Source organism: Sebastes fasciatus, chromosome 17 (assembly GCF_043250625.1).
Source record: "Sebastes fasciatus isolate fSebFas1 chromosome 17, fSebFas1.pri, whole genome shotgun sequence".
Classification (NCBI taxonomy): domain Eukaryota; kingdom Metazoa; phylum Chordata; class Actinopteri; order Perciformes; family Sebastidae; genus Sebastes; species Sebastes fasciatus.
Window position 1 is genome coordinate 6,980,496 of NC_133811.1, and position 60,948 is coordinate 7,041,443.

General features: G+C 39.9%; 2 protein-coding genes across 3 annotated transcripts; one reads left to right on the top strand and one right to left on the bottom strand.

The window, feature by feature from the left end:
* Positions 1-12,745: 12,745 nt before the first annotated feature.
* On the bottom strand, positions 12,746-15,845 carry hsbp1l1 (heat shock factor binding protein 1 like 1). Its single transcript, XM_074613853.1, has 3 exons — positions 15,634-15,845; positions 15,474-15,540; positions 12,746-14,447 (listed from the first exon to the last, which is right to left on the bottom strand). The coding sequence occupies exons 1-3, from the start codon at positions 15,676-15,678 to the stop codon at positions 14,353-14,355; spliced, it is 207 nt and encodes a 68-aa protein (XP_074469954.1). The 5' UTR covers positions 15,679-15,845; the 3' UTR covers positions 12,746-14,352.
* Positions 15,846-20,555: 4,710 nt separating this feature from the next.
* Positions 20,556-58,007, top strand: slc66a2 (solute carrier family 66 member 2). 2 transcript variants are annotated; one of them, XM_074612596.1, is made up of 6 exons: positions 20,556-20,690; positions 21,151-21,416; positions 22,778-22,911; positions 26,735-26,785; positions 37,442-37,658; positions 53,969-58,007. In XM_074612596.1, the coding sequence occupies exons 2-6, from the start codon at positions 21,214-21,216 to the stop codon at positions 54,177-54,179; spliced, it is 816 nt and encodes a 271-aa protein (XP_074468697.1). In that variant the 5' UTR covers positions 20,556-20,690; positions 21,151-21,213; the 3' UTR covers positions 54,180-58,007. The 2 variants fall into 2 exon arrangements, with proteins under 2 accessions (XP_074468697.1, XP_074468698.1); XM_074612597.1 differs by lacking the exon at positions 26,735-26,785 and having other exon boundaries at positions 20,565-21,416.
* The last annotated feature ends 2,941 nt before the right edge of the window (positions 58,008-60,948 follow it).

Genomic DNA, 60,948 nt, shown 5'->3' on the forward strand with positions numbered 1-60,948 from the left:
GATTACACTTAATTATGCCCTATAACACCAATTTGGAGTGTGTGACTATTTCAGTCTTCTTTCAGCTGCTTCCCCGTCTCCGGCGGTGTGAAACGAGGTAAAGAGCAAGTAAAAAAATATAAATATAAAAACAGAATTCAAAGCGGTAAATATCCACAACATAAATCCAGCCGTCCTTCCTGCATTTGTCAGTTTAGACTGTGTCGTTTTCAGCCTGCATTATGACTGTAACTTCTTTGTATGTGTGTAATATTATCATAAAATCCCCGCACTGAGCTCTGATTGGTCAGTAGGAGGTGCTTTCATTCGAGTTGATCTCTTATCTGGAACATAACCTGCTCCGGAGCAGGTTAGCTGTTCAGCATAAGTTACCATGGCGATCTACTCCGGTAAGATTCACCTGTTGCTGATGCTCAGGGGAGGAGTTTAGAGAAGCGGAGGTTATATAAGCGATGTGCTCTGTTCAGATCCTTTTGTCTGAGACCATGCAGCCACAATTTGCTTGTAATGACTGTTTTATCTCTTTGCCTGATTTAGATTTGTTTGGTCTGCAGCTTTTTATACTTCCATCTTGGGCATAAAGAGCAAAAGAGGGATATCAAAGAGACTTACCTGGTCAAAAAGTCCCAAGGCTTGGTCAGTCTGCTTTACATAACCCTGTGGTGTTCTACAACTTTTAGTGTCACGTTTGCAGGTTTCAAACCTGCTGCTGTGTCTCAAACAAGAGTCCAGTGACCTTTCAGAGAAGACATTCCTCTCATCCCTCCTCTTAATGACCCTCCTTTTCTTTCCTTTGTCCCTTCTCTCCTCTCTCCTGTCTGTGGTAATGTAATGAGATTAGGGAAAATGTCTCGTGATGACCTCTCCATCACAGGTCAACATCTGCCATTTTGTTTGATGGTGTAGATAGAAACTGGGAGTCAGGCTGCCTAAGGGCAATACGAGTAGCCTAGTACTGTAACATCGGACCAGAAGAAGAGCTGTTGTGCATCATGTGTTTACTCAGGATCCTGTTATTATTCTGATTGAGTTCAGCCTCCTCCTTCTAGATAGGCAGGAGAAGCGGAAGAGTCATTTTAAATGAGCTGAAATATCAAATCTGCTGATGAGAGAACTCATTCCAGTGTGGAGGGGTTTTTCCAAGTCTGGCTTGAAACCTTCAACCATTGAAACCCTGCTCTTCAGTCTGGTGTTAACTTACTATTTAGCACATTTCACTGAAGACCTTTAAGCAGCCAGTATATTCTCCCTCAGAACTGCTTGTCTAATGGTAAAATAGCTTCGGAAACCCATCCTCCCCCCCCCCCCCATACACATTTCCGATGTCAGATCAGGGCGGGGGCTGTGTCCGACCATTTCTGTAACTTTCCAAAATCAACAATTCGACATTCACACGCCCACTTCACATCGTGATTGGTCAGCTTTACGGAGGTGAAAAAAAGGAACCTGGGTCTGCGGTCGAATTGTCAAAATGATTACATCCCAATTCCTTTTCCTATACACAAAACGTCATGAGGTGAGATATGAAAGGAAGCATTGAAGCACCTTTCCTTAGTGTTTAGAGAATTCGAAACAGCTCTTATCATGGCTGCCAGTCAGATACTTCTGGGTCATTTCACTCCATTAGGAACCTTCCTAAGCAAAATAGCCTATTCAACCGCAGCCTAAGTTTGAACTTCTCTTTCTATCTCTGTTTTTCATTTTATTTATGACACTTTTCATGTGTGCAACTGAGTGCAACACTATGAATATCTTCAAGGAGAGACTGTCTAAAAGCCTGCGCTGTTATCACCATAATTAAACAATATCGCACCTCCATCCTACTGGCGCCACATTTGTTTATCTGCACGTTTTTGTGCATCATTAAAAACTGTTACTGTTGGACATTCACTCATTGCATTCGTTCATCTTTGCAATTCCTCTGTCCCAGTTGAATACACGTGTTTCATGTTTGTTGTGAAAAACCTCCACCGCGCTGCCACTACAACACCTCCTTTAATTATCCCATAAAGGTGTCATATAAAACTGGAATAGCTGCTGTATAATCTGATGTTTTAAAGCAAACATCAGTTTATTTATAACCTTTGTTTTAGGTGGGTTTTTGTGTGTAACAGGAAAGTTATCTCCTAGATGATTTAAATATACAAAATGCTGGCTAGAAGCACCTTCAGTCCAAAAACCTGACATCACCGCTGGCCTTAAAAATCCATTATTACCTCAGGCTCTCTACATTGTTCATGTTACAGTATGAAATTTGTCTCCAGAGAGCTAACGACTCTCACCTCTCTGTAGATGGAGTTCGCTGGTGTTAATGACCCTGTCTTTAAGCAGACCAATGGATGTACCACCTTGGGCACTGAAGCGCTTAATCATGAGGGGGACAGAGAAAGGGAGCAGACAGGGATGATGAAGTGAGGGGAAAGTGGGGGTGGTGGTGGTGGAGGGGGTGGGGGGGGGTTAGGCAACCATGACGATCACCTCGAATCGGACAATGATTCCACTCCAGCGACTTCACATGGAAAGAGAAGGAGAGGAAGGAGGGTGATAAGAAAAAAGGGGGGGGAGGAGAAAGAAGTAGTCTGACAGATCCATAATTAGCTGCTAATGAGTAGAGGAGACAAAAGCAGCTCCTCATTTCTTCATAATCGGTTTTGTGGACTGAAATGACACCTGTCATCGCTGATGTTTCCAGCTAACTTGTTTTATAACAAGATTCCTGTAAAAGCGTCTTAAATATGCACATGACGGCTGCATACATGATAAAGTGTTCAAATTCTGAGGCTAAAGCTGCATGTCCCAGCAAAAAAAGTCAGCATCCCTCACCATAGAGTGTATAAATAAAGATGGACGACATGGCAGCTCTCCAAAAGTGAAGCCAAAACATCTTGATTGCCCCCTGGTGGCTGGCTGCAGTATAGGTCATAAAGCCCGCCCCCTCCATGTTAGCGGAAGTCAAAGTACATCAAATTACATGTTTCCCAAAGTTGGTTTCTATCATTTTAGGTAGTTCTTATCACGCTGATGTATGATCAAGTGTTAGTTTTTCTGATGTTTGGTTTAGATTAGATATTTGATGCCATAAAAATGTTGTGAGACGTTATGATTGACAGCTGTGAGTCTCTCTCGCTGACAAGCTGTTGTCGTGCTCGACTCGCGATTGGTTTGTGCAGGTGGGTAGACAGAACCTCGATACTGCAGCTCCACCGCCCGATCACTACTACACCGACTCTGGCTCCAAATTATGTAAAAATCTCAAGATGACAGCTCCCGTATCCAGGATATTTTGGCTTCACTTCTGTACAGTGGGAGGAAGTGGAGATGCGTCGTCCATCTATATATATATACAGTCTATGGTCCTCACCAATTGATGATTCATTAAGAACACATGGAAAAAAGAAACAGTATTAATTATACTTATACAGTATTTCAATAGTACTTCTATTGCAGTGTACAGCTGGTTAGGACGAGTAGGATGAAGCAAAATGTAAGATCAGAATGGCTGATTAGCTTGTGTGTATTTTCAAGCTTTTCACTTTTAAAGTTACAAAAGAAAAGGCTTTTAGGATGAGAAAAACAAACCAATACCTTTGGTGAACATAACGTTCTCTCGGGTAACATTGGCTGGGGTTGCTACATTGTAAAGTTCTACAAATACAAAAAAAGAGCAGGACAGAGATGCTAACGTTAGCCATGAAGCTCAAACAGTGTGGGTGCTAGTCGTCGGAGCTCGGGGCTAGTCGTGCACGTAACCTGCAGTCCTACAAACTAATAGTTACTAGAACTTAATAGTCTATAGAACTTAGAAGTTACACACGCTCCTGTCTAGCTGGTTAGGCTACCCTAGATTTGCGAAAACATGCGAAAACTCTCGCGAGACTCGCTACAAAGTCAATACCTAACCTCAACCCTCTCATGAAAGTTTCGAAAATCGAGTGTTACCATCTTAAAGACGACCAAGTTACTCTCAGTTATGATTGTAGGTAGTAAGCTAAGCAGCCACCATGCTCATGATTGCAGCTCACTATTGAGCAGATAAACTCAGCGTTCAATCCATTCCTTACACTTTTGCTTTTGTGGTTTTGGTTTTGGAAAGGCTGAAATAGAAAAACTATGCATGTGGTAAAAAAATCCAAATCTTGCATAGCTACAGTTGCTAAGCTTTAATTGGGCACTCTAATGGAATATTATCATGATATCAATATTTTCAATACAATGAAGGATTAAAGCGGTGTCTATAGTATGCAAGATGTTTTCAATGTTTTTTATGGTGCAATATCACTCTGATGTCAATATTATTGTAAGCCATTGCTAATATAATGTCAACATTATAGTTATAGAATAATGTGATTGCCATGCAATGTCAATATACTCAGAAATTACTACATTATAAGGCAATATGTCTTATTTACACATGAACACAATACGTATACGCACACACACACCTGTTCACACACTCGCTTTTCATCTCTCGAATGCCCCCCCCCACACACACACACACCACCCCCCCACAACCTGCACACGCATGTCACACACAAACACACACCTATCTAAGCTGACCCAGTTTCCATGGAGACAGAGACATGGTCGGTTGCTGGCTGCCGATCCCCAGGACACACCCTTATTTCACTAATACAGAGAGAGAGAGAGAGAGAGAGAGAGAGAGAGAGAGAGGGATGGAGAGATGGGGAGTGAGACAGAAAGATGCAGACAGAGGAATAAAGTGATGGAAGAGTTGGAGAGGGGCACATGGAGAGAAGATGAGGGTTAAAGAGAGGAGAGAGATGGAGGGATGAGAGGGGAGTGGGGGAGCAGTTCAAATAGAAGGAGAGACATTTAAAATAAAAGTATAAGCAGGTAAAAAGATAAAATATGTCAGAAAATTGGATTAAAATATGATAGAGTAAAACTGTAGAGGGATGTATTTGTCAAGTTTATGTAACAAAAAGTAGTTAGGCCAAGGAAAAATACTCAAATCTCTCACTAAAGTAAAAGTAAAATCATGTAATAATACTCCACTAGAAATACCTCCTGACATTTCAATATAATTGCATGCAAACTCCACGTCTCTATGGAGTATTTATCTAAATGTATGGTCAAGTGGTCATGATAATATTTGCTATTTCCCCATATATTTGCATTAACATCTATATAGTCCAACATATTTGCCTCTGATCCTTCTATATATGCTTATGCATGGATGCATTTGGAGTGGAAGTATTTGTGGAATCTGGAGTTTTGAAGCTTTTTAGTTATTCAGGTTTTCATGCAAGTGTTGGTGATCTACAGCAGTGAGTTCCAGCCTTTTTACCTTATGACCCCATTATGTCATAAGTTACACATGTCAATGATTTCTTCTAGTTCCACTAAAGAGTGAATAAGAAATAAGAAACAAGTAAAGATAAGAGAAAAGTGCGAAAAATGATATAGTGTTGTGTAGCAGAAGTATGTTTGTCTTCTTTCCTGTCCTGTAAATCGTCTTGCGACCCCTCAGGTTTATCTTTGGAGGGGTCTTGACCCCCCAGGTGTCAGTGTTTTTATGCAAATGTGTGGCGGCATTAAGTTTTTACTGCTGATATTATGGATATGATCTGAGGTCCTATAGAAATTACTGGTAACATAGGGAGATGTTAGGCAGTTGTAATATTAGATATATATTTATCCCAAAATATGATTATATTGGGAGATTTAATTCAAATTGTGGTGACAAATTCATTATGTCAGACATGGACAGTATGCAAATTATTATTACATGGATACATTTCTACTTCTGTGCAAGTTTAAGTGATGTAAGCAATGAGGGTTGTTAACATTTTGAGCAATTAAGAAACAAATATATCAAGATCATGCAATAGTTGGTTGATGAATGGTCCTTATTTATCAAACCAGCTTACAGTACGTGGAAGAAATGTCTGAAAACCAGCTTAACAAAACACAGTTAGTGTGTTCACATCAGCTTATATGTATGTGTGTTTGCTTAGTCAGCATTAACTAAAAAGCATCCATCCAGCTAAACTGGATTGTGTTCACCTGATTATATGGCTAACCTGTCAGTTTTGCTAGTTAGTTGTTTAGGAAGAGGTGTGCTCTATAACTGAATAAAGGAGGAATGCCTTTTTATTTCCTTTTTTCTAAAGTTTTGCTCAAAGAAAAACCTTGACATTTTGGCTTATTCTTCTCGTCGAATTCAGCAAAGAAAGCAAATAAGCGTATTTCCCAAAATGTAAAACTTTTCATATAGGATTCTTTTGTGACAAATTACTTCCAATAAATAATATTTCCATCCTGTATGTAACTTATGAGAGGAACTAAGGGTTAAAAAAGTATTCTAAAATGCATCGTCATTTCTCCTCTGCAGACCTCTTCCCTACTGCTCTCCACCCAAACCTCAGTCTGCTCCTTCCTCCTGCCCTGAAAATACTTCTGTGGCAGGACAAAGCTGGAAATCACTTTCTATTCTTATAGATATAAATGTATTACAGCAGACAGACGGTGATGTATGTTACAAAGGCCCTAAAATAACTGCGGGGGTAAATTTAGGCACAGCTCGCCTCCGGCACAGTAGAATAGAATAGAATATACAGTATGAATGAGAGCCAGGGCTGTTGGATGAGCGTTGAATCTGCGTTTACTATGACAAAGATAGCAGGTGGTTGTCGTCTGTGGTTTGTTTGTGTGTGTGTGTGGAGAAAGAGTGAATGAGAGAGAGAGAGCGAGAGAGGCGAAGGTGACAGGGATTTTCACTTCAAAGGCAGGCAGTAGCACAGCGCAGATTAAAGCCCACCAGGAATCAAAGAGCCTCAGGTGGTAGGCAACACACAGGTGTCCCCCCTATGTGTGTGTGCATGTTTGTGTGTTGCAGAAGAGGGAGAGAGACCATCTATTTTTACCTCTTATCTCTCCCAACACCCCTCTTGGTTCTTGCTCTCTCTGGTTTGTCTGAGAGATTCAGGACTGTCAACATGGAGGAGTTGTTGTCAGAGATGAAGGAAGTCTCCCACAGACAAGAGCTGCTTGTAGAAGGCCACAGAAGATGCAACGTTTTAGGAACCTTTTATAGTGTGCAGCATGTACAAGCACCACTGCTGCTATTGGTGGTACTAGTGCAACTACTGCTGCTGCTGCTACCGCTGCTGCTGCTGCTGCTGCAGACCTTTACTGAAGTAAAAGAACCAACATCATTATAAAAATACAAGTACAAAATAAGAAAAAATACAAATTATAAGTCCTGCATTCAAAATTGTACATAAGAAGTAGGCTATTATCAGCAAAGGTTTTAAAAGTAGAAGTACTCATTATGCAGATTGGCTTCTTTCAGAGTGTTATATTAGTTATAGACCTATGCAGTCTTGGGCCAAAAATGTATTTGATTTTGTATGTTTCCCATGAATCTGTACACAGAATAAGGGTTATTTGATTATTATGAAACATCTGATGTGAAGTATGTGTGTGAGTAACCATCATCAAATATGGGTTTACAACAGCATCATAAATAACATGTGCAACAACAAACCCTCACTCAGAGTAACGTTAACTCAAGTCAAACCATGTCACCAACCAACCTATGTGACTGTATAGGGGTCATGGTCACCTATGAATGGGAAATACAGTATATACAAGTTAGAGCCAAGCATTATACAGTAGTTAATTTAGCACATAGGGAACAGGACCACTGGGGACCACCATCAACAGAAACAATAATAGAGGTACTAATATGAAAGCAGCATTTTAATGTTGTAACTGGCTGAAGTCGAGTCCCCCCCAAGTAGCCAAAAACAATGTGTTAATTCTGCTTTACTTTAAATTGAGTAAATTAACTTTTTTACTGGTTATGTTCACTGTACAAAAAAGTGTCAAGATACCACATGTCTGCATGAATCATTGGTAGATGATTAGGTGCAAAATCTGTAAACTGTTTGCAGCAGTCCAGCAAATTTATCCATTTTCTGGGCATTTTATTTATTTTTTTGTTATTTGTTTGTGACACTTAGCAACCACTTGAAGTTCAAAGCTTTGAAAATTGATCTTCTCACGTTGTCTTTATATAAAGTGTTGAAATATGTTGTACTTGCAACACAGAGAAAATGATGAAGTCCATAAATTACAATATTTTTTTAAAAGTCTTTTTCAAAAACTATAAAACCAAATGATAATTTCACCTGTTTTGGACAGATTTGACCACATTTCTAGACAGCATATGTTTCTGTATCGTATTAAAGCTTCTAACATTTCTTTAATGTCTAAGGTAAGATGATGTGGTAAATTCATTCCGTTTTTAATGTTGTAATGACTTTAGATTTCTTTATGCTCTTCAGTTAATTTCCTTTGACAAACATATGTCTTTGAATTAATAAAAATGCTTCAAACTTTGCAGAACGGGTTAGTCTCATCCAAAATGATCCAAAACAACAGTAATAGTTTTCAATATGCCCTCCTCCCTGCTCATGCACATAGAAGTCTCCTCTATGCAGAGCACTTCTCCCCATCAGACCTGCAGGTCAGACAACAAAATGTCCAGAAGATGATTTAATTCCAAGAGGAAAATGGAGGCAAAAAGGGTGTGAATACTGGTTTGAAAAGAGAGTGGAGAGAAAGAGAGAGAGAGAGAGAGTGAAAATATGACAGCTGAGAGGAGGATAAATACAGGAAGGAAAAGTGAGAACTGTGTCCTTAAACAGCCCACATTTCAAGTCTATGTTCTCCTGGCCTGACAGAGCTGATGCATCTCCTGCTCTGACATGAGCATGTGTGTTTTCACACCAAGGAAGGGAAACCTCTGACAGCCAATCAGACACACATAGATAGATAGATAGATAGATAGATAGATAAATAGATAGATAGATAGATAGATAGATAAATACATAGATAGATAGATCCATAGATCCATAGATGGATGGATGGATGGTGTGAGGATCCGTGGATAATGAGAGAAAAGAGGAAGCCACTTTAGACTATTGACATTTAGGCTTTGCGTCTCACCTCGTAAGTGTGCAAAAGTAGCATTAGGGAGAAATAGGACAGACAAGTGGACATGCAATCACACACTCACACACACACTCTCTCTCTGAAGTGCTTCCCTGTATCAGTGCAGAGTGCTAACCATGCAGACAGCCATTAGAGCTCGTCCCTCCCAGCGGAGCGAGCGCCCGGCGTGGGCCACAGGGCCGAACCTCTCAGCCTGCCCTCGCAGCCGGCCACGGCTCTCCACACACCCACTCAGCACTCCACCGCGGGGAGAAGAGTGTGTGAACCGCCCCAACTGCTGAAGTAGTATTGTGCTAATACTAAAAGTGTCTCCTGTCTCTCCCACTGTGAGAGGAGCTGGATACATCAGCTTAACACACTTTTTTCACTCTCTTCCTCTCTCCCCTTGTCTTGGCAGTCTTCCAAGTACACATATTGACACACACACGGATAAACACACATACACAAATACACTCACACAAGCTGACACGTGTCTGCTTCGGCACAGGTTGCTATGGCAACACGGTCAGCAGCGTTCTTGCTCTTTGGCTTCGCCGAGCATGACAGCGAAGCTAGTCGGTATTTGAAGTACACTCACACATGCACACATGTAGCCACATCTTTGTACACACACACGCACACACACACATGCACATGCATTCACAGTCACACAGCATGCATGTTCACTTCACACAGATCCATGCACGTATATGAGCTGTATTCTCTTGCACATAAAACGATGTTAGTTTGATTTTATTTGTTTTATCTCTGGTGGTCTGAGAGGTGATTTGGCTGTGAATTAGTCTTAACAAAAGAGCAGCAGAGCCAGGATTAATAAATACTGCCATCTACAGCACACACACTGCAAATGTATCAACAACCATATAATATTAGAGTGTCACTTTCTGTCACTTTGATGTGCAGCTATAACAGCCTCCACTCTTCTGGTTTCAGGCTTTCCACAATAATTTTTGCTCCTGGTTGCAGAGATTTGCTCCAATGAGGGTTACAAACTATCAGTTTGTGTCTTAAAGGACCAGTGTGCAACATTTATGGGGGGCTTTATTGGCAGAAATAGAATATCATATTAGTAAGTATGTTTTCTTTAGTGTATAATCACCTGAAAATAAGAATTGTTTTCGTTACCTTAGAATGAACTGTTTATATCTACATGGGGAGCAGGTTCTCATCACGGAGCCGGTGTTATGTTGAAGTCTGTTCCCCGTCAAATAGTGTTTCCCTCCTGTTCAAATTATAGCGGTTCCCTCGGTAGTTAGGGTTAGGGATAAGGGTTGGTTCAGGTTTAGCTAGGGGGAAACACATATCAGCAGGAAACAGTATGCAACACAACACCGGACACCATGTTTCTACAGTAGCCCAGAGCGGACAAAACACTGTGTTAACTTTTCCTGCTTGGGCCGGAGTCGATAACGTTACTCGCTCCGGAGTTAACCCCCGCCGTCACTCCACTCAGCCGCTGGGAAAGAAGACACGGGAAACCTCTGTTGGTCTTGAGGAGCTGCAGCATTTATTTCTGCACAAACTGCAACTTCCACTGAACATTCAACTGATATTCTCAGAGCTAAACTAACTCTGTCTTCTGCTCCGCTGCACACATTTGCACCCGCTCTCTCTCTCTTGCTTCACCACTCACTTCCCACATACTCCAAATAAACTTACACTACTCTTACAACAACTGGCTCTAGGGCAATTTGCGTTTTCACATCGGCACACGGGAGAGGTTTCAGTCTGCAACCTCACCGCTAGATGTTGCTAAATGCTGCACACTGCTCCTTTAAAGGTCCCATTTCGTGCTAATTTTCAGGTTCATACTTGTATTTTGTGTTTCTACTAGAACATGTTTACATGCTGCAATGATCAAAAAACGATTTATTTTCCTCATACTGTCTGCCTGAATATACCTGTATTTACCCTCTGTCTGAAACACTCCGTTTTAGTGCATTTCAACGGAATTGAAATGGAATTGTGTTGCTAGGCAACAGCTTGGGTCTATGTTTACTTCCTGTCAGCTGATGTTATTTACATACACTGCAACAGGAATAAACTGGGACACATTTAGAATGTTTATGTTTAAAACCATGTGATGATCTATATATTGTATATTTGTGACATCACAAATGGACAGAAATCCTAATGGCTTGTTTCAAACGCACAATTTTTGAATATGGGCTGTGTGTATTTCTCCGTACATTGAGCGTTTTGATAGTTTAACAGTATTTATAAAGCACTTAAACCTGCTTTATAATATAAAAGACATGGAAATCTCACTTTTTACAATATGGGACCTTTAAGGGAGGGTAATTGGTTCCCAGATGCCCCCCCCCACCCACTTCCTGGTTGGCTTCTGAAGGAGCCTGATTGGAGCAGGAGCCGGTCCAGTCGTCCAATCTAGGAGAAGCAATCATGCAGAGTTGATGATAAATAGTTGGCAAGATTGTCAGTCGTGGTGGCAGCTGTGATTTATGTGGCTGATTGCACACTGAGTATTTTCCTGTTGAGAAACACTAGGAGCCGGGATGCTGTTTCACTGTTCATGGTTTTCACCCAGTTGGCACAATTAGGGAGGTTTTAGTTGAACAGTATTTTGGTGTACTTTAGATGAATTATTTATAGCTCTTATTCTAAAGAGTCCTCTTTTAGTTGTATTGTTTATTGATTTGAACAGCATCCACCTGCCCTTTCTTTTCCTTCACAGTTTGCCTCCTTGTTTGTGTTTTGTGAAGCTTCCAAGTTCCTTGTCAATAAAAAAACTTTATTTTACCAATTCCAACTGGTTTTACATTACTTCCCCTTCCCCTGGCGAGCTGGGTCATAACACAGGTCAGTCAAATGGATCTGGCTTTGTGCACAGGGCAATCCGCATACTTTTTTGGCCATATACTATTTTTTGTTTATTGTGTTATGGATAATACATTCAACTGAATGAAACTTCTGTTTAATGAACAACCTTATTCACAAATATACAAGTTTGGTACAAGTAGAAGTTGAGCAAAGAGGATTCAGGACCACGGTCAGCGACACATAGACTCAGTGTAATGAGCAGATCTGACCACTAGAGGGAGACATATCAGCAGCTACAGGATCACTACGAGGTCATCAGTAAATGTGTCTTCTGTGCATTTTCTTGTATTGGCGCCAGAATTTCCATCCTGCTGAAGTTTCCTTGAGCAAGACACTGAACCGTATTTATGTTTTTTAACAGAAATGTCTAAATTTTTCTATTTTTATGTTAAGTTATCTTTACTTCTCTGTATATACTGCATGTATCTTTAAGAGCAAAATCACAATTTTTTTGTTGGTATTTTAAAGTTAAACTTCACTTATTTGTATTTATATATGTTACTACAATGTTGCAATGTCACACAGTTCTGTTCACACATTTCTGTATTCTAGTAGCTCTTTACTTATTGTACGTACACTTTTTGTTTTTATTTCGCACTTGCTTTGGCAATGTAAACGTATGTTTCCCATGACCTTTGACCTTTTGGAGAAGTGGAGTAAGAGAAAAGCAGTGGTGGAAGAAGTACTCAGATCTCTATATCTCTAAGTAGACAGTATAGTAGTAGATATACTAAGTATATCTCTTTATGGTAGGCAGACATTGTAAATGAGGCCAATGTAATGTGATCAACTGATTCCTGACTTTTTAGTGAAAGATTTTTTTTAATGTAAACATCAAAAACATTGTTCATAATGCACCAGTAAAGAAAAGTGGCAAAACTGATATTGTGGGAAACAAAGAAACAAATAACAACAATAAAGACCTGAACGAGAGAAATTAACTTTTTTTTAATTTTTTTTTATTTCAAGAGATAAATACAGAAAGTGTTTTATGAAAAAAAAAACTGTATTTGGCTGTTGCATGTTAACTTTGGTGCACAGTAATTATCAGTCACAGAACTACAGTATCTACTGACCATTAAGTTTATCCTATGGCTGATCTGAGTGCAACACCATGTGCATTAAACTGGTGGTGGTCAGACAGGTATAGCAACATGATATGGCAAACAGTTGTACTTCACATGCTCAGAAATGATTTGCATAGATGTGATAAAAAAAAGTATATTCTCCCAGAAATCAAGATGTTATAAAGTCATCAATAACAAATATTATCCTTCAGTTTGCAAATCCTGTTGTCTCTATTAGCAGCCTACTGTATGGGTGATAGTACACCGTTTTAATGCCACTGGATAGCTCAATTTACACTGCAGATTAAACTGTTTCATGGCGACATTATAAAGAAGAACACTACCATTTAGATTAGTCCAAATGATACAAAAGCTGTATTTCTATGAGCAAACTACATTTAGTCAGCAGTTTAAACCATTCAAATGGCTTTTGTCACAAGTTGCTACATTTTGCAAAACTACATTTTCTTCCAATAATGTCATGGCTAATGTTAGATGCCACTGTGTGCATTTTAAGTGACATATTCAGGATATAGACAACCTACACAAGTTGATCTGAGCAATTGGAGGATTGGATACAGTGCACACAAAGCTTATGTGCTGTGTATACAAGGAACTATAAATTCATGCCACACACACAGATTTTGATCAAAAAAATGAGAAGATGCCCTTGTTAAACTGATATGGTTAAATGTGTGTTTTGGCTTCAGAGTGCAGCCGAAGAGCAGTTCAAGTACGAGCTTAACTGTCTTCTTAGCTTTGCTCACGTGACACGCCTTACGTTTTCTTTGGTGGTAAGATGTTGATATGTCCTTCCTCCGTGTTTACTGGCAGATACACCGCTACAGGCACTGCAGAGCAACACTTTTCTGACAAGCAGATCCCTGCATTGTTTGCGCAAGGACATATATCTATCTATGCACACACATATCTACAGCTGGCGGCTGCAAAAGGTGTCGATGTGAAGACCAAAACGTACACATAGAATGCAGGTTTCAAGACATTGGAAAAGGCTTTGAAAATATTGCAAGAGGTAGTGAATGTGTTTGGTGTGTTTGTTACGCCTTGAGGGTACAAATACGATTTTGGGGGGATTAGAAAACATTGTTTGTTTACAATAAATCTCTACAGGGTAACGTTAAGCCCCTTGGTCAGCTGTAATCTGATTGGAAATGCTATGAAGACATTTTTTTCCCCAGGCTCCTTAACCTGTGATTAGTGTTAGTACTGAGTGATACACTCAGGTTTGTTAGCAGCACGGTAGCACCTCGGAAAAAACATGCACAATTGGCTAAACTTGAAAGTGATCAACTTAGGAGGTAAACTGTGGTCGACTCAGAAGTCAAAGTGTTTGATGAACTTTGTAGGCACCACTAAAGTGACATCACTGTTGGCAAGGCAACAGGAACCCCTCAGTTTTTTGGCAGTCACATGATGCAACAGATGAAAAGCAGGCCGGCTGTCACTTGGAGCTGGCCTGCTCCTCCATCCCAGCCTGTGTCATCAGCTCAGACACGTTCTTCTCAAGGTCATCGATGCGGGTTCCCATCTCGTCTAGTGAGAAAGTGAAGGAGGAAATCTGATAGGAGCTGTTTAGACAGTAACAAAACAAAACAGCAACTAATTCTGATTTACATTATATTAACGATTTACAGCAATGTCCAAAAATGTCATCCCTGATAATAGATAAGGAAATGTGCCTCTTAAACCTTTTTCTTTTTTTTGTGTCCCATTAGCAACTGTATTGTTAACAACATAATTTTCCTTTTTCACATAATATATTTTAACTAGGGCTGCAACTAATCTGTCGATTATTTTCTCGATTAATCGATTAGTTGTTTGGTCTATAAAATGTCAGAAAATGGTGAAAAATATCGATCAGTGTTTCCCAAAAGCCCAAGACGACGTCCCCAAATGTCTAGTTTTGTCCACAACTCAAAGACATTCAGTTTACTGTCATAGAGGAGTAAAGAAACCAGAAAATATTCACATTTAAGAAGCTGGAATCAGAGAATTTTTACCTTTTTTTCTTTCTTAATTACTAAAACCGATTAATCGCTTATCAAAATAGTTGGCGATTAATCTGCAAAAGCACAGGTGCATATCATAAAATTAATGACAATTACTGGCAATTGTTAACATAATTAGTAACACCTGTGCCTTTTCTTATTATGACAAGTTAAAATGTGGAAAAAGCCTATGTTACACAATTTATGCTGTCTCATCCTTCTGATCTTTACATGTTTTTTTCCAGATTATTTTCATAGAAGTTGCATATGACACATTTATATCTAATATACAATATACACTATGAAGATTTCCTATTGATACTAGGTTGAAGTTTTGTGGAGTATTTGCCTGTCAACTCCAGTTAAAATGAGTTTGAGCGCCCCCCAGTGTTCATGCATGTTACCACAGGTGAGTGTTTGACCACTACTAGAGCTCTCAGGTGGGTTTCTAGCTCAAATAACGTCATGCTGCGTCATTTCTGAGGTAAACCGGAAACACCACTAACTGAAGCATGCAGTGAAGTTAGTAGTAAGTAGTTAGAGTAGGAAACAGGTTACAACAATAAAAGGATATTTTTGGTCTCCAGCTGCTCTGACATCGTCTGGAATCGTCCCTGAAGTCGCTGCATCGTTTCCTCCATCTAAAGGCAAAGAAAAGCATCTGAAATAAGTTATTTATGAAACATGTTTGCTTTTTCCCAGTTGTGTTTTAACACCACACAGCTCAAACTTACCGCCCCGGTCATGTCTTTAGCTGCCTTGCAGTCTGTTTTTGACATCGTTTCTTCAACAACACACTACTCTGTGGATGTAATGTGAATCTGTTTGTTTGGTTCAACTGAGCTGTGACAACGACGGCTGTATAATCCCCTCTCAGTCAGTTGTTTCCCCTCTATCGTTAGCAGTGACTCCCTGAATAACTTTGCGGTAAATTGAGTCGACAGAGTGAAAAATATGCGACTTCCGCTTGTAGTGTTCATCATTTCAAAATAAAGGTGATTTCTCCGTGTGTAGTAAAGCCTCCCTCAGAGAATAAATCAATCAATCAAAAAAAATATATGTTTAAGAGTATTATATGCTGAAGTAATTAGCAGCTGTGACCCCCCTCTCCTCCTCTTAAAAAAATAAAAATTAATAAAAGTTTAATTAATTTATGGATATGAGGATAGAAAACGTTCATACATGCATTCATATATACTGTCTGTCCATCATAGACAAAAGTCTAAATTGTGTCACCGCATAACATCACAGTTATGCTGATAAGTGTCAGTCAAGGAGGATATGAGTTGTATATCTAGTTTTTTACATTAAATATGCCATATTGTCTCGGGCTTCAAAAACAAACAGAGATAAAATTACCATTACTAAACATGCCAGACAACTTAAAGGTCCCATATTATAAAAAAGGGAGATTTTCATTTTCGTTTTTTTATTATAAAGCAGGCTTAAGTCCTATATAAATACTTTGAATCCACAGGGAAATACACACAGCCCGTATTCAGAAACTCTGCATTTGAAACAAGCTGTCAGGATGTTTGTCCATTTGTGATGTCACAAATATAAAATATTTAAACCCTTTACACAGATTTAAACATAAACATTCTAAATGTGTCCCAGTTTATTCCTGGTTGCAGTGTATGTGAATGTCATCAGCTGACAGGAAGTACACATGGACCCAAGCTGTTGCCTAGCAACGCAATTCTGTTGCAATTTCATCCCAATTCCATGGAAATGCGCTAAAACAGAGCGTTTCAGACAGAGGGTGAATACAGGTATATTCAGGCCGACAGTATGAGGAAAATAACTGAACATTACAGCATGTAAACATGTTCTAGTAGAACACAAAATACAAGTATGATCCTGAAAATGAGCATAATATAGGACCTTTAAGAGCAGGTCATTGCCTATACTATAACAATTTCCAAAGGAAAATGAATGGGATCTCGATCCATAAAATGCAGTTTTGGTGGTAAGATTTAACATTTCAGTCTGTATCTGTGGTTGGTTACTTACTTAGGCCAGTGGTTCCCAAACCTTTTATCGTCAGGAACCAACTAAACTGACACAAATTAGACCATGGACCCCCATTTGATAAGATTTTGTCTCAGGGTCCCCCCACCCCCCCCCCCCCCTCTGACAGGATTTTTGCTTTTAGAATTTTAATTACAGCAAGTGTATGAAACCCATGACCAAATTAGGCATACATCCTGTCATTGTGTTACTTATGGACGGAATTATAGTGAAAATAAATTATTCTCCTTTTTGCTGGGGACCCCCTGGAACCTCCTCAAGACCCCAGACCCCATATTGAAAACCACTGACTTATAGGCTACTATGGTACGTTTTGATGATATTTTAATCTCATTTTAAATCAGGTAAACTAGTCTACAATACAACATATGAAGTTACTTTCAACAAAACATGGCACTAGTAACAGTAGCCTATATCAAATTGTTTGTGCCTATTTGATTCTTCCTCTGCGATACACTTTTATTGTGAAGGTACATTTTACTGAGCTTCCGGTCCCATGCTGACTTACTTTGACCAGCTTGACTTTGACATCCGTTCTGGTATGTATGCATGCTTGCATATGGGCAGAGCATGTTTTTATTAACTCTTTGTAAACTAGTTGATCCTGTCAGGCAGGTCACTGTGTGTTCTGGAGCAACAACACTTCCCTCTCCCCTCACTGAGATCTGCTTTTTATATAAGAGATTATCCTGGATCATAGTGACAGATGAGAGAGGAGTCCTCCTGCCACAAGGATTACATAACTTTCATTAAACCTTTATAAAGCTGCTTAATCTGGATTTTGTGTCACTCCTGCTGAATATGTTAAATTTGAACTGTGTGTAACTGGTGTGATGTGCTCAGCAACAAGACAACTAAAATAAACCCGGTTTCATGAAATATTCAAGACACTGACAGGGTAAAAACAGTCAGAGTGAGATTCCTCACTTTCTATTAGGCCCTTCTGCAATGGATGTTTCTCTTCAATGCAATATGTATTACCTGCAGCAGGGCCGCAGTATGGGTGCCTTCAGGGATTTTGGGCCCCTTGAAAAGCTACCACCGCAGACCACGTCTCCAACCTTGCACAACTGCTGTAACTACACCTCCAGAACCCAATTCAAAGTTTTAAATATGTCTACTTTTGCAGGCTTTCAATCTCTTGTTGTCCAATACTATACTTCACAATATTTACTGACAGTGAGCTGTGAAAATATAACACTGTGCAGACATTAATGCAACATTCTGCACACAGTGGAATATACTGTAGAGGCTCTCTGGATGTTTACTTTTTGCCAAAAACAAGAAACCAGTAGTTGTGTTAGTACATTGTAAATAAAATATTCTATTAATAATGGTAGGTTAATAATTTTCTATTGAAAAAAACAAACCCTGAATGTTCTAATTAGGGCTGTCAAAGTTAACGCGATAATAACTCGTTAACGCAAATTTGTTTTAACGCATCTAATGTACCAACCACGCCATACTAGCTTGTTGCGAAGGAGGTTAAGTAACACTCCAAACTAAATGTTGGTGAGGAAAAACTGGCATGGCCATTTTCAAAGGGGTCCCTTGACCTCTGACCTCAAGATATGTGAATGAAAATGGGTTCTAGGGGTACCCACGAGTCTCCCCTTTACAGACATGCCCACTTTATGATAATGTAAGACAGGCTTCTCGTTGCCTTAACTTTAAACTTACTTGTTACTGAATTAAACTACTGTAGGGCTGTGGGTAAAGCAAGAGGACGGGGAGAGCTTCATCTGTGCAACAGGATCCACTTTAATGTCTCAACTCCAGCGGAGGACAACCGAACACCGATAACCAAAAGGTGGCACATCACTTTTTACTTCATATCACCCCGCCAATCTTAATCATCCCTAACCTTACAAGCAAGTAAGATGCGCCATATTATATAGTTCCAGATCTAAATTAAGGAGCAGAATACAATAATATATCTAAATATATATATATATATATATATTTATATATATATATATATTATGTATACAATGTGTGATTGCCATTAATTCACTTACACAACTTCTAAATAATAAATCTGAGAAAAATAAGGTAATCTACAAAATAAATAAATCTTTACTAAAATAAATCTAATCTTACAATAATCACATGCAGTTTGGAGTAGGTCATAGTCAAGTCAGCACACACTGACAGCTGTTGTTGCCTGTTGGGCTGCAGTTTACCATGTTATGATTTGAGCATATTTTTTATGCTAAATGCAGTACTTTCTGGACAATATTTGTCGTTGTTTTGTGCTGTTAATTAATGTTCCAATAATAAATATATACATACATTTGCATAAAGCAGCATATTTGTCCACCCCCATGTTGATAACAGTATTAAATACTTGACAAATCTCCCTTTAAGGTACATTTTTAACAGATAAAAAAATGTGTGATTAATCGTATCGTGATTAATCATGGACAATCATGCGATTAATCGCGATTAAATATTTTAATTAATTAACAGCCCTAGTTCTAATATTTTTTAGGGCTCCTGTCAGCCACAGGCCCTTAGCATTGTCCTTACTAATAATGTATTCAATAATGTGTATCGCCGGTGATATCATTATTTTTCAAAGCCAAAGCTTAATAATAAATAGCCGTGTATATCTATACTGTTCCAAACTGCTGACACAGTCAAGCTGCACGTTTAGAAATCTTTGTCTAGAGCTGTTGACCACTAACTCGATAGTATTAGGTAGTGTGTGTGAACTATCTTCAATGAGTCGAACATCTTTGTCGTAACTAGTGATGGGAATTCTGGCTTTTTTTAGTGAGCCAGATCATTTGGCTCAGCTCACCAAGAAGAGCCGGCTCTTTCGGCTCTCAAACGGCTCTTCGTTTTACCTCTTCTGCCTTTTATAATTCAGCCAAATTTAGCGCTGCTTTGACCTATGATTAGTATGTGTGCTCATATATCACTTAAATTATTCAATATAATTATACTAATCCTTATAATTTCCAGAATACCATAATTTTACATGCTGCTTCGTTTCCGACTATCTCTCATCTTGTCTGCTATTGGCGCACCGCACTCCTCTCTCTCTTTCTCTCCTCCTCTTCCTCCTGCTCTGTACCTGTAGACCGCCAGCGCGCCAGCGTGCCCCGCACCCCCGCTCCTCCCTGCTTGTCTGTCATCACCTGATTGGTCCCACGGACGTCAATAACACAACATTCAGTCACAGTCAGTGCATGGAGTGCCTGTGGCGCGGAGAAGATCATACTATCATTCTGCCTTGAATTAGGTCGGCTGTTGCTCAGAGGGTAGAGCAGGTCGTCCACCAATCGGTAGGTCAATGGTTCGACCCCCGGCTGCTTGAGCAAGACATTTAACCCCGAATTGCTCCCGAAGGCATAGCCATCGGTGTATGAATGAGTATTTAGATTAAATCCTGATGGGCAAAGTTGGCACCTTAGCAGCCTCTGCCATTAGTGTATGACTGGGTGAATGCTGACATGTAGTGTTCCGACCGCTTTGAGTGGTCGGAAGACTAGAACTGCTATATAAAATGCAAGTCCATTTACCATTTGAATTAATAAAAATAAATAAAAAAACGGCTCTCGGACGGGAGCTGGCTCCGATCGTTCACTTACAAGAGCCGGCTCTTTGAGCTGGCTCGTTCGCGACCGACACATCACTAGTAGAGACACGTCACGGGTTACGTTTCAGGAAGTGTGGGCTCGACCACAGAATAGAAACCGTTTCTGATAGAAACACAGTGAATATCGGCCTTTCAGTGAGGAAACAAGTGTCATACGTACGTTTTGTTTCAAGTGTCCTGCAAATTTCAAGGGCTTTTTTATACATTTCCAGGAAGCTTGTGGGAGTTTCCTCGTCTGAGTTTGCTGCAGCATCAAACAACGCCAGCTAGCTTCAACTAGAAGTGTTGACTTTCTTTTAGACTAGTGGGACTCATTGAGCAGATTAACAGCTGTTTCCTCCTCTGCAAACACTACAGCTGCCTTCAGTGAGCGTTGATCTCTCTGTACAGTAGCTAACAGATTGATGTTCACACAGTTTGGACTATTGTTATATCTCTGTAACGGTGTCTGATCCACTGCTCGGCTTGTGATGGCGTGGCAGTAGCTGCTGCCTCTTTGTCTGTGTGATCCGTGTTTAGAGGACGATGCATGGATAACACGGATGTTACTCTTCTTATAAAGTCACTACAAGGAACCAGAGGAGGATCAACACCTTATAGTAGTCTCCACTGACAGCAGTGACAGCCAGCTGACACAGCTTCTCGCCCAGGTGTTGGACTGACTGGTGATCAGCTGATCATGGAGGATGAGATGTTTGACCAGATCGTGTTCGTGTTTCACACCCTGGTGTCGTGGATCGCTGCTGGTGCCATGGTGTTTGGTGGGCTGGTCCCTTACATCCCCCAGTACAGAGACATCCGCAGGACCCAGAATGCAGAGGGCTTCTCCACATATGTGTGCCTGGTCCTCCTGGTGGCTAACATCCTGAGGATACTCTTCAGGTAAACAGATCATTCACTGTCTGTTGTGTGGTGACAAACCTCCATTCAAAAATCTACAGATTTAACACTTTTTTCCTTATAAGCCAAACTATATACCTTATGGAACAAGAGTTAGGATGCTTAAAGAAGCAATGGGGTATTCTCTTAAATTCGGCTTAGAGTAAATCGTTTTAGGAGCTTGCATTGCATTGCTGACACCTACTGAAGTGGTGGATACACACAACAGATGAACCACTCACACATGTTACCCCTTACACCAAGTTAACTGAGTAACAGCTGCAAGTGGATTGGATGCACGCTGAATTATGGTTTCTAATTACTCATAAAGGTCTTACATTGATAGTTGCATTTTTATTTAATAAGTTAAACTGGTAAGCAAAAGCACACAGGTCCTTAACTAACAGGTAAACAGATCATTCACTGTCTGGTGTGTGGTGACAAAACTCCATTCAAAAATCTACAGATTTAACACTTTTTTCCTTATAAGCCAAACTATATACCTTATGGAACAAGAGTTAGGATGCTTAAAGAAGCAATGGGGTATTCTCTTAAATTCGGCTTAGAGTAAATCGTTTTAGGAGCTTGCATTGCATTGCTGACACCTACTGAAGTGGTGGATACACACAACAGATGAACCACTCACACATGTTACCCCTTACACCAAGTTAACTGAATAACAGCTGCAAGTGGATTGGATGCACGCTGAATTATGGTTTCTAATTACTCATAAAGGTCTTACATTGATAGTTGCATTTTTATTTAATAAGTTAAACTGGTAGGCAAAAGCACACAGGTCTCTAACTAACAAGGCCTCTGAAAAACCAAAACACCAAAGAAAAAGTACAGTGGGACCCTTCTGGGATAATTTTTGCAGGGGTAAACTAATTGCTTTCTTCTTATGATATATTCCTGGAGGTTAAAACACATTTCACAAGCTGTTGCAGCAGCTAAGTACCATAATTTTATTGAGGCTGCCTTTACCGCAGCATAGATTCTCTAAGAGAGATAGAGCTGCAAAGATTAAAAAAATTCTCTGATTCCAGCTTCTTAAATGTGAATATTTTCTGGTTTCTTTACTCCTCTATGACAGTAAACTGAATATCTTTGAGTTGTGGACAAAACTAGACATTTGAGGATGTCGTCTTGGGCTTTTAGGAAGCACTGATCGACATATTTCACCATTTTCTGACATTTTATAGACCAAACAACTAAGAAAATAATCATCGACAATGAAAATTATCGTTAGTTGCAGCCATAAAGAGAGCTATAAAATCAAGAATGTGTAGTATTCCTGGTGGCAAAGCCTCATGCCTGTTACGTTGCATAGTAACTTCACACATTCTTCTGTTTCTCTCCATCAGATTTGGCCGCTACTTCGAGACACTGCTGCTGTGGCAGAGCATCATCATGATCGCCACCATGCTCATCATGCTGAACCTGTGCACCAACGTCCGCATGGCCACTGAACTCAACACCAAGAGACGCGCCTTCATAGGTCAGTTACCCTCTGCAGGGCCTCTTCACAGTGCAGATAAAGCTCTGGTTATCTCAGGCTACTGTGTGAGGAAGTGTGTGTGTGTGTGTGTGTGTGTGTGTGTGCGTGTGTGTGTGTGCTTTTAAATGCCGCTTCCAATGTTATGTGTATGAAAGAGCCAGTGTGTGTGTGTGTGGGAGTGTATGTGAGCGAGGGTGAGAGAACGTGTGATAGAGATGTGATTGTGTGTGAGAGTATAAAAATATCCGAGAGCAAGTGAGAGTGAATGTGTGTAGGCAGGTGCATGTGTGAGAAATGTGAGAAATGTGAGAATGTGTGAATGATTGTGCATGAGAATGTGTGAGCATGTTGTTAACAGGTCTCCTTACCTCCCAGTGTGAGAGACCACTTGGCCACTCCTTAAAGTGTTTGAATAACAATCCAGTTAAACCAGCTCCAACACATGTTGCAAACTACAAGTGGACTTTGCCCCTTAACTATACAGGATGTGTTTGTTAAAAGATGATTCAAAACTAATTGTCAAAAATCAGCCCTCTAAATGAAAAACACTGGCTTCATACTGCACCTACTTGTAAATGAACTGGTATTTATAGCTGTTTTAAAAATGCTTGAAAGCACCACATTGTTTTCATGCAAATTCTCTTTATTATTATTATTACTATTTCCAATTTTCAATTAGTAGACAGGTACCTGTCTAAAGTAGTTGATAGATGCCTAATTTATTGGTCCAATATTATAATCGGTAGTTTAGTTTTGAAAAGGTATGGCAATTTTTAATTTTTCTGGTAATACTAATACTTAGTTACAACTTAGTAATTGATCAAACTCTATCTGATCTGAGAAGCAATCGTGACAAAGTGAAATAATCCAAAATATCACCATTTCACTGGACTGAAACTGAGATGTCAAACAGAAATCAAACCTACAGCCAGAGGTGGGTAGAGTAACCAAAAACTGTACTCAAGTAAAGGTACTGTTACTTTGCAAAAAAAAGTGCTCAAGTAGAAGTAAAAATAGTCATAAAACTAACTACTTAAGTAAGAGTACAAAAGTAAATAAGTAAAAATACTTTAGTAGCGAGTAACTTAAATAAAAAGTATATATAATAAAAAAAAAAAACACAGGCACTCTACTGTCTTTTCTCCCAAGTCTTTTATTTGTAGCTTCAGCCATGCTGAATTTGAACGGAGTCATGTGGAGGCGTGTCTGTGATACGATAACAGATTAATAAAAGTAGCGTGATTAATGCATCCAAATGTAACGGAGTAAAAGTAATTATTTTTCTCTAAAGATCTACTTGAGTAAAAAGTACGTTGCTTTCAAACTACTCTGACAAGAACAATTTCCTCAAAAAAGCTACTAACGGAGTAAGTGTGACTCGTTACTACCCGTCTCTGCCTATAGCGTGTCTTTCTTAACAGCCTTATCAAGTTAATGAATACCCTCCATGTGTCAGCCACATTGGATCCTGTTTTTTATGTACATCCTTTTGCACACAAATGCATTCCTCTGTGGTTTTCTAAGAGTCATGTGTTTTAAACTGGTATCACGTGTGGTATGCAGCAGTGCTATGTACTCCCATTCCAGGATTGGATGTTTCAGTTATGCTTCCCGTCCCTGTGGCAGTCTGAAGAACGGGGAGGGGTAATGAGTGCTAATGTGCGTATAGGTTCTAGAGATTAAATGAATGAAACCCTGGAATCCAGTACAGAAAGCTGTACAATACTGTAGTCTTCATATAGCTGTAAGCCAGTCTGACATCTTGATAACCAGTGTGAGTCAGGAAAAATGTCGAGCATTAAAATATAAATTTTCCAGACAGCTTCTAGATAGACTTCACAGATTGTCGAATGTACTACTATGCAACTGAGGTGATTTTTTTTATGTATGTGTTGTATGTATGCATTTTGTAGTCATGATGGCATACATTTTTATTAGTAGAAAAGTGACGCAGTCCCTTTCAAACATTTTTTAAAACTTCCAAAAAAAGTTGAGCTGCGAAAGCTCCACTTAAAGGAGCAGTACATGTAATCGCTTTATTATCAAGAGTTAAATCAGAAGATTGTTACCACTCTTATACCTGTCTGGAAATTTACAGCTATAGTAACAACATCTGCCCCCCAGCACCTATAAAGCTCATTAATTATCACGTCATATCTTGTTTGTTTAATCCAGACAAAATCAAAGTGTAAAAACAACAAGTTGTAGTTTTTTTTTTTATTATTTCTTACTCTTCATGTCAACTTCTGGTACAGTACAGATCATGAAAATAGGTCAAAATAATAATATTCAAACCTCCATCTTTGGTACGGTGTTCCATTATACTACTACTGTATATATCTTGCCCACTTATCCAGGAATTTGTTACAAAGTGCACATTATAGACCATATTATTAAAGTACTCATTATTACAGATCATATTAATAAAGTGTCCATTACAAACCTTATTATCAAAGTACTCAATACAGATCGTGTTATCAAAGTATTCAAGTTGTAGTTTTACAGCGGGTTATGTGCAGGATTATTTCTGTAACTTCTTGAGGTCAATGTGAGGTTTCCAGCAGAAGTGAATAAGAAATCTTGGTTTCAAATCTTACATTTTTCTTGAAAACATTAAATAGTTATGACTTAATAAGCAACATAAGCAATGAGCAACAATCAAAGTTAAAGTTTAAAGGGGAAAAAAATCCTGTATAATTAACAATTTATGAATCAAAAACTGAAGCTAATCTGGACTGTGTGTGTATGTATGTGTGTGTGTATGTGGTTTGATTAACTGACAATGACCTGACCAACAAAAGCAAACTCTTTATGTCTTTACGTCGGACCACATCGCTCGTAGTAAGAAGCCGATAGAGAAAATGTGTTTTTCTTTTTAAAGGGATAGTATTGGGTGTTTTGAAGTGGGGTTGTATGAGGTACTTATCCATAGTCGGTGTATTACCTACAGTAGATGACGGTCGGCACTCCCCCAGTTTGGATAAATAGACACAAGTTACCATACGGGAGCAAAGCAATGTACTGCTGTGAATGGGGGCAGCAGCAAAACATAGGCCTCATCTAAAAAAAATCAATATCAGTTTAAGTGTACGCTATATTTAGAATATTTTCACCGCTTTATCTTGCCTTCAGACTGCCCTTTCCGACAGGGAGCTGAACTGAAAGTGAAATTTATCTATGCTCTCTTCAAAGCCACCAGACTCCATTGACAAAAACAGTATAAATAAGTTCCACTTTCAGTTCAGTTCCTTATAGGAAAATATTCTAAATATAGCGTACACTAAACAGATTTTTTCAGGTGGACCTTTCTTTTAGGTGGCTAAAATATGTTTTGCTGCCATCCCGTCCACAGCAGTACATTGCTTTGCTCCCGTACGGTAACTCCTGTCTGTTTCTCCCAAACTGGGGGCGTGCCGACCGCCATCTACTGTAGGTAATACACCGACTATGGATCAGTACCTCATACAACCCCACTTCAAAACACCAGAACCATCCCTTTAAGGTGCAATGATGCCAAGGATACTTGAACAAACATTTCCAGTGGGAACACTGCTGCCCCTCTGTGGTCTTTTGCAACCAAATGACAGATTAGTTCTATCACTGTAATCAGAGATATAACTAGTCACACAAGCAGTATAGTTTTACAGTGTAACTCATGATGACTTGAAATGTCTGACCAACTGTCACACAGTATTACGAAGTCATGCCCAAGTTTCAGTAACCTGACACATCTCAGGTCAACTTTGGCATTGCTGAAAGTCTCTCCCTTCCTTTCCCTGTTTTTTTTTGTTGTTGTTGTTTCTTTATTTTTTTTCGTCTGTAGCTACAGACAGTAAGGACGAGGAGATCAGAATCCCTAAGAGGCTCTTTCTGGGTATGTACAGAACTTACTGTGTCTGCCATGAAACATCAGTTGTAGTTCACCTGCCTCTCCATCTCTGTGTCTCTCGTGCATGATGACCCCCCGTGTGGCTCTGATGACTAACACCATTTACCACATGTCTGGATGAAGCATGAGCCCATTTCACCCGCATGTAGTCCCGCTGTTGCATCCATTGTTTGATTCACGGAGCACATTTAATGTCAGTACGTTGTAGCCATGCTGCTGTGATGCTTTCAATGCATGTTACACTTCACACCCTCAGTGCAAATGAAGGATCAGCTTTCATTGGAATAAAACCTGTGTGGATGTGATTTTTGCATGTATTGTTTGTGCTTAATTCTGTCATTTATAGGAAATGACAGATTAGGAAGAAATCAAAAGCTCAATCTGAACTCACATAGACAAGCTTCTATTTCTCAGTGATTTACAGTAGACTAACCTGTTGATAGTTCAACTACTGACATCTTGTAGCTTTTTTAACTTTATGCTTTTGCAGTTTGAAATGATTATTTGATATTAACTCTCAAACCAAATGTGTGTTTAATGACCCTTAAACTGATGCATGCTTATTATTATTATCATGCACTGAAATGTGAATGTAAAGCATCTTTTTAATGGCTGATTCATGCAAATTGATGTTGTCTTCTAACCAGCAAAATCGTTTTTTGAACTACACTTGGTTTCAGCACAATGCCTCTTTTTTATAATTTATATGTAAAGAAATCTGTGGGGGTAGGGTTTACCAAGCTGACACAGTCGCAGATTATATCATTTTTAACTCTAGATATCTTGCATTTTCAAGCTTTCTGAGAGGATAGTGACATTTAAACATAAAACATACTGGTGTCTAATTTAAGAATAAGGCCGGTGATATTCTACATTTCTCTTATTGTCAACAAATCCAATGAAAAGAACAAAACCAACAATTCATTGATCCACTAACAAGTATTGCCTTTTTATCCAACGCCTGACATATCTTATTCCTCTGTGCCATAGAGCTCCATTGTTATCCAAAAACTATTAAAAACATATCCAGAGTAACACACACACTGTAGTTTAATTTCAATCCCACACACACACACACACCGTCCTGCTGTTGGAAATACTCACTGTAGAGGTCAAAATGTGTATTAATCCACACCTGAAAATAGTCCCCAACAAATGCACTTTTTTTTTGTCCTGTTTGAGTAACATTTGCAGAAAACTACAGTGTACAGACATTAAAGAAAACGGATTACTGATTTCAGAAGAATCCTCGATTTTATGACCCGTTTTTAAACGTTTAAATCTTCAGTGGAAAGAAATGGGCTTTAAGTGGCACAGCAGATGGAAGGGAAGTAGGAAAGTACCTTGAGGTGGACTAATGCATTGTTGGTTTTGGTCTTTTTAATGGATTTGTTGACAGTAAGGAAAATATTGAGTAAAAGGCTTAATCTTTAACAGCAACTTCACATTTAGTTGCCCAGTCACACAGGCTGCCCAGGTTATAAAATACAAAAGAAATATGAAGCAGCTGAATGCTAAGGGAGTTATTATTATATTATTATTTTACACCTGTGCTTTCCCTACTGTGTATTGTCAAAGTGTGTGCTGTGAAAAAAAGTGTATTGAGTTGTGGTTTGAGGTGCAGCTCATGAGTTTGATCCTGTAGAAAGCCACTCATTTAAGAGGCTTTGTCAGTTGAACTGAAAGGAAACCTCTATAAGACCACATACCAAGCTTCTGCTTTACAAATGCTAGACGTCACCTGACATCACCTCGTGACCTGCATGACCAAAAGCAGAAACGCTAATCGAAAGAATACATAATGCACTAATACTGCTAATGCTACAGTCCCATGATGCAATGCAGAAAGGAAATGTAGGCGCTACTCACAGCTGCACAAATAATACAACTTTTAGCTTTTTTGTTAAAGTTTAATTGGCTCTTCTAAAGTAGCAGTTTGATTGATCTCTGATGACGCATGTGTTGTATTATTTCCTGTTCGTATACAAATGTAAAATATATGGATTTCTTCCATTCTTAAAAAAAAAAAAAAAAAAAAAAAAAGTGCACATAGTATACAGTAAGTTTGCACTATGGAATAAGGACACATTATTAGTGAAGAAAGGGCTGTTGTTCCTGGTGTGGACACTAGATGGCAGTATGACACAATATTTGTATGATGTGAAGCATTAACAGAGGAGCTCAGCAGCCTATAATATATTACAAATTCTCCTCTTGGGACTGACTAATGCACACTAGATTTCTAAGTTTTGTGCTGGTTTGCACACTAGATATTTGGTATTGAAGTGCTGTTTTGTACCCTTTTGTTGGATAATTTTAAGAAAAGCTGGAGCAGAAAAATATAATTAGTTTTCACCAAAATTGTGGCTTTCTGTGGTTCATCCTGTTTGCCTGTTTCTGGCATCAGAAGAGGAGGAGGAGGAGGAGGAGGATATTTCCTTCAGTGCCCAGATGTTGTGCTGCTGGCTCCGTTCTGCCAACACGTTGAAGCTGGCTTTGCAGCGCCTCTATGATCGGCCATCGATCAGGGAACTCTGCCAACTGCATCATTAGAATTGACAGAACGGCGCGTTCTTTGATCATTGATCATTTAGTGGAAATATCAAGGGGAAGCATGTTGTAGTCTATTATTGATAGAAGCATGAGGCAGAGGGATGAAGATGTGAAGCGGAGCTGTGGATCGGTTTAGACACGCAGCAGCACTTAGAGGCCTGTAGCAACTGTGGTCAGTGGATATACGATCAGAGATGCAGCCGTGGAAAAGCAAATTATAGAGAGCCAACAGTATAGCATATAGCACCAAACTGGTCACAGAGCACATTGTCACTTCCTGCAGTGACTCACCATAGTGTTGTTTAATCAGCAGGGCGCATTCTCAACCTGTACGTCTCTCGTATTGTTCAGATTGTTCCCTTTTATGTTCTCTAAGCCGTCATCATAGCACATATTTGTTCTCATAGAAGCACAGCATCATTATCACACCAGACACTTCCATCAAACAGCTGGGCATTGACACACAGTTAAGCTGACTTTTAATATAACTACCTCTGATGCCCAAATAAGGCTGTATTATAATAGATATGACTGGCTGTGAACATTTTATTTAGAGACATAGGGTGTAATTTAGCAGCTGAGATAACATCATGTTACTGCTGGTTCAGTTACTGTACATGATGACAGGTTAAAGAGGACCTATTATGTTCATTTTCAGGTGCATACTTCTCTTTTGTGTTTCTACTAGAACATGTTAACATGCTTTAAAGTTACAAAAAACGCTTTACTTTTCTCATACTGGCTGTGCTGCAGCACTTCTTTTCACCCTCTGTCTGAAACGCTCCATTTGAGCTCCCCCCCACCCCTAACTCTTCCGAAAAGCCCAGTCTGCTCTGATTGGTCAGCTGGTCCAATGTTATGATTGGTTAACTGAACAAAACTCTTTGGACTCCGCTCCAGCTCTGCTCTAACTAGCTTTGTTTGAGGGTGTGCCAAACTAGCCGCTAGGCAAAATGTGTTACTTGGTGACATCACCACGTTACAGAAGAAAATGCAGGACTTCAATCGAGGCATTTCAGGCAGTTCAGGAGCGGTGTGTCTGTGGGGGAGAGTAACTTTGCAGACCTTTTACATGCACAACAAACTATATAACACACTAAAGGAAAGGGGAAAAGCATAATAGGTCCCCTTTTAAAAAGAACTCCTATGGTGTGCCACATCTGGGCTGTACAGTATGTTCTAGGTTCTAAGCCGTGTAGTTTTATTTTTCAGACGGGATAAATCTTGGTGTAATAGCAGCTCAGTGTGGTTTATATGGAAGACTGCCTGCTGGAATCCTTTAAGGAGATTAAAAGATCTGATCATTTGGCTGTGTCGGGATCAGAAATGCTGGTGATCACTCAGGTGGAGGTAAAAGGATTTGGAAGGAAATATTTGTAGAAAAAAGTTCTGAGGTGACAGCGGGGAAGGTTTCTACTTTGTCTTATGCGTGCCAGAGTTAGTTATTTTGAAGACCTGAGAGAGGACACTCTGATCGGATTTGTCAAAATCTGCAGCAACATATAAATGAATTTGTGTCAGCAGGCAAACCATCAATCTGCTGCTCTGTGATTGAAAATCCTTTATGCAAACTTTAGGGGGTCTGTGGTTTCAGACTCAAGGGTATAGCTTGCCTGTTTGACACCACATCCTCAATTACTTAAAGCTAGTTTTTGATATTTTTCAGCTGTAAACAGCTTTGGTCCATGTTTACTTCCTGTCAGCTACTGCATTAACAAACATTGCAACAGGAAATCCAAAGGAGCCCATTTAGGATGTTTATGTTGTTGAGTTTGAAAAGGTCTATGTAAGGTATAAAGTACAGCGAGCCGGTCAGCGTTGTGAAATAAACCCAGACACATGCCGCACCCTGATGCGAAGCAGAGATGTCTTTCATCGCCCTGAAGGGGTTTATTTCACAACAATGACCCTCTAGCTGTACATTATCCCACTTATTACACGGCTACTTACTTAAGAAATCAATCATTTGAGACAAAAACGGTCCGCCAGAGTCCAAGTTCAGAACTGTGTCCATAGCAACGGTCTGTTATACATAGCAACGGTCTGCTATAAAGAAATAACAGACCGTAGAACAACGTGATTGACCAATCAGAATGGAGTATTCAACAAAAGCAAATAACAACTGGTTTATTGGAATAGCATCCAGAAATTGAAAAAAAGATGCCACTTTTTGTAACCTTTCCCACAAAAAGTTAAGATTTACTGTCTCTGCCCTGGTTGTGGCCCACTCAAAAAATGAATAAAAAGTTATCTTAGATCAGGCCTAATCAATTGGTGGCCTATAGGCCAAATCCACCCATTTGATCATTTATAAATATGAAAAAAATAAAGTAAAAAATAATTTTAAATTCTTCCAATTTGCGAGTTTATTCACGTTCATCAACGTCACCACTCATGCTGTTGACGCTGTTACGGATTGTTAAAAGCAATGTCATTGTGCTTTTATTTAAATAATCTGGTAACATTCTAAGTTTATGGGTATTTACATTTATTGATTGTTAAAAGATCATCATTTTATTAGTAGGCTAATTGGCCCATTCATTATTTATGTGTTGTTCAGCACAAAAATATGTATTTTGTTTAAAAAGTTTGAACCCAGGCTGTTTAAGCAGAGGGAATTTAGGAGAGTCAAACTGATTAAAAAAAGATGTTAAATGAAATATTGGGTTTATTAAGACAACAACCTGCTAAGAATAAAAAAGTGGTATTGGTTTCACATTTTCATTCCTAACTTTGCAGATCAGACATAGGAAATGTAAATGTCAAATCTGCCCCTACTAAAAAATTAATTGAATAGTCCTGTCTTAGATTATGTCACAAAGATTGAGTGGTCTCGTACCACAGAGATGTTTGCCTAACGATGTAACAGAGGTGCATGGCAATACAAGAGATTTCCATTTCTTTCTATTGTTTGGTTTATGGCTCGTTGCTCTTTCTGGTCCCATTGGGGTCTGTCAGCTTAGAATAAATCACCGTATCCTGTAGTTGCAGTTGTCCCCTCCCTAAGGTAGAGAGTCCTAACTTTCAGCCTCAGTCCTTTTTATAGAAGAGACTACTCTAGGTGGCAGTGCAGAAAAGTTGCTGTGCTTTGGCTTGGCAGTGAAAGCCCATTAGTCATTGTGAAAAAAGCTTCCCTGTCCAAATTTCAGAAATGAAGCTCGTTGAAATCTGAAGTTCAATTTCACGGGCTGTTATAACTGTAATGTTCCTGCTGCTCCCACGGGTTGCTTTTGAGTGACAGCAAGCCATTATTTCAACTACCCCCATAAACTTTTCCCAGGCCTAACTGGAACTGGCAGGGAACAGTTGGTAAACAAGCGATTGAAATGTCCAACTCTGACCCGGGTCTTCCTACACATGTACCACCACTCTGTGGGACTTCAAACTGAGCTGAGCACAAGACGTTTGGCCACCACGGGGAGTCTATTGTATGCAGCTCCAGTCTGTTCCCACACTGTGCTATTGCGGCTGCCACGCGGCACAGGGATTAAAGAGGAGGAGGAGAATACCCCCAGGGTACGCAAGTGGCACAGCAAGAGAGAGAGAGGGTGGATGGCAGCGTATGGCTGAGCTACAGTACTGTGATAAACGTCTCTCTTTTAGCGGTCAGTGTGGAATGGTGTGGATCCGTCTACAAGATGTTGTTTGCTGCTGCTCATATTTTGGAGGCAGATTTTGCTTCCATCTTCAAAGTGTGCACACACAGGATTAAGGGTTGGTGACGGCACAGCACTGGCACGAAGGAGTGTGATCACTATATCATGAGCCAGGAGACGAGGACTGCACAAATAATTGAAAAGCATGTCATAATCACAATGCTGCCATTTTTTTTGTTAGAGCCAAAAGTGTCCGTAAGAAAGGTGTTCTGTTCTTTTTGCAGAATCCCTGGCCACCAAATTAAGTTGCAAGATGGGAAGAAAATGTCTTGAATTTCACTACATAGAATTTCATCTATCCTCTTCCACTCCCTTTGCCCTGACAGAAGAGACTGGGGAGAAAAAGGTTAAGAAAAAGTTCTTAATCTTTTTATTTTAAGAACCGAGCAGGTAATCTGGTAGATAAAGTAGTGCTAAGGCATATGCAGTCTTGGCAATTATGTCCCCAGTTATTGAGATTACAGCAGGTCACTCTTTGATATTGGTTCATTTTAGAATGAATTAAATGTCTCAAGAAGTTTGAGGTGATGTACTGTATAATAAAATGTAAGAAGGTAAGAAATAACGGAATTCTTCTGCATCTCAAAGATTAAATACTGAACTTTATTTATTTCAGAAACATATAAAATCAAAACTCTAACACACATTTGTTTAAAGGAACAGTGTGCAGCATTTATAGGGATCTATTGGCAGAAATGGAATATAATATTATTGAGTATGTTTTCATTAGTGTAAAATCACCTGAAAATAAGAATCGTCAGCCACCGTAGTTCTCCGACCTACACGCTTGGCACACAGGAGAAGTTTCAGTTGGTTGCAATCTGCAACCTCACTGCTTGATGCCGCCAAATCCTACACACTAGACCTTTTGAACAAGCTAACATTATATGGAGTAACAAGACCATATAATAAGTACAGATACATGTCACATTTTTGCTAACTTTAGCTGCATGTTTAGCTATTTTGGGGCAGAAGAAACAAGCTAACAGACTCACAATGGAGTTGCTTTGGCTAACGTGTTGGTGTTTTGGCTCCAAGTGCAGATTTCACCCTTCTTTTAGCTCTCTTTTAAGGGCTTTACACTGTCGAGTAAATGTGTTAAAGCTATAGTTTAACACATGTGTGACACTGTTCTGTGTTTAACTTTGGTCTCTACCAGGCAGCAATCTCCGGTTCTGAAAAGTGAAGTCAATGCTGAAGTGCCTTAAACGTGCATTGTTTCTAACAACCAGCAGGGGGCGACTCCTCTGGTTGCAGAAAGAAGTCTGATTGTATAGAAGTCTATGAGAAAATGAGCCTACTTGACACTTGATTTATTACCTCAGTAAACATTGTAAACATGAGTTTATGGTATCTATCTCTAGTTTCAAGTCTTGGTCACTGTGCTCCAAAAGTCTGCTTATGTGGAACATACTATTAGCTAGCTAACTAGCCAGCATGCTAGCAAAGCAACACACTGTACTGTTTCCACTGCTCCTGCCAGCTACTACTACTGTATGTGCTTCTCTGTTAAGCTAGGGGCTCAGTGGTATCATCACTTGGAGCCATATATATTAAATGTATCACATGTTCAAGCTGTGCATGCCTTTAGCAGCCAGGTTGGTGTTGAACGCTGCTCTATTGCCCTCTGATTGCTTCCCTCTGTGTTAGGCTGTTATCAGGCAGCGCCAGCCTGGTGCTAGTTGGCCCAGATTCACAGTCCTCTGCTGCCAGCAGGGCTCCACCACACCAGGCAGCTAACACCTACAGAATAAACACCGCCATACAGTACGAATAACAGCTCTCAAAAGGATATTCTCGGTGTTGATTGTACTCAGAACAGAAATACATGCCTTGTTATAGCTTTTAAGAACGTTTTTCTACGTTTTTGTTTCAACACTGCATTGTGTTGCCATCCTACGTAGTTCTGCATCATGCATCTTGGTGCATGGAGTGTGGGTATAGACAGAAGGCTGTGACCCGGTCTGAATTGCTCTGAGATTTATTCGGTTACCCTTATGGGATTTGTTTAACTTGTCTGTCAGAAAGGAACAATTGGATTGGCTCAAGATTGCAAAGCCAGGTTACCTTGCACACATAACGTGCGTGCCTGCCATGCGTATTCATGTAGAAATGCCATCTAAATGTCAGAATCGGTCAGCATTAATTCTCTAATGAAACAATATTTCATTAAATCAGGAACTGAAATGTCATAAACGCGTGTATTCTTTCACTCCTTATTTTATCTAGTCTTGAAAAATAACAGGTTTGTTCATTTAGGCATGCTGTTTAGTGGTGATAAGCGGTGCTTTTCTTTTCTTTTTGCTTTATCTACTGTATAGGCGCTTCTCTGGAGGCCTATATACAGTAGGCCTCCAGAGTGCTTAGATGTTCCTCTTAGATAAAGAGAGCCTCATTTAAACATGATTAAACAAATTGTCTTCATTGCATTTGGGGCTTGTGTAAATCCTATTTACGATACAGCAGCGAAGAAACATCTTTCGCGCTCAGCCGTGATTAGATTTTCATGATAAACTCTTTCAATGTCTTCTGCTCACACATTAAACCAGCAGATACTTGTGTCCTTTTTTTCCCTCACAGCCTATACCATAAAGATCTGTATAATGGGATTTAGCAGAGAGGAAATTAGAGGTAAAGATGTCTGACATCGCTTATTGTGCCTGTTCCCTCATCAGCTATAGTTAAAGTAATACCTGAGGCGACTGACGCTTTGTGGCCTTGAGAGATATTATCACAGTATGATTAGTATTGGCGGTGTTGCTTATTACAGGAAGCGGGGTTGTTGTGCTCGGAATCTTTATCTAATCATTTCCTCGGAGAAAGAACGCACACGAGAGGTGTCAGGGCAGAGAACAGATTCATCAGTGTCCAGATTCCCACCCAGCCCATTATTACAGTGTAATACTATAACCACCTTCACCCCGAAGTTAAAAGCTTCTGTTTTGCGAGAATCTGCATGAGAACGAGTCCAAATCGTACGCAGTTCAGACGGCCTATTTGTGGCGGTGACATAGTTTTTTCTTTCTGAATACTAGAATGGGATAGTGGGAGTCTTGTGAAAATTCGCACCTCAAATGTGAAGTTAGTTAAAAATGTTCCAATTATAGAGTTTTTGCTTCCTTTTGTTAATACAGCTTAAAAAATAACAGACAGGATCACTAGGTGATTATTTCCTCTAGTGCTGGAGAAGTGAGGAGAGTGGGAAAATGTGATTGCATGCAAGTACAAAAGAGTAGAAGTGTCTCACAGCTGACTAACGAGCCTGAAATTGAAACAACAATTTGTGTGTTATGAATGTAGAAGACACTATCAAACTATGACTCTTAACATGTAGAACCAACATGTAAAGTCATTATGGACTTGGACTTGGACTTATATAGCGCTTTTCTAGTCTTCCGACCACTCAAAGCGCTTTACACTACATGTCAGTATTCACCCATTCATACACTGATGGCAGAGGCTGCTAAGGTGCCAATTTTGCCCATCAGGATTTAATCTAAATACTCATTCACACACCGATGGCTATGCCTCCGGGAGCAATTTGGGGTTAAGTGTCTTGCTCAAGGACACATCGACATGTGACCCATCGAACCACCGACCTTCCGATTGGTGGACAACCTGCTCTACCCTCTGAACCACAGCCGCCCGTTACTGAAAGGCACTGATGTAGTATTAATACTGAACCTTTGATGACATCTAAAAGGCTTTTGCAATATTGATTTATAATATAAAATTCATATTCAATGTTTGCCCTGCTTACAAGCTGAAGTTTGCACTTTCACACAGATCTTGTATACACGTTGATAAAAAAATATATTGAGCTTTTTTAATGTCATTTTCCTAGTTACCACTTTCAAGAGAAATTAAGAACTGCAATGATTCATCACACTACCATAAAGTTGAGCAGTGGAGGCTGAAATAATCTGACTTTTAGTCCCCAAAAACACTGGATCCGACATTTCCCATGATGCAACCAATATCATCACATTGATACTCCATGCCTGGTAATTACACGTCTTTCAAACTCAATGCCCCTAGTTTGTAACGCAGGCTTTCTGTTATAAATGTTTAGTTTCCAAACCTAAACTGAGATAACCCCGATGACATCATCAGGGTTATTTTATCACATTTTAAAGAGTTCCCTCCAGAGCCACCAAATTTCGAATGCAACTCTTCCGCTGTGATGTGTCTGAAAAAGTATTTTTTCGTCTCAACCAGTAACAGCATTACTTTTGCATGTTTTTTTTTTTTTATTTAGAACGGCTTTGCTTTACTTTCTTTCTTTTTACAGGAACTGTGCATATCAAGTACTGTTTCTGTTGTTATGCCAGTATCAGCCAGCTGGTTGAGAACTGTACTCCCTTGAGTTGTTAAAAGAAAATCTGCATTACCGTGTACTCATTTGTGATTTCCCTTTGTTGTGCACTTTTAGACTTTGACTGGAGCTACTTCTGGTTGTGGAGTCGCTTCGTGGACTACATGCAGTGCGTGCTGGCCTTCACGCTGATGGCGGCCTACATCACCTACCTCTTCCTGGACTCTGCGCTGTTCGTGGAGACCCTGGGCTTCCTGGCCGTCTTCACCGAGGCAATGCTGGGCACGCCGCAGCTCTACTGCAACTATCAGAACAAGTCCACGGAGGGAATGAGGTACAGACACACACGACACTGAACATCCTGCAATGAACTGACACTAACTGGGCAGGGGAGTGCATACTATATTACTCACATCTATGAATTACAAAACAGAATTAACACAAATTTGTTTCAACGCCACTAATTTCTTTAACACATCAACGCAATTTGCATCATATGAAACTAGAAAAACCTAAGGAATCCATTGTTACCAACAATGTCATATTAGCTCACGAAGGAGGTTAAATAACGCTCCAAACTTGCGCTAAATTTTGGCGAGGAAAAACTGCCATGGCCACATTCAAAGGGGTCCTTTGACCTCTGACCTCAAGATATGTGAATGTAAATGGGTTCTATGGGTACCCACGAGTCTCCCCTTTACAGACATGCCCACTTTATGATAATCACATGCAGTTTAAGGCAAGTCTTAGTCAAGTCAGCACACTGACACACTAACAGCTGTTGTTGCCTGTTGGGCTGCAGTTTGCCATGTTATGATTTGAGCATATTGTTTTATGCTAAATGCAGTACCTGTGAGAGTTTCAGCCCTAATTTCACCACCTTTCTCTCACAATCACCTCTCTAAATCACACAGTGCGTAAACACACTTTGAATGCTCAAACGTTATTTACTGTCACCTTTCTTTCCTTAACTATGTGGGCCTTGAGTATAATTTACCAACAGTCAGTCTGACAGAAATCAAAACAGAAATATTGTTGCATCCTTGATTAATGACAATGTCTCTTTATCCTGATGAGCACTGTTTTATTTATGAGAGGCCTCTTCCTGCTGTAGCACACGCTTGCGAGTAATGGCTCCATATTATATTGTCTCACATATGATTATTAACACTGACACATGCTTATTAAGTATTTCTGGCACCTGTCGAGCAGGAAGCGAGGACGAGGCTCCTCCTGACAACTGTTTATTATGCTAACATGACAGTTGACCCTCTAGTTTTTCTGAAAATCAATATGGTAATGAGGCATTCTGCCTCGCTGTATCTACTGCCAATGTATCATTTTGGCTCATTAATGATGATCCGTTGATTAATGCATCATTTGCAAGTCTCAGGCTGTAATTAAAAGGCGTTGACGTACAATAGATTTTTGAAAGCACGTGCGGTTTCACAATCTATTCCACCAGCCCTTTGAGCTGTAGCCGAGGAAGCCCTGGAAGCTGCTTTTTCAAAATAGTATACTCAACTTTAAATGTATAGCACATTTAAGCAGCCGATGAAAAGCAATGGGGCATAAATGGATTTACAAAGAACCCAACAGCGCCACAAGATTAAAAGTAGATACGGGGTAAAAGAAATCCGATAAGGAGAAACGTCGACGCTGTAACAAAGTAATTGAAGAGATGAAACTGATAACGTATATGTATTAAAAGACTTGTGAGGTTTTAGATTGTCTACAGAAGACACAGTCTTGATAAAAAGCTTCATCTCGGTGTGTGTCCTGCCTCGGAGCAGTGTGTGTCCCCTCCCTTTCTCTCTGCTGGTTGGCTTCCTGCAGCAGACAGATAACAGAGCTCCAGCAGGGCTTCCTGTCCACTTAACCGGCCATGACAGCTCCCACGCTGGGCTTTCCGTACCCTCTCTGTCCCATGCCTTATTTATTTTTGATTTTTTTGTTGTTGTTGTACTTCCTACCCACCCGACTCTGTCTACAGTATGTGCTTACAGGAGCAATCCACCCTCGGCTACTCTTGTATGGCTAAGTCTGGTGGATTTCATGCTATGTTTATCTGACTTTTTGGTGGTGTCAGACTTTCCATGAAGTTATTACTCAGTTGTTTTCCATGGTTTCCCAACTGCCCCCTCTTAGTCGACTAATCAGTCGTTTTGGTCTCAGTCAACTCAGATTTCTTTAGTCGATTGGTAATTTTCTATGCTTTTTTTCATGCTGAATGACATATTTCCAAGAAACTTATGAGCATATCTCTGGTAAACAAAAAGTGGTGCTTTTGTGTGATTCTTTGTGGAGAAACTGTGGCTATTAAACTAATCGATTAGTCGACAAAATCGCGGGAGTGTTTGTCGTCTAAGAATTTCCTGGGTTGAGAACAGCCCTAAATGCATTTCAACAAACCCCCAAACAATGGCTATAAACAGGCTTTAAGTCAGGGTGGACATAAAGGGTATATATAAATATACCCTATACTCAAAATGCAACATTTCTTGTAGTTGCAATGCATTCTGGTCTATTTTGGCTGCAGTAGAGGCATAAATTGGTGTCCATGCCACTTCCATGATGGATTTTCTCCTGTCTGTAAATGACTTTTATTCTGAAGTCCTGACAACAAAAGCTATCGATGTTTTAGAAAGAGCCCAGTGATTCTCTGCATTTGAGTATTTACCCATGGCGATAAACTGCACCACCAAACATTACAATGGTTGCATGAAATACAAGACACATTGCCGAAACAAGGCTTTTAGTCATGCACAGCATTTTTAGTGTGGATTACCTCCTAAACACAGGCTTTGGCTCAGTTTTCACCACAAAGTTTGAATGTGCTCAAATTGCTAAATGCTTTCCTTAAACTTGGTTGGTTGATTTGGTGACACGCACGTGGTCTCTGTGGTAACAGAAAGTGCGGTTTAATATTACAACAAACAGCCACTTTGCCAGAAATACAACAGAAGAGCAACTGATGTATCGGTTGACAGTGCAGCCCAATCCCTCAGGAAGAGCGCCGGTCGTTGATCCCAACTTTCGTAGTGGTCAAACGGCAGTACTGCAACTTCCGTGTCCGTCACGTGATGCCATTGGGCCCAAAAAGACTTCTTCCCATAGACTTACATCAGGAAAGAGACGTCTGTAACTCAGCGAATTGTTTTTTTTTTAGGTAAATCAACTCCCCAGTACGAACACTCTAATAGCCCTTATTTAAATCATTAGGTCCTAAAAGTTGTAAATGGCACTAATAGCCGAATCCAGAGTTATTTCCCTTCCTCCGTTGATGTGAGTGAGACCCAGACCGAGGCTGGAGCGCAAGCCGTGACGACAGCGTGACCCCGTGACCGAGTCATGTGACCGAGCGGACGCTACTGCGCATGAACCATGTGTTGGAGATCCGGGTAATTTTCCAGGCGGAATTCGACCCATTTTGTCTTCATGCGCCACTGAGCGACTTTCATAGGGATGAACGGGGCCCCGCCTCCAAACACTGTATCCAGTTCTCTTAATACATCCATGGTGCAGCCCAACAAACTCGCATTGTTTCATTAAAGAGGTCAATAGTAATTATGGTAGTTTTCCACACAACAGCAGGACACCGTAAAGTTGATCGTTCTTGTTCTGTTACTCTGTTGCAAAAATAAAAAATGATCCACTGTCAAAAACTTCCCAAAATGTGGATGTCTTTTGGAAAATCTTGCATTTCCAGTGGCTGCTTCACAATAAAATCTGCCCTGTTTCACCGGTTGAATGCTTTTAATGTGAAGCAGGATGTTCAGTTTTCATTAGCAGTAAGAGAAAGAGAGTGAAAAGTAGACAGTGAGGCGGACATCAGTTGAATGAAACCATGCTTGATTACATAGGAATGGCGTACATTAAAAAACTGTACAGAGAGGTAATAACAGAATGTAAATACATTGAATTGGAGACCATAGGTAGTATAAAAAATTGGGGCATGTACGAAGGAGCAAATTTATCGTTTTCTGCCACTTCTATGCAGGGAGTTGTGGACTTTAAAATATTGCTGTCAAAGTTGTTTTTCACTTTGACGCTGCACTGATCTACTGTGTGCACAAATCCTTCTCCTCCAGTTTATCTCAAATGACTTTTTAGACATCACTATTTTTATAGACTTTAAATATATTTATATATAGACTTTGCATATTCCGTATGTTCTCTTCGGCCGAGATGTCAGACAAACATCGGTCCACTACCATGTCGTTTACCTGTGTCCATCTCAACAAATGCCAGGACAGGCAGCCTGCGTTTTGGTTCACTTGGAAACGGTCTGAGACCACCTCTCACAAGCGGTCTCAGACTGGTTGAACCGCACCAGAATTTGATTAAAACAGACTAAATGTGTGCTTGTGAAAGCGCCCTTACTCTACATAATTTCAAATACTTTATTTTCAAATGCAACAATGATTGAAATTCTGTGATGAACATATCCAGTGTTGTGATGCTCTGATAAAGGTACTGCAGTTTGTATTACCTAGTGCGATATAGATATTTTCATTTCATGTGCTATGCACGATTTTAAGGCACACAAATAAGGAATATAGCATTATGTGAGTTTTGCAAATTAAAACTTGCATTTACAGCAAACTTGCAAACTTGCCAAATTAATTCTAAAATTCTGCAATACCCAGGCAGTATGCATTTCTGCTTATTCCTTCTATTGTCTTCCCCTGCAACATGTTCTGCCAGCCATCAGCCGGTGCAGATAGAGCTGCCATAGGAGGCAGAGGACATTGTCATTTCCAGTTCTGTTCATTGTTTGTGTCCTCTCGTCCCTCTCTGCACAACCTGTAGAGTCTGGCAGGCTGTTGCTAGGTTACTTTACCTCAGCACTCTGTTCAAGGTTTCTGTGTAAGTGTGTGTGTATGTGTGTGCTCAGGCATTGGAAGCAAAATCTTATAAAGTGAGGATGTTTTTCTTTCAAAGTGCAATTTTTAAAAGCAAGAAAATTTCTTTTAAAAGATTGTAAGAGCATTTTGCAGAGACAAAAACAAACAAGATAGGTGAAGTAAAGCAGAGCGCCCCTTCCAATAAGTGTGTGGAACAAAAAAAACAATAAGGCTGTGTTCAAAATTGCATTAACGTACTTTATTCTACATATTCATATTCATGCATACTGCCTACTGAATTAACGATTAAGTATGCCATCACTAACAGACTTTTCACGCTGAAGTATACTCGAGCAATATGTCTTCTCTGCGTCACATGACTGATCGTATCGATCACGACATTAGTGGTCCGAGCTACTGTTGAACATTTATCATAAATGTAAATCAGCATTACCTCTTCCACTTAATTTTTATTTTCCAGTTATAAAATAAAACAAATATTTTAGTGTTAAATATGTTTTCTACAGTACATTATATATGTGAGCTTCCGTGTTTTTTCTTAACTGTACCTCAACGTCACTCGCCATCATTCGTAATTATTTTATCCAACTGTAAATTATTTTAAACCGTCTGCCTCGTAGTGCGACATTGGACAGTCTGAAGAGCTGCAATGCATTTTTGGGCAACTGCGTATGTCCAGTAAGCTCATGTCTCAGACTCAGAAATTCTTGCTAACCCAGTATACATCGGGCATTTCTCTTGTACACAAAATCCACATACTATGCAGTTGGAACGCACTACATACTCAGTTTTACATCATACTTGTATGTATGAATAATAGGTTAGTATGCGATTCCAAACTGATCCCATGCAGCACGTCCGTGTGGAAAAACATCCTCCCACTTAACGACCCAGCCAGTATGCCTCCGCTCGACTGGAGAAACATTTGTATGGAGGTGACGGCTACTTCCAGTGCTCCCAGTAGGAAGCTTCACCACCTTATACACCCTCCCAAGCAGGCAGGGGATGGAGTCATCGCCGGGTAGAAGTTGCCAGTAGAATGAGTCATATTGGATGTCCTCAGTATGTATACACACAGAGCAGCACTGCACCATGACACACTGTCAGACAGGCAGTAGCAAAGCAGTTATTAATAATGAGATATGGATAGAGTTTGGAGTTTTGGGTGGGGGGGGAAGTCCTGCGTTGGAGGCGTTAGTCCCATGAGGACACATAGCTGATGGTAGTTGGTATCTGTCTGATGGTAATTGACCCCCAGGTTCTCTGCCAGCCTCACTGATGTTGTTTGGCTCCACTAACTGCTCTGTTACCATAATGGGCCCTTGGAGTTTTGCATTCATGCCACTCACACATTGTGTATATGATAATAGCGCTATTCCCCCCCGTGTCATTTTACTACTCCTCTTCAACTTATGCAGTTTACAATGACAACAGGGAAAGATTTACCACTCAAAATTCTTAATAAGTTTTAAAACAATGAGACGATTGTCCGTCAATTTTGATCGTCAGTTTTGTCGGCTGAAATGACAACTGTTGCTGGCACCACCTCACCAGACGATATGACGATGTAGAAGACAAGTAAATGCAAAAAAACAATGACTACGTTTACCTGCACACTAATATTCCACTAATATTCCAAATATGTAAACCGCATATTTCAAATGCTTCAAAGCTCTGACCATTGCCATGGTAGTCAACCTCCAAATCAGTATTTGAATGCTTCATTTTAAAAAAAAAATGTATATATACGTATGTAATAATGTGTAAATCCCAAAATAGCCCATTAAATAAGGAATAATCCCACGTTATTCATTAATCACATACATTATTATTCATAATGTCATATTCAACATTACTTATTATTAGATATTCTCAGAAGGATATCACTATTTGTTGCGTCTAGAGGTGCATGTGTTTACAGTAGTGCAGCAGAGGCACTGTCCCAGCCAGGCACTGAAACTGGGGAGATGGAGAGAAGAACATGTCAAAGGTCAAAAGTCAACTTTGTTATCCCGCAAGGGGAAATTCATGTGGTCATACACCTCTCATAAAAAAACATATAAAACCTCACACACTCCTAGGATCCTGCACTCCCATGCAGGGGTTATCTCGAGTCGCTTTTTATATAGAGCAGGTCTAGACCGTACTTTATAGTTTAGAGACCCAACAAGAGATCCCCCTTACCTTCCAATATTTCTCACCAAAGCATCGAAACCCAAAAAATGGTATTCGGGACAGCCCTAATATTCCGTTTGGATATTCTGATTTAAGCGTTATTCCGATATTTTCCGATTAACACATGTGGGATATACTGCTGTTATTCAGGTTTTATGAGCATTCTTTGGACATACATGTATACAGGGCATTTGGAACATGCGTCTCAATTGGGGTTGTTACGGCAGTTTGCTACACAGTTATTTCGTTATATCATAACCCCTGTGTGGATGCTTATAGACTTGAACAAGCAACATATGTTAGATTTATGCTTTATTGCTTGTATTTTAAATTTTCAATGTTTTATTTTACAGGAGAAAAGGAGTTGGGGATAGCAACTAACTGATCAGTTAGTTAGTTACTAACTTAACGGGACCAGCTTCCTTACTGTGTAAAATACTGCCCAACGGATGTGACAGTCCTGAACGGGTCTTTTCCTGATATATTATAACCTTTAACCCTACAAAGTAATGTAGTTAGCTACTGTTAGATAATGTTAGCTAACTCATGGAAGCAATGCCGTTTCATGCACTTTTGAAAAGGCTTTAAAGAAATCCAAGGAGAAATCCAAAGATTGACATGAGAATAGTGTGCGGATGAGAGGTTTAGAGGACGTTCCAGTGTGACACTTTATGCTTCACTCCAAAAGTGAAGCACTGCACAACAATAACATATTGTAGTAAAATAGAATATAATACCTTCGTAAAAGTGCTGAAGCAAATAACACTGTCAGTGCGACCGGTAGCCTTTTTCACACGGATCATATTTAAAGAGGAGGTTGTGAATGTACTCCTCCTCAGTCTCAGCTTGTGTGTGTGTTTATTCTCTTTGGCTCATAACCACGTTTGATTTTGTTTATTGTCTTTTCACTCCTTCCACCGGTTGCTAGTAACTCAGGTAACAAAATTCCACCCATATTTGGACTGAAAAAAACGGCGCTGTCTTCCTTCTTTGTGCAGTAAAGCGAGCCGGCTCTTGTGTTTGGTGCGTCTACCTCGAGGGCCCTGCCCTTTTTGCAGTACGGTGGTTATCACGCTGCACTCTGATGCAGTTATCAAGCCCTAACAGCTCACATACACTCACTGGCAACACAGGCCTCTCATTTTACAGCTCATCCCAACCCTCGAGAAATGGAGAAAAGAGGCACAGCGCAGCCTTAAAAAAGGATAAGGGTCATGATTCTTTAAATTGAAAACGCAGACATTCAACAAAAAACACTAAGTGTCCCTAATGCTGGCTGTGATATCATGGCTCAATTTTAGATTTTTTTAAATTGTCTCTAATTGTTTGAACTAGTTGAAACTGGATTTGGAACCAAGTGATACTATCTCAGCCAAGTGCTACTCTAAATACTTGAAGACATATATTTCACGAGGGACATTAAGCCAGATGAAAGGTGTTTGTGCGTTCAGTGCGTGGGGGTTGACAGGGTTTGGAAGTTTTTGTATTAATAGTTTTCAGGCGGCAGCTATTATTAGATGGTCCCCAGCTTGGAGAGCCAGAGGTTCGTGCTGATACTGACCAGCCTACCGTAAAACAAATAAAACACAACACTCACAGACAAACACTAAACAGGGAGATGGGACATCCAGACAGCCAACTGCAGCCTTATAAGGGCTTGTGGTCTTGAGCTGCATCCCAGTATGCTAGATAAGAGTGCCAGAGCCTTATTTAGACTGCAGGCTGCTGTCCACACACACACACACACACACACACACATACAGCCACGTGCTGGGATAGATCTGTATTGACTACTGATGCTGCTGGGCCGTCACCCCTGTGTCCGGGCGCATGCTGCCGCTGTTGTGTGCAGCAGGGCTTTACAACTGAGCATCTCTGGCTCCCTGCAGCTGGAGAACCTTTAGATCATCTGTCCAACCCTTCCTTCCTTCCATCTGCTCATTTCACCCAGAAGGGATACATTAAAACAAATCCATTTGTTTCTGTTCCTTCAGGGTGAAAATCCCGGTGAGATGTGGCGATGGAAGTTTGATTTTGTCAGGGAAACGTCTCTGCATTTTGCATGCGATGTGTTTATCTCACAAAACTAATTGGACATTATTTACGATACCGATGATGTAGACGAATCCGGCGACCGCTTTATGTGCTCTAGCGGCGCTGCAATTACTGCAGTGGCAGGTCGTAGTGACTTTACTGTCTTCTAATAGTATTATCTGGTGATTTTCAGCTGAATGCATCTGTGGTTGCTTGTGACTCATGTGAATGGTTAATAAACACAGATGAGTATATATATAGCCATATCTAAAATTGATACAAGTAAAAATTGCAGGCTTTTATGAGGACACCGCCGCCGTCACTAAGAGCAACCACGACGCATTCAGCTGAGAGTAACCGGTTAACACGGTTAGCAGAAAACGTGGCTCCAGAGAGGTCACCTTTTGAATTTTTACTGAGAGACGGGGGCTTCTTATCTGTGGAAAAAAACGTTTTCTAAAGTTCAGTTGAAGTTGATATGAGGTTTCAGCAGTCTGATTTAGACAAATCAAGTGAGTATCTTCCAGCATTTCTGTCTTTTTAGTGTAAAAAATTACCTTTTTGTGCTGCTGTCGCTGTGCCGTGGCTCAGCAAACGAGCACCGTCTGTTGAATCACAGAGAGAAAGTTTTAGTATTAAAAACAGTGTAGGCTTTCATCTTGGGATACGCAGCTTTGTTCCTCTTATTCTACACTTTTTCCCTCTGAACTCCATATAAGTCCCCCCGGTTATACCACCCAGTTTTAAAGTATTTTAGTAAGTGCATAATGATTCAGTGCTGGACTCTCCTTTACCTCCATCATGTGCTCACTGCTGTGGCTCAGTAGTTTGGAAGCCAACAGCTGGAGCCTAAAAGATACACTAAAATACATAAACGCTGGAGAGAGGCGATAAGAAATGTAACAGCATAGACTGCAGACTTCATTAAGTATGTTAAGTAAGATGACTGCATATATAAAAACGTATTAATACATCAAATATGTTTGGCTCCCTCAAATGTGGGTTTTGGTTCAAAATAGGCTTCAGCTCTTTATTCAAAACAGCTGAGTTATTAAAAGAAAATAATTGGAATATATTTTTTTATAACTATGTTTTCATTAGTGTATAATCATCTGAAAATAAGAATTGTTGCTGTTTTCGTTACCTTAGAATGAGCCGTTTACATCTACATACGGAGCGGGTCCTCTCCACGTAGCCGGCCACCATGTTTCTACAGTAGCCCAGAACGGACAAACCAAACACTTGCTCTAGAGAGAGACTTTCACGTTTTTGTGTTGTAGTGCTCCTACATGCTCGGCACGCGGGAGAAGTTTCAGTTGGTTGCAATCTGCAACCTCACCGCCAGTTGGCGCCACATCCCACACACTGCACCTTTAAATATTTACACCCAGTAACTACCAGGTGACCTATTTACCTATATATGACCTATTTAGAGTGAGGAGTTCACACATGATAAAATGCTGTTTTAAAATGACTAAAATAACACATAAAATGGCTAAAATTATACAAAATATTAAGCCAAAAACATTAGACCAAATGACCAAATAATGTTAGCTAGGTTAGCATAATGTATTGGATATCTCCCACTCATTCTGAACTGTATGAATGCTAACTCTAAAAAAAAAAAAAACATATTTCTCCTGTATACACTCATAAACAAAATGAAGCAATGCGCACATTTACAATGGATTGGCAAGTTAAGTTTAATATCTGTGTTCCCTAAAACTGTTTTTTCCCCCTATACAAATCAACACATTAACAAACAATGATAAGGTGAAGACATGAAATAGAAATTCAAAATTTTATTTAAGTTAATTTATAAGTTTGAAAGAAAAGAGTTAAATGAAAAAGAAAATAAGTTAATAAAGACAAAGAAAAATACCTTGAGATATTGTTAACAATTGCACGTTGGTTATTTACATTATTTACATATTATATTTACAAAAAAAGTAAGAAGTAAGAAGTTGTCAATTAAGAACTTTAGCCAACTTCAGCACTTGTACTGTAGAAAATGTGTTGCCCAATACAGCTCTACTTCTCCCCTGTCAATATTACCCTCTCCAAGTCATTTTCTTTCCCCCTGAAACTGTTCCAAAATACTTCTTTGCCAGTGCTAAAAATAAATACCTTCTGTGCTTTAACCCTCAATGACTCTTTATGCATTCAAAGCAATATTAAACAAAGTCAGCGTTGCTATACAGTACAGTACAGTGCATCTGCAGCCTGCTGTAGAAATTGCCTGACCCAGTGCAGCTCTACTTTTCTCCCGCCATCATACCAGCCCAGAGCTCAGCACGCTTTTTTTCTCTTCCTCCCTCTATGTACGTCTCGGAGAAGGTGATAAATAAGTAGCCAGACATGTTCGCACCCTGTTCCCCCGGCCCTCCCCGCGTTACCTCTTATTAGGGAACTGGCGGAGGAATTGATCAAACACGAATCCGTCCTCTTTCATCATTACCTGCAGATACACATCGTCACAACTCAGACAGCAGCCACTGAGGACCAGGGAGGAGGAGAGGGAGGAAGGAGAGGGGGAGGAAGGAGTGTGGAGGGAGGGTCTCTTTCCACAGAGCTAACAAGCTCCTTACAGAGAAAGAAGAGTGCGAGGACGGTAGGCAGGGGGGGAGGCGAATGCAAACAGGTATAGAGAGGCGAAGGAGGTGGTGGGAAGATGAATGGACAGGGAGAAAGAGAGAAGTGCTGTAGAGAGTGGGCTTGTGAAAAAAAAAGAAAAAGTATGCGAAAATTGAAGCTGGAAGGGACATTCAGAGATGCTGCAGGGAAAACAGCCGGTAACAAGTAAGAAAAAGAGTGAGGAAAACAAGCAAGGTTTGCACAAATTGGCCATACAAATGAAAAGGTCTGAGGTGACGCAGGAGGCATGAATAATGCAAGAGGAGATTTGGCTGAAAAGCTTTGCCCCGACGAGGCTGACAGACAGACAGACAGTTGGGGTTACACTCCGCTCTGCTGGGGGGGGAGACACTAGATTACCTCTCATCCATCCTTTACAGCTGTTAAGAGGCTTACAGCAAAGCAGGGAATCTGCTAACACAAAAGACTCATCCTGTTTTCTTTATCGTCATACCACCGTGTTTCACCGGCCGCAGGAATCAAAGCTTTGTTCCGTGACTTGTTTATGTTCCGTCAGAGGATCCACAGGGGGTCGGGGACACGCGGCAAAAAAATCAGTTCTGAATTTACAGACAACACTTGACCCCACCATGGATTAATGGTTATGGCCCTTTTAATGAGATTAGTCCGTGATCGATCTTTGTTACATCAGTGCAATATCCAATTGAATAGCTGTCATGATGCGGTGAAATGTGTCATGAACATCAGCCTCCGGTCAATTGTTGATCACACAGCTGTTGAGAAAAAAAGGGCATTGAACTAGATGGATCTTTCAATTACTTTTTCATTCATCTGTAAATGCTTGTGCTTAAAGGGTTAGTTCACTCAAATTTCAAAGCAAACAATTACACCCATGTGTGATATTGAACATCTCAATTCAAAAGCATGAGCATTAATCTCTCCACTCTTCTGGGAAGGCTTTCCATAAGATGTTGGAACCAGGCTGCAGGTTTTTTTCCCCCCATTCAGAGGTTGGACAATTTTCAACCTCACAATTTGCACCCAATGCAAATGTTCAGTGCCAGTGCAGGAAGCAGTGCGGCCTAGCCAGGTGAGAAGTAAGGGTGTGGAGGTTGGGGCTGGTAGATGAGCGTGTAGCATGTTTGACTTCCAGGAAACTGAATCCCATCACAGACGTGCAATTAATATTAATATTTTAACCACAATCTTTCTCTAACCTCTTTTAGTTGCCCAACTCTAACCTTACCATAACCATAGTTTATTTACCATAACCATGATTTTTGGCATGCGCTCATCTTTTTGCAAGCAAGGATTTTTAAAATGTGAACATGGGTTGTAAAAAAAGAAAAGTCATCCAATATCGACATTTTGCCTGGCAATATGGTTGATTCAGCTGCGAGAGTATTAGCGAGTATGGGCACTGATGTCGGATGATAAGGTCTGGCTCACAGTCGGCGTATTTTTCCTTTCGGTTTACGGTCGCAGTTTTAAACACGTGGTTCATGTTGTAAATTGAAACAAAACAAAACAAAACAAATAACGCAACAAAATTAATTGGTTTGGTTTAGTAAAAAAACATGACTAGTTTCACACGGGACATGAACAGCGGTCTCCTGGGTGAAAGTCCTGTGTTTGTTTGACCCATTCATCAACCAGACCTCCTCCCTATACGTGGACTTCCGCAAACTATAATTACAAACATATTTGTGATGCGTCAAACACAAATGTAATCTATGACAAATTACGTTTCCCTCAAAACATAATTTAGGAGACCAGGCTGCCCATGTTAAAAGAAGAAATGGTCTTGCCATCCTGTTACCACAAAATTGGAAGCAAACTATAATTGTGTGCTTCCCCAAACCATATAAAACTTATAAAAAAAATATAAGGACATGGTTGTCTGATTACTTTTGGCCATATACTTTTTATTTTATAGTGAGATATCCATCTCTGGGATTTCTACCGACACTCCAGTACAATAGAGATTCATTTCATTTCATTTTAGGAGCTCACAGTATTGGAAGATTACATGAAACATTTCAACAACAGCACAGTTTTATAGGTATTATTTGGTAGAAGGTAGTTCCAAAGAAATGGATTTTCCATCCCAGAGTAATGGGAACACCGATTCTAGAAAGAGACGTCATTGATTATTTACTACTGTAACTCTGCCAACCAATACACTGTACATTGGATTATCTTGATACCATTGGGGATAAACCAACCCCTTTAAATGTAAGTAAAACTTGGCTCAGTGACAAAACAAAACTCAGCTACAAAGCTTATTCAAATAAGTGCTGACCAACCAAACTGACACGCTTGAGTGAAAGCATTTCAAATGTTCCAGCATGTGTTGGTATTATTGTAGGCAGGTTGCTTAAGGAAGCACATCTGAAGAGTCCAGTGTGTGTGTTTGTGTATTTGTGCACACGGGTGCATTGTAGACACAGTGCTGGCTCAGTCTTTTCGTTGCCAGCATTGCCTACACGTATCCCTGCCTCAAGCATAAAAAATGTATGGGAAAAAAAGCTCTGCAGAAGTGTAGAGGTGTGTTGATGCTGTTATAAACTGTTGTTTAAAACACCCATAACCAGTAATGGAGCCTTTAAGGACTTTTAGATGGGATGTATTCCCTCAGTGCAGTTGTATACTGTCTTTGTCTATTTTTTGGAGAGTATAGAAAGTTGTGTGTTTGTACCCTGGGGCTTGGTTCTTTTTTGTATGTTTCTTCTACCCTCGTTAGACTTCCTTTTTTCAGTCTCATTAGTTGAGTTCACAGTGCTTCCCAGTGTCAGTGAGAGGACAAAGCTTACGCTCAAAGGAACTCTCTGCCTCCTCAAATCACATGGACTCTTTTATTTTACTGTAACTCATCCCCTGGATTGTCCCACGAGTACCCTACGAACTGCCAGATGAGCGTGTACTGGGAACGTTCTTATGAGTTTTATGGTTAGAAACGTGCCACAGGACGTAGAGTTGATGAGAAGCCTGCACCCTGACAAGATTCATTATTTCAATTTCCCATGGTTGTTATTGTGGCAAATTTGCTATTCCCTTCTTGACTGAACTGATATTGCATTTCTCTGTCCCCTATTTTCCAGCTGTCATTAACATGTGAGCTTTATAACCGAATAGAATTTAGACAGAGCAAAGGTAGATCAAAACCAGGTGGAAATATATGGAGTCACATAAGTACATTCTGTAAATATATAAATTATCCAATAATTTGTGAAATAACTACAATTATTAGAAACTCTACTATGAAAAGAAAAAATCTGTATTGTTCTTATTGTCATAATTTTATTGTTGGAGTTCATTTTTATTCAATTATAGACATGTTTACTTAAAAATATATTAAAAATATAAATGTATCACTGGTGCCTGTTTAAAAAAACCGGGTTTTGGTACCAATCCCTACGAGGTGTGGGCTGGGTCCGAATTGACTTGCCGTTCGGTCTGGATGTGGCCCTTGGTCGGGACTTTGAGAAGCCCTGAACTAGAGGCTAATCAAACACAGTGCACACGGTAACTAAACCAGTGGTTTTATTTAGCTTAACAATACTTACACAGGCTATCTACCTGGCCAGCTCACCAGCAGGGTTGGAGTGTTAGCTTGGGAAGACTCAGCGTTAACGGCGGCAGTTATCTCTGCAGTGTTTTGATTCTAAAAATGCTCCTCAGAGAAAAGACACACAGCTCTGTGTAGAGAAAAAAGACAGTCTTTCTCTGACTCCCTTTAAACCTGGCATTGAAACGTGTCTCGTATTCAGATTGCATCTAGATATGATTTAACCTGATTACATTTACAACTGGTATTAATACATGTCTCCAGTGTCCACATTGAGATCCAATTGAGATCTGATCGCTCTGTCTGAAAGGGCTGAGAGGAAGATTGCATGAAGCATGGGCTTGCAGCTTTGCAGCTTGCACTGCCGGAGAGGCAGTGCGTAATGCACGGACACATCAGCCCCCAAACAGTTAGGGAGAGAGGGGCCAGCAAACATGACTTTGAGGCAAGCACTATCTGATTGCAATCCGATCACCCAAAACATACTTCAATGCCAGGTGTAAATGGGGTCTTTGTAGTTGCAGTTATTTTTAAATCAACACTTCCTGCTTTCATTTAAAAATAAAAGCCCTCAAGCGTTTTTTTTCTATGGACAGAATTCCTATATTTGTTAACACGAGGCTTTTCTTCTGAAATATGTGCCAAACAGTGTTCTAGAACATGCAGTGACTTGGAGAGCTCCATGAATGAATATAGTACGGAGTTTTAATTGTGGATTATTACTATTATTTACAAATTACTGCACGTTTCTCAACCTTTCTCTGTCTAAAATAAATATAAATTATATTTATAATGAAATGAAATGGCCATTAAAAGGCAAACTCTATGTAGAACGAAAGGGCTGACAGCAGCAGCTGCAGTAGCAGAAACGCAGCAGATACGCAGCTGACACGCAGCTGAAATGCAGCTGGTGTGAACGCCCGACAACTGTATCACGCAGCCACCACGCCACGCAGCCGCCATGTGCTCCTGACGTTCCTGGTGTGTCCCAAGGCTTAATACTACCTTTTCACTTTGATGCTGAGTAATAACTCAAGCTCACAACCCAACCTAGCTAGTTATCTAGCTATGTATATGTGCATCCTTGTTAAGATACATTAAAGGGGAGATTAGTAAAATGTGTTTTCATTCGTTCACTCTTATTTGCAGCAGTTGGTTTCACCTTGACTTTGGTGGATTCACAATGACTTTGACATTGTTGTTGCTGTTGTTAACAGGTGGCTGAATTTGGAAGCAGTTGTTGAGCTTTGCTATCTTAACTTCTTTTCTTCCCTCACGGCTGAGTTGTACAGCTCTGGATCGGCCGTTACATGATTGACCACCACAGCTGTTGTTAATAAGTTTGAATAAAATTGCACCCCTCTCGTTTATTCATCATCTCTCCTCTTACTCTTTTCCTCCCAGCATCAAGATGGTGCTGATGTGGACCAGCGGCGACACCTTTAAAACGGGCTACTTCCTGCTCACCCAGGCTCCTGTGCAGTTCTGGACATGCGGCCTGCTGCAGGTCTTCGTGGACTTCACCATCCTGTTCCAGGTCTACTACTACAGCCGCTACCCACAGAAACCAGTGTCCCACACTGTCTCCCACACCACCAGTGCCAAAGCCCTCTGAAAGCCCCTGCGAGCTCTCTGAGGACATGTCAAGACCGGTGAGGAAGCACTTTCAGAGGCGCTGCGGACATGTGTAAACACGCACGAGTACCAAAAGCACCTTGAGACGATGCAGGCTGCTCACCCTCACCCTCACGTATACATAAAGACACATGCACACCAATAAATAAGGCATGAACTTACACAGACGCCCGGTGGTGTCGGTGTCTGCAGCGATATCTGAAGGACACTTGTTACAAACAGACATTTTTTGTTTTATTTATCCTACTGACTTCTTCTCAGTGCGGCAGTATGCGCGCGTCTCGGAATGCAGACTATACCCTCGATTCAATCTGTGCATGTGGAGAATATTATGCACATACATGAATATATATATACAGTAAATAACTGCATATGTATGCACTGAGGTCTGTGCTCAAGGAAAACGTGGACCAGCTTTTCGTCGTCCACATTAGCTGATGATTGTTGCATGGACCCTCTGCCTTAAAACACACACGTTCAAACAAGGCTCGCCGCATTACCAGCAAAAATGTATGAATCAATCAAAAAAAAATCTTAATATACAACATCACTGAATGTACAAGATTGCATTTGTTATTTTGCTATTTTTTTTTTCCAACACAGTGGAGAAATGCTGGTCAGTCTACCACTTGTTGGACAGATGTTTGCCGTGTGCTGTGACACACAGGCTCAATGTTGTGGGATAACGGAGGAATCAAATTGTAAGAAACTAGAGGCAATCAGACTTTACCAAAAGAAGAAAACTCCTAAAGGCTTGAAGATGCAATGCATCGGCTTTTAAAAAAAACAGATGATCATAAACATTAGTGGCCTTGATGGTAATGGGATGATGAGAAAATCAAGTTTTGTTAAAGACATAAGGGCGTTTTTTTGTCTTTAGTGTTACTGGAAGCAAAGAGGTGTTGGAAAAAACATAACCAGTGTTCAGGCTGGAGGCTGTCAAAAGGCCAATGCCAAGATTTTTGTACCGAAGCTGTTGCTGATATTTTATATATAATTTTGATCATTTTCATTCCACAAATTCCCAAAAAACCCAAAAGAGTTGAGGTGCATTTAGACTGAACACAAAGCAAATTTAAAGGGGAAATCCACCCAAATTAAGAATTCCAATATGTTGTTTCCGTGGCCAGGGAAAGTTCAATGAATATTTTTGAACATGAGCTACTCCCTCTCAAAGCCAGAAACCAGCAAAGTGAGTCTCAAACTTGTGATGTCATAGGGTATAAAGTCTGGAGCTGATCCACAGGCGATGAATGAGGGACTGATTTTGTGGACAGAATGTTTTTTTACCCAAATGAGCTTGTGAGTTGTGAAACAGAAAATGTTCCCAAATACTCAGATCATTCCTCTGGGTGCTCTCAGTGTCATCTATAACACTCTCACTATTCATTGTCTATGAAGCAGCTCCACACTTTATACCCTATGACTTTGAGTTTTCTCACTCTAGTTTTTAGAGAGAGTTGCTCATATTTACTAATATTTTTTTGGACTGCCTTGGACCATAGAAAGAACATGTATGAATTTTAAAAATGGGCATAGTTCTCCTTTAAGACAAAGCACAATTGCATGCAAAGTCATTAACACAAGTGGGCGAGAATGTGTTATTGGCAGGGCGAAGGGAAGCAAGGATGAGTCATCCTGGGTTGAAAATGTGTAAATTTGAGCAAAATCTGGCTTATCCTGTGGGTTTATGAATCCACTTCTGGGACAAGAGGAAAAGAGAGAAAGACTGGAGTAAATAACAGAAAGGACTGGAGTTCCAGCCCGTTCTCATACCCAGGGCGTCAAATACCGATGCTTTGTCACGGCCGTCGGCATGTGATACCGCCACACATGGTACCCTTTAGCACCAGTATGAGACACACCGGGCTTTCCATTAACTACAATGTAAATCCATCCGCGGCAACAGTAAACGCTCAGATAAAGAGCGCCGGGAGTGACTGTGACGTAGTTTAAAGAGAAAACTCATACCGACCGGTCGTCGGACAGTCGGATGAATTTCTGACGTCTGAAATTTTGGTCGGTCGTCCACAGGCTCTCGCACAAAAAGAAGCAGAGCCACGAGCCGATTTCCCGAACATCAGTGCCTTTTTTCTACTTTTGTTTTTACAGTAATCAGTGCGTAGCTATCAAGATAACAATGTACTAGCTATAGATATAGTAAAACATAGCTAGCTTACCTCCAATTCTCTCTGCCATACACGTCTTATAGCCACCTGCGAGTCCATAAACGCCAGCACCTCTTTTTTTTTTCTGACGTTGATCAAGATGATCAAGGCAGCACGTTTCTGTCTTGTTAGCATTGTGATCCGTACAGACCTCTGCTAGTAAACAAACCTTACCTGCTTTGGAGCTTTCAAACGTCCAACCATGTAGTTCTTTTCTAAACCTAACTAGTGGTTTCGATGCCGAAAATAAAATGACGCCAAGGGGCGTGACAAAGCAGCGGTATGTGACGAGTTGGGATGAGGACGTGTTGGGAGTTCTTACTGAGTTATGAGATTAGAAGTTACATTCTGAATAACATGGCGTAGATACGGCATTTTTTTTGCAATTGTTGCCATCACTCCTATCTGTAAGAATAACATTATACACACTAAATTAATTTCTGAGATCTGGGAACGCAGCGACATCGCTACAAAGATCAGACAATCTCAGAAATGATTTTTGGTGAGTAGAGTGGTTATTATTGCCAATAGAAATTCCAGCCAATTTATCCTTTTTAGAGAAATTAATTTTTTACAGACTGATCCTTCTGAATACATTCAGCAAGATCCCATCTTCACTTCCCATCATGTTGGCTGCGGGTAACACTGACTGGCCGGTTTATTAGTTATATTGCAAATCCAATAAGATCCCCTGATATCCCTACTCATGACTCCACATCACTGTTGTGGTGCCGCTTTGGGCAGGTTGTACTCATCACCATTTTGTCGCAAGAAATTAATTTCCTGTCGAGAAGGAGAAGCAGCCACATAACACACACACACACACACACACACACACAGAAGATTTTGTGTGTTATTGTTGTTGCTTCGTAATCTTTCTCTGGGGAGGGGAGAAATGCCGAACCAGGAGGTGTCAGGACTGTCAGCCCTTCACTGAACTGTGTACCAGAGCAGACCTGATTCTGTCCTCCTCTTGTAAGCCTCAAGAAATAGAAACTTCCCCTTTATTCCAAGGGGACGTGGCAGGAGTTTTCTATAAATAGTTCTTTCCTCGCCCATAAATATACAAAAAATATATATTTGGTGGCTCCTTGGTTACTTAGTTGTGCACTTTTTGTGTTCACACCTGCTTAGTCACCCTATTTGTTATCTTTTTTTTATATAAATCTTCAAATGCCAGTGTAAGATAATGTATGCCTGGTGATTATTCAGACAGGTGAGGGTGACTGTGTTGTATGGAGAATGTGTGAGGTTCTTGTTGTGCTCAACAGGATCAAAATGCCCTCAGCGTTTATTTACTGTTTCAATCCATGTTTCTGATTTTACTTCTTTTTTTACTTTGTGTTTTGTACCATTTGGTTCATTCATGTTATCATGTGAAGGTATTTTCCCCATAGAACCTGCCATGTTGTGCATCGTCTTATCTGTGAAACCCACACCTAGTTTGTTAATGTACCAAAAATATACTTACCCGTATGTTTTATGCCATTTTTACTATGTTACATTGTTGTTTAATTTTTTTCTTTTGTACTGCCAATCTCAATAACTAGTGTCAACATCCATCAACACTTGATTAAATACCAAGTATAGTTGAGGATCTAACGTGGCACTGTCACCCAATAAAGAGGACACAGAGAGAATCGTGAGTCATGTTTTGTTTGTGTCGGTTGTGCAGACATCCACTGTTGCCCTCCATCAGCGATGCAGCTCTGGCAGACATCAATTGTCAAAGGAAGAATAAGCCGACCAGCCGTGGTCCGTCTTTGGGCATATGCCATCTAAATAATAAGCACATCAATTGTAATGTGCATGGCTTTCACATCAAGCTCTCTACTGGCAGGAAGCAGTACACAGATAACAGAAAAGCAGCCGAGAAGGGGTAGAAAAGTTTTTCACTGTGCCATTAACTAAGACCATATCATAGATTAGGCTTGAATAACATTTGTGCATTTACATTTTTTTCATGCAAATTGTTAAACTATTAATTTGCTAAACAAAAATGAAGGAGAAAAAAAACTGCACCAAACACATTACTGTCTTATCTTCAATACATATGTAGAGAAAACACTTCCAGAACTAAACGGTCAACCATTATGGGCGCTCGCTGATAGAAATGTGTTTAAACTTTATCTCTAATTTATACTCAAGGTCTTAAACACAACCCTCAAAATAAGATTCTGAATTGTGCTGAGTGCCTCAGGAATTTGAGTGGGTGTGCAACAGCTTCCCTGCGTGATAAATACTGTAAAATGCTGGTACTGATTTGCAAATCCTCCAGTGCCTTGTGCTGTGCACGTATTTAACGGTGTCACGTCAAACGGCTTCCCATGTGCATCGCTGCATCAAAGAAGTGTTGGTGAATATTCTTATTGATGCATTTCTCTAAGATCAAATTTACGTGCAAGAACTTTCTACATTAAAATGAGTGACTGCAGTGCCACCTGGAGTGAGCTGCTCCATTGGAGCATTTGTTTGAGCGTGTACTCTTAAAGCTGCACTTATTCATATTTTTATATGAACAATGGATTAAATGTGTGATTTTCAAAAGTGTCACTAAAGTTAGATGAACGCTTGCTTTACTGTTTGTGTTTTCAAATAGTATGTTTCACTTACAAGTTAAAAGACTTCAATGACGACTGACCAATGTGTTTGGCAAATGTAACGCTATCTCAGATAATGAGTTTGGCTGTCGTTGTGGAGTGTAAACCTTTTTCCTTTATTAGATTAAAGAGCAGAACAGAGCCGCTGACATCACCCTAAACTCTGATATACCGTATTATTACACGGCTTTGTTGAATACTCCATTCTGATTGGTTAATCACTGACTCTGGCAGACCGAAATTATTGATTTCTTAAGTAAGTAGCCGTGTAATAACGGGATAATATACAGATAGTGGGTCATTGTTGTGAAATAAAACCGCCCTGTCGGGTTGTATTTCACAACAATGACCGGCTGGCTGTACATTATCCCTTACATAGCATCCAAGACTGGTTCCTACACAGTGGGGAAATACTACACATACTGTATGTTAGCTGTGAACAGGGTTGTGAAAATATTGTAGTATGAAATTCTCCCTAACGTCATAAAAACATCATTAAAAATGTCTTTGTATAATATGGTATATAAAGTAACATTTAAAAAAGTCATAGTATAGTATATCATATAAAATGTCGTAAAAAGTCATATCGTATGTCGAAAAATGTCTTTTTTTCATGAAAATCTTCGACATACTATACTATGACTTTTTTTGGAAATGTTTCGACATACTATACTGACTTTTTTTTCAGGAAAATCTTCGACATACTATACTATGACTGTTTTTCAGGAATATTTTTGACATATTTATGACTTTTTTTTCGGAAATTTTTCAACATACTATACTGACTTTTTTTTCATAAACATTTTCAACATACTATACTATGACTTTTTTTCATGAATATTTTCGACATACTATAATATGACTTTTTTTCATGACATTTTTCGACATACTATACTATGACTTTTTTTCATGAATATTTTCGACATACTATCCCATTACTTTTTTCCATGAATATTTTCGTGAAATTTTTAGACAAACTATACTATGACCTTTTTTTCATGACATATTTTGAAAAGTGTCATGAAAAAAGTTATAGCATAGTATCTCGAAAATTTAATGAAAAAGATTCACGGTATTGTTCGTCATAAAAATGTTAAAACAGTTATAGTGTGTCATTAAAATGTCATTAAAAAGTCATAGTATATTATGTCATAAAAAAGTCAATAAAAAAGGTTATAGTATAGTATGTCATATAAAATGTCATTTAAAAAGTCAGTATATTACGTCATTAATAAAATCATAGAATAGTATGTCATATACAATGAAATTAAACGGTCATAGGTTAGTATGTCATAGAAATGACATTATAAAAGTCATAGTATCCTATGTCATTAAAATGTCATTAAATCACCTTGGAACCAGAACTAATATCTCCTGTGATACAACCATCAAAATACTCTCTCACTAACTTGTGATTCACATGTGCCTTTGAAAACATCCTCTGAAGTGCTGTAGTCTATAATGATCTGCTGAAGATCACAGCAATAAGGAGATTTTTTTTCCTTTAGCAGCGTGATGTTTAGCTCGACCTTGCAGTGCTAAAATGTGAACAGGAGAACCTATTCAACAGGCTCCTTTTGTTGAACACTTCATGAAGCGCTGTCAGTATTTATCACATTTGCAGTGCATTGTGCCAACACCATTCCTGGAAACAGAATTCATTTATTATTAATAACGGATGTGGAAAAAAAACATGAACCAAGCCGCAGATAAACCAATTTAGGATGTTCAAAGTGCAGAAGTAGAACATGCACTCTTTTGCAAATTTGAGAGCATCTTCGTGTATAATAAATTAAATCAAAGCATCTCCACATGGGACTGTGTTCATTATAATCTTTATTACATTTTTCAAAAGAGGCTGTTCCTCAGGCAATGGATTCATGACGCAAAGCACAGATCCATTTCAGTTGGCTTTCTATTCAAATGATGTCTCATCGCACCATGTGCTCATCAAAACAATATTTTTATTACTTAAAAACTA

Coding starts and splice junctions, on each gene's coding strand:
- hsbp1l1 (XM_074613853.1), bottom strand. CDS start 15,678: ATGTCAAAAACAGACTGCAAGGCAGCTAAAGACATGACCGGGGCG. Junction 15,541..15,633: donor CTAAAGACATGACCGGGGCG/GTAAGTTTGAGC, acceptor CTTTGCCTTTAG/ATGGAGGAAACGATGCAGCG. Junction 14,448..15,473: donor AGAGCAGCTGGAGACCAAAA/ATATCCTTTTAT, acceptor TCACTTTCTCAC/TAGACGAGATGGGAACCCGC.
- slc66a2 (XM_074612596.1), top strand. CDS start 21,214: ATGGAGGATGAGATGTTTGACCAGATCGTGTTCGTGTTTCACACCCTG. Junction 22,912..26,734: donor CAAGAGACGCGCCTTCATAG/GTCAGTTACCCT, acceptor TTTCGTCTGTAG/CTACAGACAGTAAGGACGAG. Junction 37,659..53,968: donor AAGTCCACGGAGGGAATGAG/GTACAGACACAC, acceptor TTTTCCTCCCAG/CATCAAGATGGTGCTGATGT.